Source organism: Artemia franciscana, chromosome 16 (genome assembly GCF_032884065.1).
Source record: "Artemia franciscana chromosome 16, ASM3288406v1, whole genome shotgun sequence".
Taxonomy (NCBI): Eukaryota; Metazoa; Arthropoda; class Branchiopoda; order Anostraca; family Artemiidae; genus Artemia; species Artemia franciscana.
Genome location: NC_088878.1, coordinates 24,938,056 through 25,010,144, shown reverse-complemented (window position 1 = coordinate 25,010,144; position 72,089 = coordinate 24,938,056). Strand labels below are relative to the sequence as shown.

General features: G+C 35.0%; 1 protein-coding gene across 1 annotated transcript; it reads left to right on the top strand.

Annotated features, from left to right (window-relative positions):
• The first annotated feature begins 18,174 nt into the window (after positions 1–18,174).
• Positions 18,175–63,614, top strand: LOC136037262 (protein scabrous-like). The gene is made up of 7 exons (XM_065719896.1): positions 18,175–18,409; positions 20,808–21,171; positions 32,856–33,350; positions 38,707–38,805; positions 48,572–48,665; positions 51,644–51,832; positions 59,626–63,614. Exons 1-7 carry the CDS (start codon positions 18,222–18,224, stop codon positions 60,036–60,038), a joined length of 1,842 nt encoding a protein of 613 aa, XP_065575968.1. The 5' UTR covers positions 18,175–18,221; the 3' UTR covers positions 60,039–63,614.
• Positions 63,615–72,089: the final 8,475 nt, after the last annotated feature.

The window sequence follows — 72,089 nt, the reverse complement described above, 5'->3', positions numbered from 1 at the left end:
TATCGAGATACGCTAAGCTTGAGCTTGAATAAACGACGTTAAGCTATGCCACTAGTCATTCAAAGTTTAAAAAATCCAAATTTTGGACAAAAAAAATGACATATGGAGCCATTACTCCAGAACGGTAAATAATAAAAACCCGCTTAATCAAACAGTTCACGGTAATGAACTGTAAGTAAGGAGCGATGCGGCTCAATAGTAAGCGAGACTAAGAAACAGAGATACATCTAATAGATACATCTACTATTACTACTACTACTAATAACTCACCGCAGCACCAGGCGGCCTGAGGCCAACACAGCTACTTACGCTCCTCCTCCGTCCCAATCTATTCAAAGCCTCCCTTTTTTTATCCTCCTAGGATGTTTCCATTTCCTTTAAATATTTCGTTATGACATCTTCCCACCCAAGACGAGGACGACCTGCTGTCCGTTTAGCCCTAGACAGTTAGCCAAAAAGGACAATCTTCGGCAATCTGTTATCCTTCATTCAAACAATGTCCTAGCCATCTCGACCTTTCTTTCATTATAACTCTAGAAAACGGGACTGAACCACATTTTTTGTAGAGCCTACCGATTGAAATACGGTCAGTCAGCCAAGTGCCCAGAACAATTCGTAGGCAATTTCTCTGGAAATTATATAGTAAATCTTCATCCACTTTTCGGAGTGCCCATGCTTTATATTTGACCACTGTCATCACTGTAGCTTCTAATATTCTAATCTTGGTTTGCAGACTTATCTTCCTATTCTTCCCAACTTTTTTAACTGTGAAAAAACACCCTGAGCCTTGGCTATTCTACTTTTAGCATCTTCACTGCTCCCACCGTCTTTACTAATAATACTACCAAGGTAAGTGAAGCTGCCAGCCTGATCAATCTTTTCGTTACCCAACGTCACCTATCATCTTCACTTATTCCTAGCCTCAGTGACTTAGTCTTCTTCACATTAATTTTCAAACCTTATCTAGCACCCTGAACTCGCAAAACGTCTAAAAGCTCATTCGTTTTTATTTGTTTTTTTTCCAGGGGTGATCATATCGAACCAGTGATTATAGAAGATCGGGAGAGGGCTCATTAGATCAGAAACCAAGAGGTCTAGTGCCTTTTTTAAGTAACCAAAATATTGGAGGTTATCTAGCCCCCCTTTCTCGCTCATTTTTTCCGTAAAGTCACTCGATCAAAATTTTGAGATAGCCATTTTGTTCAGTATAGTTACATGGGAGGATCTTTCCATGGAGGGATTTTTCATGGGGAAAGGGAATTTTCCATCGAGGGGGAGGGCAGTATTTCCAATTTCAACATTAAAATAAAAATTATTACGCATATGAAGGGGGTCACCCCCTCGTCAATAGCTAGCTCTTTACGCTAAAGTTTTTCTTAGTACTTTTAAAAGAGCTATTTATCCTAATCAAATGGCTTTTGTGATTCAGGAGTCATTCTTAAGGAATTGGGGAAAAACTTGAACTTTAGCGTGAAAAGCGAGATATTGACAAGGGGTAACTCCCCTCATACACGTAATAATTTCTGTCTGTTTTAAATTTTAATGTTGCTTCTTACTTTCAATTGAGAAAGCTTTTTTTTGTAAACTTAATATCTCAAAAAGAAGCTAATGTTGTTCTTCAAAATTTATAGATAATACGTAATTGCCATTGCCAATACTTAAGTCAGAGAGAGTTACAACAATATTAGCCCAAAAAAACGCGACCTGGTACCATTAGAAATGAGTGGGAGTATTGTCCCAGAATAAAATTTTATCTCATGAGAATTCTTTAGGTTTTTTACATGATGTGTCTTGGAATTAATATTTTTTCATTATTATTAAAAAGTATTTTAGAACTCCTATTTTCAAATATAAAGAGTCTTTTGTTCAAATTTCATCTTTTATTATATGGGGATCACCTGGCTCGCTTACCAAAAAAAAGACCCATTGGACAGGTTCAAAGGAGGTGAATCTAATTTCTATTTTAGGGATGGTGAACCGGTGATTTTACTTCGGTGATTCACGTTTTTGGGGCTAAAGATTGCTGTAACTCTTTTTGACTTAAAATAACAACTATTATATATAAACTACAAAGTCTGAATAACAACTTAGCTTTCTTTTGATATATTAAGCAAGTCTATAGTATTTACTATTCTGGAATTATGGCTCCATTGTCAGGTTTTCGTCCAAAAATTTTGATTTTTTCAAACATTGAGCGACTAGTGGCATGGGTTAACGTCGTTGAATCAAGCACAAATTTTGGCTATTTTAATACCTGGAATTGTTTTTTTTTGGGGGGGGGGGCTCAGACGAGCAAAATTCTGAAATCGATTTTTTGTGGGTCAGCTGCATCTAAGAAATAGCTTAGGATATTAAATTGAAACTTTCAAGATATGTTGAGGGGGATGTTGAACTAACCCAGATGCCCAATATCCATGCTCCTACCACTACTTCTACTGCTAGTCTGCTACTTCTATTAAGAGTAAGGATTTCAGGGTGAAATTTTCGGGAAATATTGAAGAGGATGTTGACCTAAATCAAAACACACTTTGTCTAAGTAGAATCCCCAAAGGAATTATCAGTCATACCTCAGGAACACTTTAGAGTAATGTATTGACACTTTCAGGGCACGTTCAGGGGGATATAGAACTAAAGAAAAGGCTTAGAGAAATAAGTAGAAACCTTAGAGACAGGTTTAGAGAGATACTGAGCTACCGAAAAGGCACTATGTGCATTCTACTACTGCTACCACTATTACTACTACTGCTTCTACTGCTACCACTACTACTACTGTTACTACTACTGCTACTTAGGCTAAGGTATTAAGGTAAGACTACTACCTCTACTACAACTCCTACCACAATTACTACTACTTCTACCACTAATACTACTATAGCTACTAAGACTAAGGGTATTTAGTTAAAACTTTCAGGGAATATTGAAGGAGAAGTTAAACTAAATCAAAACATACTATTTGTATGAAGCTTTTCAAAAGGCTGCATCAGTAGTATGTTAGGAACGACTTGGAGTTTCAATTTGAATCTTACAGGAAATATTGAGTTAGCCAAAAGGCGCTATTTGCCTGCTACTACTGTTACCTCTACTTCTGTCTTCTACTGCTGCTAATACGATTACTGCTGCCGCTACTGCTGTTACTATTGTTACTACTATTACTACTACTACACCTAAGGGTATTAATACCCTCAAAAAACCAACACAAAACAACAAATGTCTTAATTTTAAATCAAACCAGCCCCACAAGTTGAAAGAGCTGTTGTAACTTCCCTCGTTGATCGTGCCCTAAACATTCGCTCTAAATCTCTCATCATAGAAGTACTAAACTTTACAAGAGATATACTTTTTCGAAACGAGTATCCCATTATCCTTATTAATAATACAATTAAGGAATAGGCTAAAAAGACAATCTAGTAAAATCTAAGGTCTTTTTTCATGTGAGGCTCACGATAAGCCCTCTAATATAATCTATAATCTATCTTCCTTATATCCCAAAAACCACAGCAAATTCAGAAAAAAGTTTTCACACAAAAGGATCTGTATGCAGTATTTATTATTAATTTTAAAATCATGAATCCCCCTAAACTTCGTTAAAGATAAAGCCCCAGATTATCGCCAAAGAGGGGTTTATCAAATACCATGTGACTGTAGCATTTACTATGTTGGTAGAGCCATCAAAATTTAGAAAAACATAAACGCACAGAGATGACACAGCCATAGCTTTAAATCAAACAGTTCATGATAATGAACTGCAATTAAGGAGAGACCCAGCTCAATAGTAACCGAAACTATAAAAGACAGAACTTTGATACCAATAGACACATCAAAAGAACCGAATTTTTATGCGGATTTTAAATATATGAGTTTCATCAAGTTCAATCTTGACCATCAGAAGTTACAAGCCTGAGAAAATTTGCCCTATTTTCGAAAAAAGGAGTAATATCCCTAAAAGTCATAGTATCTTAATGAAAATCCCATCATCAGAATCAGCGTATCAGAGAACCCAACTATAGAAGTTTTAAGCTCTTATCCGCAAATATGTAGAATTTTGTATTTTTTGCCAGAAGAAAATCACGGATGCGTGTTTGTTCGTTTTTTTCCCAGGGTGGATCGTACCAACCCAGTGGTAATAGAATATTGCGAAAGGGCTCATTCGAACAGAAACTAAAAGTTCTAGTGCCCTTTTTAAGTGACCAAAAAATTAGAGGGCAACTAGGCAACCTCCCACGTTCATTTTTTCCCAGAGTCACCCAATCCAAATTTTGAGATATTCATTTTATTCGGCATAGTCAAAAAGTCTAATAACTGTGTCTTTGACGATGAGTTAGTCCCCCACAGTCCCCAGGGGAAGGGCTACAAGTTTTGAACTTTGCCAATTGTTTACATATAGTATATATTATTGCGAAGTATACAGACGTTTTCAGGGGAATTATTTCTGGTAGGGTTCGCGGGATGGGGTAACTTGGGAAGATCTTTCTATGGAGGAATTTTTCACGGGGGAGGGAATTTTCCGTGAAGGGGGTGCCGGATTAGCCAGACTTATTTAAAAACGATCAGAAATCAAATGAAAAAAGAAGTTTTGTCAACGGAAAGTAAGGAGCTACATTAAAACTTAAACCGAACAGGAATTATTATGTATATGAGGGGGTTCGCCCTCTCCTCAATGCCTTGCTCTTTACAATAAAGTGTTTTTAGTGCTTTCAAAAGAATGATTTATTCTAATTAAACGGCCTTTGTGAATCAGTGGTCATTTTTAAAGAATTGGATCAAAATTTGAACTTAACCATTTATTTTTCAATGAACAAAAAGCTTTTTTTTTTACTCGACCGACTTGGCCTAAAAAAATCATAATGAAGGCTTTACGGAAGCAGGCACGTACATGATCAGGTAAACGTGTTTAGAGACCATTAAGGCTATGCATGACGTACGAAATCAAGAAAGGACATAATAAATGAAAACAGAAAAAATCAAATAGGTGTAAAAAGGAGGATTTTGTCAGCCAGTAGCAAAATCCTCGTTTTTTCACCGATTTGATTTTTTCTCTTTTCATTTATTATGTCCTTTCTTGATTTCGTACGTACATGATTAGTATCCCTTCGGCCGTGCCCACCTAGAAATATCTATACTTTTAGCTACTCAACGATCTTAAAATGCCAACAAAAAACGCTTTGTTAATCATGTGGATTAAAAAAGCATAAAGTTTTTTTTTTAAGTATACGTATTGTCTTTGAATTCAGCTGATTTAGACCTTTTTTCTTACTCTACTCTTACTCTTACTCTGGCTCTTTTTTACTCTTAGCTGTATTACCACAGAGCTATTGAATTTACAAACCACCACCATGTACAGTTTAAGACACTCTCCTTTTAATGCATCAACATTGCATCTACTATATTAAAATTTCATAGTTCCTGTCTAGAATTAAGCATAAAAATATACAAATAAGATAAGAAAGATTGCAGCTGTCTTGCAACGGTTTTCTAATCCATCTGCCTTTGAATTGTACTTAGTTTAATACCACTATTGAATTTGTGCCAGGTTTATTACCCCTGAGGCACTTTGGGGTTTCCCATTTAAAATTATTAGAAAATTTCATAAACTTCACGAATTTTACGAACAATAGTTGATTATGTTCTAGCGCAATTTTGGAGACTCTAGAATTGATGTTTCCGTCGCTAATTTAAGCAGGTGATGTAAAAAGATAAACAAATTTAGGAGGTGGGTTTTGAACTGCACAGTCTAAAGACTGTAGGCTATAAATTTCATATTTTCAACAGGTTTGTTTTCACATGTGCTTTGAAATACTTCGGTATTTCGGTAGCTTTGATTTAATTTTTTTTAATGAGATACACACCTCACTCCCCCAAATTTAGCAGAATAGGTTGATCAATTAATTTTTTTTGCTGATTTTTAATAGATGTAATAAATCCTTGTCCAAAACACCATGGCCGGTTAGTAAGCTTGAACATCACACCCACTTACTGCCAGTGCCAGCACAATTGCAACAATTGTGTTGCCACGATTGCCACAAACACTGCCACAGCCAACACAGTGGCAGTTGGCACTGCCAGTGCCAACTGCCAATGCATCACATCTTACTTATCACTTACTGCCAGTGCAATCTGAAGTGTTTTGAGAATAGTAAGATGGATACGAGAGTGAGTTTGATAACTCCCTATTCCCTTGAAATTAATGTTTGTCGTATTCCTTATAAGAACATTGTTTGAGATAATTTGCATAAAAAGTGATTATTCAAGACACTACTCGCAATAGCTACTTTAAATGATTCATATAAATTCTTTAGAATTGTAACAATATCTTCTGGATCTAATCACATGGCCAAGGGCGTATTAAGGATTTTGCTTCGTTTTTCCGTTTTTTTGTTCTTTTTTTTGGGGGGGGTGTTTAAAAAGCCTTCAAAAATCGCATCAAAAATGTGCTTATAAACGTGTTGTTACGTTTTTACGAGTCAAATAAAACTAAAGGGGCAGGGTTAAAACCGGTACACCTCTCCCCTTCCCGTGGATGCGGCCTTACACATGGCTCGCTGATATGTGAGACAAATAGATATATTTTCTTTTTTTGTGACGCGGTTCAATTGTAACCAAAACTCTAAAAGACGGAATTTTGATGTCAACGGATATATCAAACCGGCTTGATGCTAATTCAAAATACAAAAGATTCAATAAGTTTGGTTTCACTGATCGAAGGCTACAGGTCTGATAAAATTTGCCTGATTTTCGAAAAAAGTAGGAAACGCCCCCTAAAAGTCAATGCATATTGATGAAAATCACACCGTCAGATCCAGCGTATCAGAAAACCATATTGTAAGGGTATCAGGCTCTCATCTTGAAAAATATGGAATTTTGAATTTTTTTGTCAAAAAAAGATCACGGATGCAAGTTTATTTATTTTTTTTTTCACAGGGGAGATCTTGTCGAACAATTGTCCTAGAATATCGGGTGAGGGCTTATCCGATCAAAATTAAAAGTTCTAGTGCCCTTTAGAGTAGCCAAAACGGCTGGGTACAACTATCCCTTTCCCACGCTCCTTATTGGCCAAAGCAGTTCGATCAAAACTTTGATATAGCCATTTGTTCATTGAAAGACCCAATAACTATGTCTTTAGAGATTTTGCGACCCCCTCCCAAAGCCCCTGGGGAAAGACTTTAAATTATGAAATTCGCCCATTGTTTACATATAATATTTATTTTTGGGAAGCATGAATGCATTGTTTCATGAAGGGGGGGGGACATCCTGCTTAGGAATTTTCAACGGGGATGTCTTTCCATGGAAATAAAAGCTTCAGGGGGGGGGGTTGAACTTTTTAGGGGAAAGTTTGCACAGGGGAAATTTGCCAGAAATTCCATAAGAAATTATTTTTATTTGTCTTACTTTCTCTTTGTCAGCTCTATTATACATATGGAGATGTTAATAGTAATTGCCCGGAGTAAAATGCACCAGGATTAAATTGTTTAGAGGAACTTATTGTTAAAAAAAGTTTTACAAATGAAAGTAAGGAGCAATATTAAGGCTTAAAACGATCAGAAATCATTAAGTATATGAGGGGAGTTGCCCCCTCCTTTACACCTCTCTCTTTACGCTAAAGTTCGACGTTTTGTCCTAGTTCTTCAAGAACAACTCTCGAAAAACAAGGGGGTGACCCCTCTCATATGTGTAATAATTTCTGTTGCTCCTTACTTTCAGCTGAAAAAACTTGTTTTTTTCATTTTTTTTCGAACAAATAACAGATATTAGGTCCCAGCAAAGCATACTTGACAAGCATTGTTTCAACAGATAATTCAACAACAATCAAACCTGTAAATTTCTAAGCATTAATGGTAAGTTACTCGGTGGCGCCAATTCACAACCATTTAGGGGGGGAGAGGCAAATGTCCTTGTCAATTTTTACATAAAAGTAAATAAACATCAATAAAATTCTAATTGGGGGCTGAAGAATTTTAGTTTTTTCAATTTTTTAAATGAAAGCACCAAAAAGGCATTTTCTTAAACTTAGGGGTTATTTACCATCATGTCCGCCCCCTCATCCCCTCTAAATTGACATACCTCAAAATGCTATGGAAAATCTGCACGTTGGGGCTACTCAAGATATCCAGAATCCAATTGGGCAGCGGTAACTAGTTCAGAGGGCGCGATACAGTCAAGTAACCTGACACCCCCCATGCAGACTCTTCATTAAACATAATTTTCATTATGTACTAGATTTTACTTGAACGAAAAACCGCAGATTTCCTTTTGTTACTAAACATTCCAAGTATCAATGTTTTACAATTTTGTTTATACTAAGTCTTTGAAAGTGTTCTCAAGTTCAGTCAAGTATCCAACGGTATTGACTATATTAAAACGTTTCTGATCAAGTAAGATGTAATCTGATATGACCAAACATGAGCAATATTATATTTCAATATACCCCCAAAAATTGAAGTGATCTTTATGAAAATCGCAACATCAGATTCAGCATTATCAGACAACCATACCGAGGTTTCAAGCTCGTATCTGCAAAAATGTAGATTGTTTTGCCAGAAGAAAGATCACGGATGCGTGTTGATTTGTATGAGTGTTAGTTTTTTTTCACCCAGGTTCAAAATTTACCTTAAATAGGAATCTTTTACGACGAGTCTTTGAAAGTTCGTTGAAATAAATAGCCAAGGGCATTAGTCGTTAGTTGTTAGACTGTTAGTTGTTTTTTTTTTTGCCTTGTTTTTTTTTTCATCCAAATTCAAAATTTACGTTAAAAGGGAATCTCTTATGACGAGTCTTTGAAAGTTCGTTGAAACAGGTAGCCAAGGGCATTAGTTGCTCCTGTATTGATGTAATATGAGTAATGTTGTTTTCAATATACCCCCGAAAATTGAAGCGATCTTAATGAAAATCGCAACAACAGGTTCAGCATATCAGACAACTGTGCAAAGAGGTTTCAAGCTCCTATCTGCAAAAACAGTTTTTGTTTGCCATAAAAAAGATCACGGATGTGTGTTGATTTGTGTGAGTTTTTTTTTCATCTAGGTTCAAAATTTACGTTAAAAAGGAATCTCTTACAATGAGTCTTTTAAAGTTCGTTTTAAAAAAAAATACAAGGACATTATTTGCTCTGATATGTTCTTGATCAAGTAAGATATGGCCTGTTTTGATCGAACATGAGCAATATTGTTTTTCAATGAGAACTATGCAGCTTCCCATTCGAGATAACCAAATTGAAGGTTATGAAGGTGAGTTGCACTTTAGCAGGCTTTCTGTTTTCTCTAACACAGAAAATGTAACAAAGGCATTCCCTCTCGTGTCCTCAAACAACCTAAAGGCAGATAAAGATTACCATTAATTAGAGTACACATCTGCGTAACTTAATCCCGGGCCTTCCTTTGTTGGAGAATAAAATACCTTAGCACAGGCTTATTCCATTCCCGAAAATCCCACGTTCATCTCACATGAATAGCGTTCTCAAAAGCAAGGACAATATCGTCAGTCGGGCATCCAAAGGTCGTAATTCTATAATTGTAAATAATCAGAAGAGCAAAATATTTGATCGGACTTGATATTTACTGATTTTTTAGAACACTTTCAAAGTTTGTTTCTTTGTTTAGGGGGCTGGACCCATCGAAACAACGTTTTGGAAAGAAAATGGCCCTAATGGTCGTGTCACTTATTAGCCCACACAAAGCTAATATCAACTTCGTACAGAAATATAGTAACATAAAGCAGGCATAATTCGAAGTATAATTTTAGATAGATTTAGATAAATTTTTAAAAACAGTAAGAATTCAGAGCTAAATCCTAGCAATGAAAATATTTTGATTAGCATATTTCTCTATCCAAATATTAAATAAAAACACGAGTTTCATCAACTGAAAGTGAGGAGCAGCACTAAAACTCAAAACGAAAAGAAATTGTTCCGCATTTTAAGAGGTTGTCCCTTCCTAAATACCATGCTCTTTATTGTAAAGTTCTTAGCCCTTTTACAAAAGCTTTCTATTTTATTAAAATAAAAAATGTGTTTCAGGAGTCTTTCTTAAAAAAAAAAATTGATAAACAGTCAAACCTTAGCGCAAAAATGAAGGAATTGAAGGGGAGGAACCCCTTCATTCAAGGAATTATTTCTGTTCATTTTGAAATATTATGCTGAAATAACAAATTATGATATCTAATAGAATTATGTTAGAAATTATATGGTCCATCTCTATGAGTGCTAACCGTAAAACTGCATCGAAGTCAGCTAAAGGCATAAAATTCTTGTTTAATAAGGCGTTTTGTAATATTAAATAAAAAAACAAGTTTTTTTTACGGAAAGTAAGGAGCGACATTAAAACTTAAAACGAACAGAAATTACTTCGTACATAAAAGGGGCTGCTTCCTTATTAACGCCCCGCTATTTACGCTGAAGTTTGACTCTTTCTCTTAACTCAACTTTTTAAAACAGTAAAAACTTTAGCGTAAAGAGCGGGGCGTTAATGAGGAAGCAGCCCCTTTCATTTGCGAAGTAATTTCTGTTCGTTTTAAGTTTTAATGTCGCTCCTTACTTTCCGCTAAAAAACTTGTTTGTTTTTTTTTTTTAATTTAATTTCTCAACGTTTTTGAATCAATGCATGTTTTGATTTTGGCTCTCCACAGATGAATAAATAAAACGAAATTTGTAGATTTTTTTTTCTTTTGGCTAAATGGCTTTCTCATAGTTTTGATCGAATGATTTTGAGAGAAAAAGGAGTGGGGGGGAGGCCTAGTTGCCCTCTGATTTTTTGGTTACTTAAAAAGGCAACTAGAACTTTTAATTTTTTTACGAATGTTTTTATTAGTAAAAGATATACGTAACTTTCAAATTAGTTTACCTAACGAACTTCACCTCGGGGTTTACCTCCTCGTCAGTACTTATTTCTTTATATTAAAAGCTAAATTTTTTCCCAATTTCTTAAGAATGACCCCTGAGTCACAAATGCCGTAGAATAAATAGTTCAAATTACTAAAAATACTTTAGCGTAAAGAGCGAGGTAATAGGAGGAGGTGAGCCCATCATATGCGTAATAATTTCTGCTCGTTTTATGTTTTAATGCTTCTCCTTACTTTCAGTTGAAATAACTTTCACTGTTTTTTTTTTTTTTTAATAATGCTAGAAAATCCTGCGCTCCCATCATGAGAATTGTCTTCCCCCATGACAAATTCCTCCAAGGAAATTTCCTCTAATACATCCTCTCTTATCAACCCCCCACAATCTAAAAATCCCCCTGAAAACGTCTGTACACTTCCAAATAACTATTACTATATGCAAGCACTGGTAAAAGCTTGTAACTTGTGGCCCCTCCCACGAGGACTGTGGGGGAGTAAGTCGTCCCCAAAGACATAGTTACAAGGTTTTTTAACTACGCTGAAAGAAATGGCTATCTCAGAATTTTGGTCCGTTGACTTTGGGAAAATAATTAGCGTGGGAGGGGACCTAGGTGCGCTCCAATTTTTTTGGTCACTTAAAAAGGGCACTAGAACTTTTCATTTCAGTTAGAATGAGCCCTCTCGCAAGATTCTAGGACCACTGGGTCGATACGATCACCCCTGGAAAAAAAAACAAATAAACACGCATCCGTGATCTGCCTTCTGGCAAAAAAAAAATTCCATATTTTTGTAGATAGGAGCTTGAAACCTTCATAACAGCGTTCTATGATACGCTGAATCTGATGGTGTGATTTTCGTTAAGATTCTGTGACTTTTAGGGGTTGTTTCCCCCTATTTTCTAAAATAAGGCAATTTTCTCGGGCTCGTAACTTTTAATGGGTAAGACTAAACTTGATTAAACTTATATATTTAAAATCAGCATCAAATTGCGATTCTTTTTATGTAGCTATTGATATCAAAATCCATTCTTTAGAGTTTTGGTCTATTGAGCCGGGTCGCTCCTTACTACAGTTCGGTACCACGAACTGTTTGATTACTACCCAAAACTATAAAAAAATTCTCGGAATGGGTTCAAAATATAGGCCTAAGTTAAGTATGTGTTCTAATTGGCTGGACAAATAAAAAAGTCGGTTTGACGCACACATATGCTGCCTGTTTTGGGTTTGAGATTAACTTTTTTTCTGGAAAAGGGTAAGGCGTAAGCTTGGGTCAAGGTCAATTCCATCCTAAAACTATCGCCTCCTATATCCAGGCACGTCTAAGCTACACTTACATAAGTGACCACTCAATATTAGCTAAAAGGTTTGTATGACTTGTTGGGGCCCAACACCACAAACTGCACCCTTTTGGGTGTAAAGTTCGTGAGATTTGCGCTGTCACCCGGTTCTGGTGGTTCCATCACTATCTGCAACAACTTTAATTAATTTAGCTTTAATATTCGTATCGTCTAACCACATCATTCAATTTTGGACAACACCTGCCGCCTTATGGTTACAGATGAAACCTGATATAAACCTTATTTTACTGCCCAGTTAAGTCGTTTGAAGTCTGACAAGTAACCAATATTTGCATCGTGACGCCCGCATGGTACAGTATCACCTGGTATTTCGAATAACATTATGGAGATTAGAAACAATGGTTACTTTGAATGATAAGATAATGGTAAAACACTATTTAGACGCAGGAATGATGACAAAGAATGAGTTAGCTTCTTTTCGTTGGCAAACACATAATCTAAAACCGAGGCGTCACTAGCTTAATGAAATCATTAGATGGCACGTGCCAAGTGTGGCGGCACTGTCTGGCACAAGTGGCACTCCAAGATAAACATCAGATGGTGGAACGTAGGCAATCCCCTGTCTAAAACTTGATGAATAATGGAAGATAGTATAAAAGTAATAAAAATCCGGTTATTTGTGTCCTAAAAATATTTTAGATTGTGTTTAAAATTATAAAAATAGTTTTTCATAATGTTTAAAGGTACTAAAAAAAATTCAATTTTATATTATTATACGAAATTCCTTTTAATTACCTTATATTCTATTTGCTAATTTTTTCATGTGAAGAAGTCCCAGGAGGTTTTTTTCCTGGGGCTTTTATCTGGGTGTTTTGATTTCTGGGAAATAATTTCCACGAAAGGGGGCATTACTGGAGTGATCGAGAAACCGATTAGACAATAAAGTCTCATTCAAATGCAAGAATGCTAAGGTAATTTTTCAGGCTGAATCGTCCTCATGCAATTTTACAGGTAGGGGGGGGGGGGGTTCTAAGCGAGGATGGAAATGTTTGGAGGGGATTTCACGAAAGGGGTGGTGCATTTTACGTTGGATAAAATTTCTACAGAGGAGTTTTTCGTGAGGGAGAGGGGTATATTTAATATAGGGTGAATCAGATTTACTGTCATTATTTGAAAAACGGACAGATTTTGTTTCATAAATGATGGGTTACCCCATCGTAAATAGCTTGCTCTTTACACTAAAGTTTGGCCATTTTTAAGAGTGTCTACTGAAACACGGGGGCTGTTTGATCAGAATAGGAAGCTTTTTTTTTAAAGTGCTAACTGCTTTAGCGAAAAGAGTTGGGTATTGAGGAGGGGGCAACCCTTCATATGCAATAAATCTGCCAAAATTAACGTGCATTTTTTTTTCATGTACGGTGAGCCAAACTCGAGCCTCCATTAGTTGAAAGACTTTCAGAAATTAAATTTAAAAAAAAGTTTTTTTTAACTGGAAGTAAGGAGCAACATTTAAACTTAAAACGAACAGAAATTATTCCGTGAATGAAAGGGGATGTTCCTTCTTCAACGCCACGCGCTTTATGCTTTATTGTATTATAAAGTAGTGTTGCGGCAAAGACCTTACTTTAGACCTTAGTTCCTCCTGTGCCTCCAGAGGCAGCCAGGACATCCACAAAAACTCTCCACTCATCTCGGAGGTGTGCTGCAGCTAGTACGTCTTCCCATTCAGGCTGCAGGGACGCATGACAGGTCTTGACGAGTCATGATAAGTATTTGACAAGTCTCTTCTATGTGAACGTCTTTGGGTATTTCTAGGACGGCCTCGTCTTCTTGATCAAAGTTTGACAAAAAGCCAAACTTTAATTTTTATGAAGATCTCACAATCACCCACGTTCGTTGCGTTAACAGCTTTGGACGGGTTATTTTAAATTTAATTAGCTCTACGATTTTGAAATCTTCATAAACACAATCTTTTTGAAATATTCAAACTTTATGTGTATTTTTAAACTTTTTTTTCTGAAATTTTGGTTATTATTAAGAAATGTCGCTATTCATTTGTTGTACTTCACAACAAAGGGTTGATCCTGTTTTATTCTGGATTCAGTACATTTTCGTCAGTATTGTAAAAGGATAGTTTTTTGTTGTTGTTGTTGTATCTTTCCAGTTTCAAACTTTTGTTCTTTGGAATTCTTTTTTTTTTGTTTACGGTTTAATGTAGTTTATTTTGTTCATGTTTTCTTATGTTTTTCCCAGTAACGATTTTTTTTCTTGTAGTCTTGCGTACTTCCATTTTCGTTATTTTAAAACTTACTTGAGTTTTAAACTGATGACAACCTTCGGTTGGATGTTGCCGAAACAACTGCGTATTTCTTATTTTCTTTGGCTGGAAATAAGAAATTTTTTTTTTTATTTTCTAAGTGTTCCTGGCTTTTATTGATTTGAGACAGCCATTTTCGAGATAGCCATTTTGTTCAACACAGTCGAAAGTTTCAACAAATTTGCTTGCAGGGGGTTTACGTGACCCTATTAAGGTCTTGGATCAAAGGCTTTAAATAACACGAGTTACTCATTTTTCTTATATAGCCCTTATAATAGAAAAGGGGGGCATCTGATTAGCTATAATCTTTCAGAATTTGTTCCCTGGACCAATGATATCATACGTTTTGTTGGGAGTTGGAGGGAGGTTAGGAGGCTCTGAGATAGGCCCAAAAACTCTTGTTCTCGACTAGGTGTATTTCGATTAAGCTCTTAGGGATTGCTTTCTAGGTCAAGATTCCCATAGCCTCCTAATGTACTTTGGAAGGCACAAGCGTACCCGAGTAAACTAAAAGATCCTGTAATGCACCTGAATTAAAAAAAAAAGTGCAGTATCTTTGGAATGGCTAAAGGGATTGTGTTGGCTAAGGAGAGTCTAAAGTACTGTAGGGGAAGTGGGGTCAAGTTGGTTTTAAATTTTGAGCTAGAAGGAGGATGGGAGATGTAAATAAAAAAAAAAACTATATGCACCACGGTCATCAAAATAGCCTGTTTGTAGTATCTTGGGAACGGCTTAGGGATGGAGTTGAAACTTTAAGGGATTGTTGATGAAAGGAAGGCATATTTTGGGGTAGTCTGTATTAACGTCTAGTTTCCGCTGCGCTTGGCATAGCTTTCGTCACATTTTCACATTTTCGCGACGCTTGATACGCACCAAACGGCTTGCATGATTTCTGAAACTTGGCTTCTAGTGCCCATTTTTATAATCCAACATGATTACAAGGCAATCGACCTCCTTCCATACCATTTTTGCTACCACACTTCTCAAGAGCCTACCAACATTTTGAGATAGCTGTTTTGGTCAAAACAATTGAAGGCTCAACATATATGCCTCTGGGGTTGGAATAGCCCTCATAGCCTCTGGATAAAAGGTTCCTGGATATTCAGTTAGCTCAGAACTTTCAGATATACTTCTCTGGGCCAAGAATATCATAAATTAGTTGAGAGGCAGGGGCGTCATTTAAGAGGGGGGCAAGGAGGCACTTAACCCCCCACCAATAACGTGGAGAAAAAATTATTATATATTCCACGGCCCTTGACTATCCGGATATAGAACCCTCTCGTATCCTTCCTCCCAAAAAAAAATTCTGGGGATTGACCCCTGTTGAGAGGACGAGAGCCCTGAAATGGGCAAAAAACTTGTTTTTTCTGATTAGTTGTATTTTGAGCAAGCTCTTAGAGATGGGTTGCTAGGCCAATATTCCCAGGAAATAACAAGAGCACCTGAATAAATCTAAAGACACTAGGAACGCCTAATTTTTCCGATTATTAATTTAAAAAAGTTTCCCCACAAAATAAGTTTTTTTAAAAGAAAAGTAAAGAGCTACATTAAACCAAAAATAAGCAAAAATAATGTCAGATAATTTTCCAATCGTAAAACCACCATCAATCACTATTTATAAAGAAATGAAACCCAAAACGAACAGAAGTTATAATGAATAACCGAGTCAAACTCTAAAAGAGCAGAAATTAACATGAATTGGGCTGACGCCCCGATACCTTCTGAAAACCAGAATATACGATACACTTTGCTGGAAAAAAAAATCAATTTGGATTCACAGTTTAATATGCATATACTCAAATTTATTCCTGTTGTCTCAATAATTCTTATACATTAAAGGTAAAAAAGTGAAAACATTTAAAATATATTTTGTGGGTGACCCTCCTCAAAGTGGGCATAATTTGTACATGTTTTAAGTTTTAATGTTGATCTTTACTTTCAGTTGAAAAACTTTTTTTTAAATCTAATATTATACATAGTCGAATCTCCGCATTTTTATTGGGGGGGCAAGAGGGGTCCATATCCGGATAGTCAAGGGACATAGGATATATAATAATTTTTTCTCCAAATCATCGGGGAGCAACTTCCTCCCCCTACCCCCCCCCCCGAACGACGCGCTTGTACACAGGACCAGGCAAGTCTATAGGGGTGGGTTTCAAGGACATAATTTCAAAAAAAAAAAAAAAAATAGCCGTAATATGTTAGTAATTACACTGGAATTGACTAGAATCTCAGCAGTGTGGGTGGGGCATAGACCAAAAGCCTCTCTGTATAATTACTTAGAGTTGAATCAGCCCGATCAGGTACAACCACAGAAGAGAGAATAATGAGGACTTCTTTCCCAAGACAGTGAACCAACAAAACCTATTTGAATATTTTGGCCCTATATCTAAGGGCCGTCTTCAGCAAAGAAAATAATAAACAATAAAACACTTACAATAAAACTTTCAGCTAAAAATCCATTCTTTTTTAAAAATAGCCTTGGCATCATTCCTTCTTAACGAAAAGTTCAGCCAAAACTGTGTGATAAAAGCTAAGATTTTGTAAGCTAAAAAGGTTCATTCATTGGACTAACTGTATTTATTAAAAATTGGAATAATTTCTCATTGCGATATTTGCCTTCTCCGCAGCTAATCTTATAGTTCTTTTGGGATTGGGCTTGTTTTTATTCGTTCCTATTTTGTTTTATTTTGAATTATATTATTTTCTATAATTAATTTTGTGTACATAGGGTTGAGTGTGCATTTACCCAAGTCTCTATTTAAGGATGTATATTTAGGGATATAATACATGTATTTTCATGTATTTTTGAACCCTGTTGAGCCACAACCCTTTGAACATCCTCTAAATGATATCCCTATAAATGACCAAATAATTAACAAGGAGGCTAACATCAAGCAGTTATGAAGGATTGCAGTGGGAAAAAGTATTTATTTACAGGCCAAAAAGCCTTTGGGGGAATAGTAAAATGTAATATTGTATGTGTATTTCATGATAAATAAATCTTATCTTATTATCTTTTTTTCAGTAGGAAAAGTTAAAACAATCAATGAGGCAAAATTGGTGTTACATGTGAAACATATAAAAAGATATATATAAATTCGTTAACATTTTGAGAAGTAATCCTCCCCCTTTACCTTTATATCTATGAGCAACGCTGAAGATCCTCCTCTGCAAACCACTCCAAAGTGTTTGTTATAAATCATGTATTCATTTGGGTAAGTCGCCCCCCCCCCCAAAGAGACAGGCAAACGATTATCAAAAGAGGACGGGCTTGTAAAGAAATTCAACTAAAGTAAAGGCTGAGAAAATTTTCCTCGTGGGGAACAAACACATTTGTTAGAAGATGTTTCAAATTTTGCAGTTTCATATTTAGAAATAGTAATTTTACCAAAATCGTGTAAATACCCCTCCTCTGATAAATGAGCAAAACAAAAATAACAATGGATAATTTTCTGTCATTCAATGAAAATTTCTCTATAAGAGGATTCCAACAAGCCCAACCTTTGTTTTACAGCTCCCTGTTCTAGCAACAAAAGTGGACATCACATCTGTGGTCCCTCCGTGAAGACCCTTTTTAATCGCCTGTCAAAGGGTCCCTACATGCAGGTGCTTTTTAAAAGTTAAGACATAGTAGCCAGCCGTCACTAAACAGATGTTTGGCGGTACTATCGCCAAGAGAGGCACGCGCCGTGCGTGCCTAGTAAACACAGAATTAGTTACTATTTTATTCAGTACTAAACTAGCATCAGTCAAGTAAAGGTATTAAAATATAAAAGGATGAATAGTTTATATTTAATATTTTGTTTCGTTTTGGCGATTGGACAGTGTGATGAAGTGAAGCAAATGGAAGCATTAGAAGATAAATTAAATAGGTTAATTGAAACCTTGGATTTACGTGATGAAAAACAGTACGATTTGTTAACCAGAAAAGTGGAAACCCAACAAAGCGAAATCAACTTTTTGAGGTATGTTTTAGAGTCATACAGGGGCAAAGCCAGCCATTTTGTTGGGGGGGGGCAAGAGGGGTCCATATCTGGGTAGGCATGGGGTACATAATAAAATTTTCTCTAAAATACAAGGGAGGGGACAATTGCCCCTCCGAAACGAAACCCCTGGGGTCCTATTATAACAACACCATCATGGAGACCAAAGGGCGTATCTGATATTTTAAAATTTTTACATAATAGCAGAGGGATTTTGCGACTGTCTTTTTTGCAATTTTAAACATAGAAAATAAGTAAAACTAGAAAGTGCAGTCGAATAATTTGATTTCACTTTTGTGCGTAATTGCACAAAATTAAATTGTGGAATCTTTGAGCTAAGGAGAATGAAGCGTAAATTTATGGTAGGCTATATGAAAGAAATTGCATAGAAAAAAGAAGAAATATACCATTTTGCTCCTCGTTCAGTAGGCCTACTCTTCGAATATAATGATCACTGTTGTGGTGATTACGCCCCAGTTCCCTACCCCCTAATGGGGTCAGAAGTAGGCCTAGACTATGCACAAAAGTAGGTTATGCTGATTTACTGCTTTTTAAAGTTAGGCTATATTTGGCATCTGAACCAATCATAGGCTATATGAAAAATAACGCCAAAGGTAGTGCAAACCCACAAATGAGCATACTTAGAACGTATAACTATATTTGGTTTCCATTCACAAGAAGGGGGGCTAGAACGTAATTACGACGGTAGTGATTATTATACTTAAAAAATGCCCGTTTGGATCATAGCAAAGATTAAAATTTTTTTTTGTCGAATAGAGAGGATGGTGGCACTGAACAAGGGTTTTAAACAAAACAGTGATTTTAAGGATTCATCGGATTCTAAACTCCACAAAAAGTTCAGTAGGCTAATCATGTACTAAGCTTCTCACTTTGAACTAAGCACTATAACAAGAAAAGAGTTTCTATAACAAGAAAACAGTTTATTTCAGTTATTACAAAACCTGAAATGAAATTCATAATTAAGTTGAATATATCCGAGTTCAAACAAGGAGGGTTAGGGGGCTAAAGGGTCTAGGTGTCCTCTAAAGCTGAAAATTCATGAAAATAAGTCGTAACGAAAGCTTTTATTAGGTTTGTTCCTTCCCCCTTATCATTCTAGGACCATCCCCCTCCTCCAGGTAAGATTCTATTGACACAGATATGTACGCAGAGGAGGGGGACTCGGGCCCAGTCTGCTTCTTAAATCGAACATTTTTTTCGGATTTATGAGCGCTCTCTATGGTGTTCAATTACCAAATTAATTTTCTGTTACTGTTGGGTTCCTGGAAAAAAACATCCATTCTACGTGCCCCTTGCTACACCAACGATTAAAGTCTGTGTTGGCTAGGGAGGCCATGCAATAGAAACAAGGGCGTGGGAGGAGGGATGCAGTGCATCGCAGCTATGGCTTTTGTGGGTTGTGCCTGGACTTCAAATGTAGCACCTACATATCAGCAAACTGATATGATTCGTTTGTTTCTAGTTTTATTTAGCAACAATCGAGTTCGATTTGAACAACAGACTACCAAAAAGACTTTGGTTTCCGGCCAAAAACGATGTGGCACCCCCTTCCCATATCTGATGCACATTTCAAAACACAACATGTGCCGCACAATTACGCCACCCTTGGCAAAATTTTCCCCACCCTTGGCAGAGTTTCCACCATGCTTGGTGCTCACCACCTGATATACGTGATTTCTGAAAGTGAGGGCCTCATAGCAAAATAACCGGGGTTGATTAGATAGCAGACAAAATTTCGGTCAATGTCGGTATTACCTGAACAATTGTTTTGGGTCCTGAAACTATTGTTAATAGATGCATTTTGACTCATTGTTATGGAGTTATTATATATTTGCATATTAGGGGGGGGGGATAAAGCATAGCATATATTAAATACAGCAATGGTTAGTTTACGTATTTAATATATGCTATGCTTTTCCCCCACCCCCCTAATGTGCAAATATATAGCCCAAATTCGTTTCTAAACTATTACAAATTCGCGATTTCAAATATCCAATCAATGAAAACGGAAATGATTGAAATTCTATATGTGTATAAATACAAGAATATTTGGGCCGGAATAACTCCATGCGGTGAGTTTGCGGTAGTTCTGCCAGAGAGAAAAGATGTTCAAAAAATCAAAATGCATCTATTAACAATAGTTTCATGACCCAAAACAATTGTTCAGGTAATACCGACATTGACAAAAATTTCTAGCATTTTTCATCCATGTTCTTGTGAGACAAACATAAAATACATTCAGATCTTCTTTAAATATTGGAAATTTAGCCCTGTTTGTCACCAGTACCCCTATTACCTCTCATTTTTTAAATGCTGGACGCAAGGTACAAAACTTACAAGAATGTCATCTTAATTACAGGACAGAATATCAAAGGTTAAGCTCGGACTACCTCCGCTTAGAAGACTCCATTTCGCTTGGACAGCACTCCCTCACTTTGGAAGAGAACGCTCATAAAACAATTGACTGGCTTAAAACAACTGTGAGCGAGTTTAGAAGCGAATTTGTTGATCTTGCTAGAACAATAAACTCTTCAATTAGTGACAGAGCTAATGAGGAAGTTAAGTCTGATGTAGAAGTGGTGAAGAAGGATGTTATGGATATTCGACAATCTGTCGATAGTATTTCAGCGATGCAACTTCAATTAAGAAGCGAGATTGATGGAATTAGAGGGGAAATGAAAGAGAGGCTAAAACATGAGATGGAATTGGCAACTCTTGAAAAGGTGAGCTTTGCTATTTCATAAATTTGATCATTTTGGTTAAACATTGAAGGTTATGAAATAGAATACAAAACAGGCTCAGTCAAAAGTAAATCAAATATATTTGTCACAAATGGCTCTCTAAATTTATAATCAGCTAAAGCTTGATAGAGGAAACCAATATAGCGGTCTCGTTGGCTTGAAAACTGCTTTAATTCATATTCAAATTTATAACCATTGATGAAGCTTTTGATTGTGGCTATTTAACTTGGGGGGGGGGTAGAAAAGAAACAATAGAGTAACGCTAAACACTAATGTCTAGCTTTTAGACACCGCCCCTCTCTAACTCTCAAGATTCTTATGATGCTTCCCATATATTCCATTATTTTCCGTATGGTTCAACTTTTATTTTTAATTTATGTATTCTATATTTACGTTTCGGTGCTTATGTATTATAGCGACCCTATTCAAGAAGTAAAGTTAGGTTAATCCTAATGAAATATACCTAAATATGATGAAAATATAAGACTTTAGTGACAAAATTACGGAAAGAATTGTGGAAAGCAGACCGCCCAGAACGCGTTATATTAAATACCCAACCTAACCAAATACAATATATCTCTAAATGCAGACAGACAAACCGGTTATACGCGGACAGATCAGATCAAACTTCTTGAGTGGGGTCACTATAAGACATAAGTACCCGCGTTTCTAATCGTTATGTCATGATGTCTGTACAAATACGTGCATAGTTTTTTTTTTTTTTTTTTGGGGGGGGGAGAGGTTGACTAATAAAATCATATAATTCAAAAAATCTATATAATTTAAATAAGAAGTGTCTATGGTACTTATATGTTATAATTCTACACGCTGCGGAAACGTTTTCTTCGTTAGTTTCTTTCAGCTTAGCGTGAGACAAGACAAATACAAGTGACAGAATAGATGGGAAATGTGTAAATTGGGGTATATATTTGCATATTGAGGAGGGAGGTAAAGTATTTGGACCCTTTGAAGTTAGAAAACAATTTTTATTTCATAATATGCAGAATAATTGTACCTAACACATTTTGGATGCAAACCCGCTAAACTTTACCCCAAGGCCGTATCCAGGGGGTTTGGATCCGCCCCCAAATGTTTGTGTGACTCGTAAAAACGTAACAAAAAGGGATATAAAGAAATTTTTATGCGTTTCTTAGTTTTTTTGTGTGTAAAACCCTCGCCCCCAAAAATAATCCTCGTGTAAAACACCCCTGAAAAAATCCTGGATACGGCCCTGCTTTACCCCACCCCCCTAATGTGCAAAGATATAGCCCAAATTATATATTTCCCATTTTTTCTGTCACTTGTCTTGTCTCACGCTAAGCGGAAAGAAACTAACGAGGAAACCGGCTCTACTGTACGTAAAATTATAAAATATGCGCTATAACAAGTAAGTGCCGTGTCTATGTTTAGGATGGGGGCAGGAGACTCAAGTTCCTAGCACCATCGTATTTCCCTGTTTAGGTCTATGTATATTTTGAGTTATAATTTAACGATAGAAATTTGCTTTCCTTAGGAATTTTCTTGTTCACAATATGTTTTGGACAGTTTTGCGAGGTAAACACGACGCTGTAGGTGGCACTAGTAGTTCCAATCCTTATTAATTCCAGGTTAATCCGTCAAAATTTCCCATCTATTCAATTTTCTATTTTTCAGTGTTGCCCGTAGTAGCAAATTAAAGTTATTTCTGTAATGAATGAAAGCGCTGCTGTAACTTTATGAGCAAGTCGCGTTGTTTGATAGAGGAAGCATTCATTCAATTTTATGATCTTGCATCTTCCGCTTTAGACCCGCTGCACGCGCTGGTATTTATTATCTTTTTTTTGTATTTTTATGGTTGAGCTGATAGTTACCGTATTGTAAACCAAAACTTGTTTTTAACTATATTATCAGAATTTATTGGGCTCATGGTTGTTAATTGTTTGACAGTAGCTATTGAGATGAAGTGAAGCATTTTGAGGAAAGCAAAATTGGTTTTCTTTTTTCGCCTGTAGCGTATAGGGTAAAACGTGGAGGAATCATGCATTAGGTCAATAGGCAAAAATATGACAGCTTGGAATGTACAACAGATATAGCAAAAACACAACCTTTCTTGCGGGACCATGAGTTCAATTTCCCTGAAATTTCCATGAAAACCCTCTTTTCGCTGTAAATTGAAGCAATATACGATTCGTAGTTTGGTATGAAAATAATTCTCAAGATACAGCGAAAGATAATTTTCCTGTATGTTCTTTTAAATGTGGAATAGCCATTAGAGCAGGGAAAGACGCAGGGGGGGGGGGGGCTTGGGGCAGGCTTCCAAAAATCCTCAGCTTCCTTGAATATTTTGGGCAATTCTTATTCAACTTATCACCAGGGGCGTAATTTACTATGGTAAGGAAGGGGGAGGGGGTAAATGCCCCCTCCAGACCCAAGTTTGCCCCCGGCTGAAATTTAGATTCTGCAAAAAATCTTGTCAAAGATAAGATAAGCCTTGCATAATCAGAGTATCTAGAGAAACAGGTCACTTTTCTTTAGTATATCTTTGCCTTTATGGTAATATATGGATCATTTTTCAGTTTCCACCGTCATTTTCATTTGATTTGGGAAAATCAGCGCCAACTCTGCATCCCTCAGGAATTTGACGAAATTGCGCCACTGCTTATCATATTTTTCAATCGTTGTTCTCTCCCAGAATTTTCTATTCCCCCTCCCCCTCCCAAAAAAAACTTGCGTACATGCCTAACCTAGGGAGGAATGGAAATGATTCGTTCCTCTTCTCTACCTTCTAAGAAGCCGATGCAATGACTTGGAAAATGTTTTTAAATGAAATGAAAATGTTTTTAAATGAAACATTTACAGATAGAAACTTTGTTTAAAGTTCTTTTTAAATATTGTAATATTAATCGTCTCTAATCACATTCGAGGGTAATGATATGAAGGAAGTTATAATCTGTTTTAAGAAATTCCTTACTTTTCCGTTGTTGTAATAATATTTTATTACAACAACGTTGTACAACGGAACAACAACGTTGTACAACGGAACAACAACGTTGTTCCGTTGTTGAAATAATATTTTTTTTTCAATGAAAAACTGGCAAAAAGAACGTTTTAGGATGGGTTTTTCCTATAACCACTCATCATCAATGTACGCATCGGAATTATGGGCGTATTTGTGTGTTCTGGTACCCAGAATCGTATTTACTTGCCCTAAGTTACCCATAACTCCTTGATCAGCCCCTTGTATACATTTTTTTTAAAAGATGAATTTTACTACAATACGAAATCCAAGCAACATTGCCCAATGGATGTTTTAAAAGAATCTGACCACTACAGGATTATAAAATCAGTGGGTCCAATTCACGAAAATCTGAAGGAGACAAATGTGTTTTGTAATATCTAGCCTGAATAGATTTGTAGTTTTTTTTTCATTCAGTGAAGATGCCAAACATGCATTTTTAAATGAAATAAAAGGTATTTTATGCGGGCATATATTCCCTCCTCAACCACCCTCCAGTGATTGAGACCACTGTATACAATATTACCAGAATACACTTGATATAAATTGCAAATATTATTTTTTCTAGTTTCTCGTAGTTCTTGTATTTTTTACTTTTTCCTATATTTGTTTAACTTTTGTCTTGCTCTGAAGACGGCTAAATTGAGGTTTTTGCCGAAACGCCTGGACTCTTCTGAATTTGGCTGAAAATATTCCTCTTTTTTCTTTTCTTTTTGTCAATTACTGTGACTATCCATTGGGTATAATTCAAGGTTTTCAAATATGGGTAGTTCTGTGACTGTCAAGGCTAGTGTTATTTAAACAGGCTGTTGATGATGGGGATCAGCGTTTACTCCCGCCCCAGAAAATAATCACCTCAGAAAATACCCTTTTGAAAATACTTGAATTTATGTTTGAGGGTTTTCTAAGTTTTTAAGATACTTATGGTGTGTAAATTCTTCTTCTTCACTTTCCTTAGCACTTCTCAACGAAACCAGCAAAAACATTCTCAAATTTGGCAAACCCTATTTTCCATGCGAAGAGGGTATTTTCCGCGGGGGCAAACGCCTCGAACTGTTGATGATATTTTTGCAAAAAAAAAAGTGTAGGTATCTCGGATCCGCACCTATCCTTTGAACTGTTGACTAGACCATCCCCCGGATGCTAGAACCTAATGTCATATCCAGTATTTTTGTTCGGGGGAGTATATATTTTTTCGATGGGGGGGATAGGTGGTAGGTGGTACAAAAAAACACACCAAAATCTGTTAGTATGCATTTTGTTACGTTTTTACGAGGCAGACAGACATTTCGGGGGGATTAAAAACGCCTACCCCCCCCCCCCCCTGGATAAGGCCTCGGTAAAACCCACTGTCTCGCCTACACAAGAGTCACCGAGGTATAAATTGCGGATGACAACGTTCTCCAGAGCCATGTAATACATACGACAAACAGTTTACAACCCCTCTCTTCAGCTTCAAATAACTCATGGGGAAAAAAACTCAATATTCAACCATAAAATTGACAACAAAAAAATGTGTTGCCAGCTCAAATAAAAACCAAAGTTCCTCAATCATCCTTTGAATGTATTCAAACCTAACAGCTGTCATAAGCTGCCTATCTTTTCATAATTCATCTTTCCTTGCTTCGAATTAAATATTTACCCGCATTTAGTAACTGCACCTGCTTATTTTTTAACCAGTTTTTTTAAGCGAACCTTTTTCTGTTACAAATTAATTGCCTAAGGGGAACAGATGGCAAGTGTGGGGGATAGTTGAAAGTCACTTAGCTATTGTGTTGGTTACGTCTTTCTGTACCGTAGAATGCCATTTGGGCTACGATAGGCAAAAATCAGCAGAATAATGAACCTGCCTTTTGTAAAATACGTTGCAGTCATTTGACATAATCTTGAAAGGAAGTGTTTTATCCCTGTTTTCCCCTTTGTAACTTTTTATGAATTATTAAAGAACACCATGTAGCCTATTTATGTGTGTTCGTGTTTAATATCTGGGACTCTTTATGACATTAAAATTGAATAATACCCTGCTAGATATATCTCCCCTGCACCTATGCAAAATCTTTTGGAGGGGGCAAGTTTAATAAAAATAAGGAATATAGATCGAAATGGATTAATATTGGTATTTATAAAAATCTTAATATTTTGGGGGAGGTGTAAGGGCTTAATTTCTGCATATATATTTATAATATGCACTATGCATGTGCATATGTTACTGTGAATATCTGAAACTGGTTAATATCGACATTCACTAGTGAATGTCGGAAAATCCTTTTTCTATGCTTGGATTCAATTAGTTTTTCAAATCATCTTTTTCAGTCTTATGCAAGCTTTGATGGTAAAAGTTAAAGTTAGGTTTGGTTGGGTTCGGTTAAGTTAAGCTATAAATCTCAGAAATGGATTAAAAACCTAAACTAACCTAACCTACGCTAATCAAACCTGTCACCATCAAACTTTACATAAAACTGAAAAAGATGACTGGCAACGCTGACTAAATCCAAGGAGACAAAAAGGTATTTCAGACATTTGCCGATGAATGTAGACATTCAGACGTTTCATTTTGGACATTCAGACGACATTTTGGACGTTCACAGTAATATATACATAGGCACGTGTATGTTAGATCCATTGGGGGGATCTTATGGGGAAGGAAGGGGTTGAAACATAAAAGTACTTTATGAGTCCAAAATTTTTCAGCTTTTCCGAAAAGGAGTCTTTCTGATCAATCTTGGGAGAGAAATTCCTCCTATTCTCTCCTTCAAGTTGTTATGACATTGTGCATACGTAGAAGCTGTTGCGGAAATGGGAATTTCATTTTTCAACTGTAGGACCTACGGACCAGACACGTATGCAGAAATTATTTTCGGGGGAGGGGAGAGGAGGAAATGCTAAAAAAAACTTTGACAATTTGAATCTGAGAAATAATATTTGAATTTGACAAAATTAATGGTATTTTAGGGGAGTGGGGGGTCCGAACTCTCTCAGGGAACGTCCCTGCTACGGAACATAGCATGATAAAAATTTTAAAGGAAAGAGTAAAAACAGGGGCGTCAATTAGGGAGAAGGGTATTTTGGTGTTTGTGCCCCCTAAATTTTGAAAGATACCTTTTCTGGGATATTTTTATTGAAACGAGCCTTCTTTTGGCATTTTCATTGAAAAACTTGGGAAAAAACACAAAATTTTCTCCCCTCCCCTAGGTCCCTACATTTTCGTGGATTGACGCCACTGAGCAACTACACAATCCCTATCAGGTATAGCAAAATATCTATTTAAGGATTTAATTTCTGCAAGTTTAAAGTTTTTGATGAGGAATCTGCATAGAATATAGTTGATGATTAGAGAGCTAGAATTCGCTTGATTAAAAATGATGTCTAATCACATTATGATTCTGTGTGACGAAATGTCCTTTTTAACCCCTCAATTTCCATTCCATTTTTTATTGTAAACCAGTCGATTCCATTTTCAGTATAAACGAGATCTTATTTTTGCTGGTTCCCTTTGAAATGGAGGTAGTGAAAATTCAACTTCTTCGTAAATAGCCAAAGTGGGATTTTATTGGATCCAATTAAGACAGCATTTCCTATCTCACATTTCGAATACTATTTGATTCAATCTACTGCCACAGGCAATATCAAAATCGACCTTCAGCAGATGACGAAAAGAGGGTTACCTCAGGTTGAGTACGTCACTTTAAATGAAACTTCGTAGTATTCAAGAGGCTATTCCAAAATAATCATTCAACATGCTTGAGAGCTTCATACAGAATAAAATGAATATTTCTTTCGCGTAATATTATCGGAGATAACATCGTACGATAACCGAGGGGGGACAGTAAGCGGGAGTGGTGACCCAGAATTATGCATGAAAAATTCCTTTATTTTAAAAATAAATGCCAGAGAAAACAGTGGCAAGAGAATGTATTTGTGGGATTTAGGATTTATTAAATTTTTCATTTAATTATTAAAGAACGTTTTAAGGGACGTCCGCAGGAGAGGAGATAAAATGGTGGGGGGGGTATGATAATTCAAATTGGGTTTGTTCTTTTAGTAAGGTTTTTTTCCGTCTTTTGTCTGTATTTCTTTGTTATGACTCCTTAATTGTCAATATCCCAAATAATTCCCAAGGAAAAATCCGATCTTCTCAAGTATTGTAGCTTAGAAAGCCTAGAAAGATCCATGTTAATTTTCTAACTACTGTCAATTCTAACATAGACAGGAAACTTTGTAATTCTACCTAGGAGGATTCTGATTGCCAAAATTTATTATTCAAAGCAAAGAATTTTTCCAGGTGGAAACTTTAGATATAATAATAAAATAGATATAGATAAAATATAATAAATACATAAAAATAGATATAGATAAAATATAATAAATAGATAAAAATAGATATAGTGATATAAATAGATAAAAATAAACCTTCGAGAGATAATGGAAAAAGAGCCTAAATTCTTGTGTATAATTACAATTTATCTCAAATATGAAACCTCATTACAAATTTACAGGAAGGGCCTTTATTATCCCATTTTAGCAACTTTAAAGTATTTCATCTTATTCAATGACTTGATTCATGTTAGCCAAGGCCGAAAAGAGAAAAAAGTAGTTTGTAGGTCAGTTTGAAACCTGGGTCATCAAAGGGCACCTCGAGTACTTTTTCAACTTGGATGGTACCATGGAACTTCAGAGTCTAAAAGGTTATCTACAATAAAGTAAAAGTGTTAAGCTTTGTTTTTGTTTTTTCAAAAACAAAGGATAGTTTTGATTTTTGCTCTTTTCTTGTGAAAAAATGTGCTTCAGTCTTTCCCTTCGTATTTTCTTATTAATAGCATTTTTTTCGTTTTGAGTGCGTGCTCTTTTTCTTTGCTTTCCGTAAAATTTCCAAAATTTTAATTTTTTTAATTTCCAAATTTTTCCGCAAATGGAAACCCTGTCCAAAAATTTAAACAGGATGAAACAAGCGACTAGATTACTTTAAAAAAAATATAATCCTAAGGCTAGAAATAGATGTCTTAAATTTGTTTTAAGTCAAGTCTCTAATTTTCTGACAGGATGCTAAAACTGTCCCTTTTAGGCTCATTTTGACACTTTGGTTTCAAAAAAAATTTGGTAGCCCTGTTTGAAACTAGTTAGTATAAAGTAACGTGGAGGGTTGGGTGGTTTTAATCGCTCGTGACATTGGATAAATTTATACCCTCCAAATGAAAAAAAAACAGTTATTTTTACTTCAGTTATGCATCATCGTACCCATGACCATAACCAGGATTTTTTACGGGGGAGAGAACGCATCAAAAGCTTATCCATATGCATTTTGGTTACTTTCTTACGAGTTGGACAAACATTTCCAGGGGGTGTCAAACCCCCTAACTACCTCCTGGATACGGTCTTGATTGTACCGGTATAATTTTTCGCGTGGTAGTGAAAAATTAGATACCCTTTTTGATACTCCAGATGGATTGTAGTATCACCTCCCTTTTGCTTTATTGATATAGGAAATGCTTCAGGTTAGTACCAGCTTGAAAAGGTGAGCTATAAATTATTAGCCTTGCTTACTGGGTCTGGGTGGTGTTTCAGATTCAATTAGAATTGCCAACTACTTGAAGCGTGGATGCCGTTGAAAGATCGTTTAAAAGTGGTCCCTGAATAGATCTGAGAAATAATTTATGACATAGGAAATGCAACCACAGTTGAAATTGAACCTAAATCTTAACCCAAGATGTAGTAAATCTAGTCGGAAATAAATCTAGTCCTAAGTCGGAGTAGTACACATTTTCACTGGTTCAACAATGTTCTCAGTTGAAGATCATCCCCGAATGGGAGTAGAGAAAGTTTTGATTTGACTTTAGAAATTAGATTGTTTAAAAAAATGACTTGTTTGCGACAGTAATTCTTCTGTATAAACTTCTCCAAATATTTCTCTGATAAATGTTCTAGGAAAATTATCGATAGTTGTCGGTTATTTGAAACACATTTAAGAATCATGCTTTGGTTACATCTCAGAAAACCGGTTTCATAGCTACAAAAACAAGAGACGGATTATACAGCGCATTGGACTTAGACAGAATGCATTGGACTTGAATAATTTGGCTATATATTTACACACTAGGGGGAGGGGGGTTAGTTTAGGTTTTCTTAACTGTGTTTCTAAAGTATTATTTATCATCATGTTTTGTTATATTTAATTAGATTTAGCTTAACTTCACTTCTTGGGTGTGTTTCGAATAACCGACAAGTACCAAATTATCTCATATAATGCATTTGCTTTTACTAATAAACCAGCATTTTTCAGCACCACACTGGGTAACGCTGGGAACGATTGCCTTGAACACCCTGCACTGGATGAATTTTCGACGTTATACCTTAAATTAGGTATTTTTTTTCCAAGACCACACTGCTTTTCTATGACGAACAAGTAAAAGTTCAAATGAGGATAAGTTCATTTATTAGACAGTGAATGAATGATCTTTGTTAGACAGTGGAAACAGTTACAACCGATTTAAAGATTTTTATTAGACAGTGAAAACAGTTACAACCGATTTACCAGATGAATTTCTGTCAGATATCTAAAATATTCACATTCAATTCCAATAGGAGTATAATTTGTTTTTGAAAATATGGCAATTAACTTTTACCAAAAATCCAAGTCCCAGCATCATACTTGACAACAAAGGTTAAGGAAGGCCCGCCCCTTAGTTTGATATATTATTCCCATTAAGCTTTTTTCTTTTTAGTTTTATGGCATTCGAACTTGGCACCAGCTTTAAAAAATATTAATTTGGGAAGAATTCCCGCCAATTCTTCCAAAAGAGCTTTTCAAAGCACTATAATAGATCCTCTCTATTCCACTAATGGCATTTTTACGGAAGGAATTACTCGACTAAGAAGGATACATAGCAGAGGGATTATAATGATGGATGTCCATAAATAGAAAGGGGATTTTCCTATCTACTCCAGGTTTCCTGCTACTAATTTAATTTTAGATGTGACTTACTTAGAAATTCGAATTGGTTGTATATATTTTCCGAATTTTACATATCTGTATGCAACAACATTAATGGACGGATACGTTAGTTCCGTGATTCGCAACGGAAGCACAGGCCCGACCGGTGGGGCATCGCAATATTATGATGGGTCATGGGCAGGACGTGCAACCTTCAACTCACTTTACCTTAGAGACTTAATTTTAAAATTTAACGTTGTTCGTATGAGTGACGTCACATTCATGTGTGTTTAAGAACACAAAAGATACATAATAGTGTTCCAGTGATAAGATTTTTCAGTATTATAAAATACGCCTTGAGGACGACCCGTAAAGAAATAACAAGCTTCGATTAATTGAATTAAATTCGGAAAAATTGTTGGAGAGAGTAATTTTATGGCTTGATGCTAATTATCTTACCCTGAATTTTTCCAAGTCCAGCTTTTTTATATTTTGCCGTGTTTCTCAGATTTATCCCCAGTTATCGGAAATTCAACAGCCACATGGGATAATTCATAGATCTAAAGATCGATATGTTCATTTTTTGGACATTCTTGTTGATGAAAACTTGTATTTCAAACGTCACATTGATTTGATTAAAATGAAGATATGTTTGAGTTTTGGTATTTTAAGGAAACTTGAACATACTTTTCCTGGATTAATTTTGAAAATACTTTTTCACTGGTTGATCCAATCTTGCGTTTCTTACTGTCCAATAGTGTGAATGTCAACCTTTCCTTCACTGTTAAAACCACTTTCTAAGGCTTACAACAAAGCTAGAAACCTCATTAAGGAAACTAATCGTTCAGGAGTTATCCCATTACTTGATCTCGAGTCACTATATATTCTATCGTGTGCATGTTTTACTTTTTCTCAGCTTCCTGGTGACCTCCCCCATCCCCTAAGTGTTCCGCCATCGTTTACCTATGATCGAATAATTACAATCTTTGCAATACCAAAAATCATATTCAAGTTCCTTTTACTTTCGTGTAAGGTCAGATTCCTTTAATTGGGATTCATTTTGTATGGAATAAGTTGCCCGAATCAGCTCGAAGGTGCCACTCATTGTAGGCTTCTTAGAAGTTATTTTTTCTATTTATTTCTTATATACATTTAATATTATCTTATTGGAGTCTGTTTAATCTACTAATCTAATCAATTAATTTAGTTTATTCAATCTATTCGGTTTTGTTTTCTGTAGTTTTTATTATATTTTCTTTTCTTCTCCGTTTTGTTCTTCTTTCTCTGAGTAAGTGATTATTTTAATTTTTTTTTGTTCTTTCTTCTCTGAGTAAGTGACTCGTTTGTCTTACCCCTTCTTTACTGGCCAAGGAGCCTTTGGGGGAATAGTAAAATGTAATATTGTGTGTGTTTACGAGGGGTACATCAGGATTATAAGAATTCCTAGTTGGGACATGGCCCAAAATCGGTTGGGAACCACTGCGTTAGGTGGATAATCTTCCAGAAATCACCCATTACATATATTAAGGGAAGTGTAGGTAGAAAATTCATAACTATGTGATTAGATTTTACCCCATCAAAAAGACCAAAAGCGCACAAAAAAAAAATTGTTTAGCGTTCCGAAAAACAATAACACTATTTTGGAAAATAAAACACAACTTCATAAACCGTTTAGTTGATGCTATTTCTTCAGTGCACTTGATTTTATTTGGTAATTAGGGTTAATTGTATACATAATTTTAGGTAACAACTTCAAAAATGGTACAAGATTCTTTCAGTGTCAATACTCAAAACCGCCGTCATCGCCGTCATTCTCTTTACAATGAAGTTGACGTACTGAATCATTTTGTCAAGTCCCTCGTTCACAACCAGGAGATACTTGAGAGAAACATCCACAAAATCTTCATTGGCCAGAAAACTGATGTTTCTAATTTGGACAAAATTGAAAAAGAACTGAAAAATGTTTTGAGTAGAAATGCTGGAGTCACAGAGTTAATCAGTCGTCTGAACGTAATTGCAGACAAAGAAAGTAGACTAGAAAATTTGTTCCAAGAAGTCAACTCAAAATTGGCTAATATTGACAAAGTACAGAGCTCAACTCTCCAAATCTTTGAAGCTGTGGAAGAGATGGAAGACAAATATGATGATTCCCTACGAGAAATTCAGTCAGAGATTTCTAAACTCGATGCTGCCAGTCAGCAACTTTCCATTGACGTTGAAAATCTCAAAGACGAAGATGTAAGTTGCTCTTTCTTTTATGTGAGTAGAAAAATGAAAACAGTATAATTTTGACCAAATTAAAGGGAATATTAATTGATCAATCAACCTTAAGGGGTTCTGTCAATATTTTCTAAGCTAAATGATGCAAGCCAGCAATCTTAAAACGATGTTGACAATCAAACCGATGCGATTGTAAACTCTATTTTTCTTACGAGGGTACAATAATGGTTAAACGCCTGAAATATGAAGTACAAGTTTTCCAATAAAATAGGGCAGGCTAGCGAACCAAATTTTCTACGTCTATTGTAATACGGGTGACGAGGGGCAGTGTAAAAGTGTAGTTAAGATGTCTAAATCTTAAAAATGTTAGTGACTAGTGGGGTAGGGGGGAAGAATATCTTTTACACAAGTTTTGCAATTTGAGTATTGGGAGGTTCTCTTATGTAATGTGACCAATCAAAAAGCTGCACAATATCTTATAGAAGTCATTAAAAAGAAAGTTAGAACGAAAATTCTGGACGGTGAATCAAGTCAATGCTTTCTGGAGATTGATACAATTCAGCTATTGTCAGTCGATGGTAAAACACAAAGAAGATGCCAGTCTTAGCTGTATTTTACGAGGGTACATTTTATTTCTGGTAAGTAAAAGTTCATCTTAGGTTGATATAAATTAAACATTGAGATTGCCCCGACTAATAACCTCTTCTCTTTTTGTTGAAAAATAAAAAATAGTTAATTATAATTAAAAAAAAAAATCAATCGAACCTCTGATTGCCAAAGAGAATGTCTGTATTTCGCTAAATTTTTAGACGAATACTGATATTACAAAGAACAATCCACCGTGCATTCGCTTAGTTTCAGTGTAATGTTAGATTTGTTTTGACGTTTCTTATTTTTTTTGAAAAATGCCAGTTAAAATGAGACTTTTTGTTTTGTTTCCAGCATAAACAGAAGTTCAATTAGTAGTTTCCGTTTTCTTCGAAAATCTTGGACAGTAAAATAACACCGAGCTCCTTACTTATCAAAAAGAATATCAAAAAGAATTATAAAAAAAAACAATTTTCTTATCGACCATAACATCACCCAGCCAAGACAGTTTCTTCCAGCAAAAATGGGAATTCTCTCTGGATTATGTTTTTCATCCTGAGAAGTTACATTGGACGTAAATTTTTCGAACTTAGAAATAGAATACATTTACGGTTGTTGGTTTTATATATGTTCCACTTGACATTGAACGCTAAACCTATCATGACTCAAAGAATATGGAATCCAGAAAGCTAAAATAATTTCACTTTCTTTCCAGTGTCACAAAAAATTAAACGTCAACATGTAACAAACTAGAGTAGTCAAATGTAGTTCAGTGTCTTCTTGGATGATGTTTAGGATGACTTAACATGTTCCAATGAATTTGCAAGGACTGGCAAAACAGAGCGGATATGATTTTTTTCTATTTTTTTAACAGCACTGCATAATATTTATGTACAATATAAACAATATTTGTATATAATTTAATAATGTTTAATAATATATAAATAAAAATATTTATACATAATTTTATATATAATTTAAAATATTTGGATAGCGATTGAGAATGACAAAAGCGTAGTGTGGTAGTCAAATATAGCTCAAAAACTCAGAAAAACGAAAAAACTGTAGCGTATACTCTTTATTAAGAATCAGCTAAAAAATAATTTGTTCACTTCCCCCTAACATAAAAAGTGAAGTCCCCCTCGCCCTTAAAAAGCAGCTTTTCCTGAATGTCAGCTTCATCCCCCGCTATGAAAAAAAAGGCTAGATGTAAAAACTGGTGGTGAAAGTGGAATTATGAACAGAACTATTTATAATAGCAAAATAATGAATCTTAGTGTAGTTAGTAGCTTTTTAGTGAATTTTTTTGTGAACTACTATCTAAAAATTTGTTTTTTTGTAAATTTAATAATTTTACTAAGTTTTATCACATTTACAAAATATTATATTGTAAACTTACAAATTTGACTAAAATATACCTTTGGTGTGTGGGTTAATTTAAATATTACAAAGCAAACTTGATAGATTTCCTAATCCTATTTAAATATTTGCTTAATTTATTGGAAATCTGTGTTGCCAATTTGTAATAAGAATAAATTTTTTGTTAAATTTACCCTCTAAGGTCCATGGTGACGCTGGGGATTTGTTGTAAAATTACCAAGTAAAATCTATTTTTTTCTTATGAAAAAAAACTAATTGGGTAACAATTATGTTTTCTCAGCTGAAAAGGAACATTTAACAGATAAACCGTTCTCTGATGTGTCTAAACTTACGATATTCATATATATATCAGAATCATCTGTTGAAACTATTCAAAAAGCTAGAAATTGATTGGTTGGCTTAAATAAAAGCCAAGGATTGGTTATAAAGATTTTCTCAACTAGAATGTACTCTACTAAATTCTGAATGATTTATTTAACATATTATTTTTTCTTGGGTCAATTGTAACGTCTGTCGTGACAGACAGACTAGGAACCTGTGCACCATACGAAATCTTGTATAGACCGTATTTCAAACAGGGGTGCCATCTCGGTCCGATCGTGCTATAATTGCCCAAATGTGCGTGCTAAGTATCACTTCCTTGTGCTATAGTACAAAAAATTGCTGTAATAGTGCTATACATAATAGAATAGCACTTCCATGCTAGAGGTGGCAACCCTGATTTCAAATATCTCTAACACAAATTGACTAAAAAAAAACTATTAAATTTAAAAAACTTAAAAACACTGAAAATAACTCTTTGAAAATATTAAAAACTATATTAAAAACTCTAATACAAATTGACTAAAAAGAAAAACTATTAAATGTATAAATTGTTATTTGTTTGAGTTCAAAGCACAGTACGTACCTTCTATTTCCATATAACCTAGTATTTTGGACATGCTTTGATTTCTGAGGTCCAAAGTTCAACAGAATTTTATTAGTGGCTTTCTTATGGAAGCCACTCTATGTATAAATTGGGGAGCCTTCCTTGTTTGTTTTACATATCAAAGTACCAGGATAGGGAATAATGCTTATCGCGTGCTTGTTCAGGAAATTTGGAAGAAAAACCAATCAAGCACTCACTGCTTCTCCCGTGATGCTTCACATTTTGGTCCACCTCGTGGTGGAATAAAAAATAAATGGATTAACGAACGCATTCGTTGTTCTAAATTCCTTTGTTTCTCCAGTGCTTAATCGCTTTCTAAATGAATAAAACTTAACTTTCTGTTATGAATTTAACTTTATATCTTAATGTCTTAGATCTTAAGAGGCGAGTACGCTCTCATGAAATATTTGTTGTTGAAGTCCCAACGACTTAAGAATAACAAACGTATAATGAACTTAAAAATATCTTTTAAAAGGAGGGGGGCAAGAAATATTCCTCCAAAGAAAGAGGGATTCTATGAAAGAAAAAAAAAATCAGATCCAAACCAAAAAGTGTTCTGTCAATGTTCAAAGCCCAAAATTGTTTTATTAAAACGCCTTATCTTCAATCTAATCAAGCTAAAAGTGTACAATTATTAGAAGTGTATATTGCCTTACATTTTACATAGAGAGTAATGTAATTATGCGTGTATCCAGGTATATGGTCGGAGGTAGCTTTGCTAAATCAGGAAAGATGATTATATAAGTTTTTCCTGTTCTAAAAACTGGCGGTTATGCCCGTCCCTAAAATTCTATAAAAAAAATATTCGGGCTATGCTCATGAATGGATTTTTTCATTAAGAAAAAAGGAGGAAATTGTGTCAAGCTTTTGAACAAAAGACACATTGTGTCCCAAATTCTAATGAAATTCGTTGATTTTTGTTCTTCATAAAGAGGAAGCAGAAGTTAAATTCTTTAAATTTCCTTTGACGTCTTTCATTAAAATCAAAGATGGAAAAGTAATTCCCTATTTTAGACAAAGGAGCGGAAGACGAGATTGATTCCATCAAAATTTATCTTTTTTATTTTCAATGTTTTTTTCTTCTCTAAATAAATTTTCTGTTGAAAGGTTTCTAAATTATTAGGGACGCAACTCTTATAATGCTGACGATGGCGCTCACAATGATTGGTGTGGTGCCAGGGGAGATGGTGGTTATAGTGATACGTGGGCAGATAAATGACTATGTATTTAGTAATTTTAGTGAATACTCCTAGGCTAGGTTAGCACAGGCGTTGATAGAGGAGTAATATTCGTTTGCCACTCTAATTCAGTGGTTAACGTCTGTAATTTTAATTTCTTTGTTAAGCAGCTAAAAGAGTTGAAAAAAATTGTCCCTTTTATCGGGCAACTTGGCGCAGTAATTTCTCAAAATATCAACAAATCAAAAACAATATCACCACCATAAAAAAGCACGTTTTTCCCAAAAGCCCTCTCTAATATTAATCTCTGCGGATACCCCTCCTTGTAGCAATGCACATTGAGTTACAAGAATCTTCCCCTCAAAATGTTCATTGATGTTTCACAAAAGAACCCATAAGGGTGAGAGGCCAGGCATTTGTAACTTAAAAGAAAACCTTTGCACTAAAATAAAAGTTTTCTTTTCAGTGAATTCTAGAATTCTGGAGAGGAATGGTGGCATAAATACAACTGTGAAACGCCAAGGAACAACTGAGTTTCGTTACGTAAAAATCCTTTGTAAACAACAAAAAAATTATAATTAATCCAATTGACGAATATTGCCTGTCCCAATTGGCGAATAATTTCCAGTTCCAGTTGCCCTTTTCTGTATGAACCTAAGGTTAAAAGGAATTGAATATGACAATTCAAAAGGGAGAAGAAAAGAGGATTAAAGTCAAGGCCATATTCGGGGGAGGGGTTAGAGAGCTTGAACCCCCCTCCTGAAATGTTTGCCCAACTCATAAAACGCGATAAGAATGCATAAAAACGCATTTTAATGCGTTTTAAAGTTGTCTTTATACCCCACCCCCTCAAAAAAATGCTGGTTACGGTCCTAATTAAAGTGCGAATTGCAGTAAGAGGAGATAAATGAAAACTTTTATTAGATGGAGAAAAAGAACAAGCCCTGAATTCTTTTTTGAGTTTTATTTCTCGAAATTTTTATGTGAGCCAAAACTAATTATGTACCGGTTACATGAGTTTTCAGGCTCAAACTCACCCCCCCCAACAAAAAAAAAACAACAACCAAGAATAAAGAAAAAATTGTCACTAAACAGTAAATATATAATTCTCGATACCATATAAATCAACACAAGAAGCTTTAGCATGTTTTCGACCAGATGGGAGGTACATCTCGCTGCAATAAATTAATCAATTTAAAGCAAAAAATATTTTCACCTGGTTATTTTCTGTTGTTAGTTATTTCTTTTATGATACGCTAAACTTTTAATTATAACTGTTACTAAATTAACTGCCTTTCAGGCCGATGAAAAAGCGTCTTTACTTGTTGTTCAAGGGAGATTGCAGAAAGTACAAGATAATGTAATACTGGCAAGGAACTTAGCAACACACGAGAAGAAGGTATGTTCATGCTTTTTTATTTTTTATTTGTGGATTTTTTTTTATTTGTGTATGCTAACCTGGGACGCCAAACCATAGTCACTGTACCAGCGAGATGTTCTACAGGAGGCTCATTGCCACCTTATCTCACTGGAAATGCAATTTCAAGTAACGACAATAATTTAAACGCACTTAAATTCGGGCTGTGCGCATGTGCTTAATATGTATTTTTTATTCTCTTACACTAACAGAGATTAAAAAATTGACATAAAAAAATAAATATTAGTATACTTAAACAGACTGTGCGCGTATCGCGGCAAATTTTTCTGCCAAAAATTTTGGTTGCTGTGGCACCGTAAATCGTTGTGTAGCACACAAATTCGAGCAATTGTAGCACTCTAGCAACTGACCATGGTGGCAACACTGGTTGCAAGTAGATCTGAAACCGTACAACAAGAGTATATTTCAGTCATATTGTTGTGTATAGCTTGAATAGACAACAACTTCTTGCATTAACGTTAATTCGCCGTCGATTGAATAGGAATCAAAAAGAATAATTGAAAAAAAAAAACTTCCCTGTGATGTCTTAATGAAAATTGTAAATTCGTTCTTTTTGTACGACATAAACGTATGCTGCGAGAAAAGCGGGGGGACGTAAACAACATAGGCAACATGAAGAAATTATAAAAGATTACTGTAAAAACCTTAAAAACGTCTAGAAAACAGGGAGTAGACTTGATGCCCCTAACCCTACCTATCCCTGTGTTCTAAGTAATCTTATATTCTTAACTAAATTTTTACAGTTATATTATTATATTGTTAGAACAATTTGTGAAAAATTTTATGAAAAATTTATTATATATATATATATATATATATATATTTATATATATATATATATATATATATATATATATATATATATATATATATATATATATATATATATATATATATATATATATATATATATATCTATATATATATAAATAAGTTGTCTGTGTGTGTGTGTGTCGAGTGACGTCATGTTTGTGTGTCGACTGACGTCATGTTTGTCGACTGACGAAATTACAGACCAGGACATCGGGACACAAATGACGACCGGGACATAGGGAATATAAATGACGACCGGGACACTCAAAGAGAAAGCAACCGGGACACAAGGAATGTTCGATTAGCAATCACCATCAACAAAGCACCGGGACACAAATGACGACCGGGACACAGGGAATATAAATGACGACCAGGACACTCGAAGAGAAATTACAGACCGGGACACCGGAACACAAATGACGACCGGGACAAAAATGACGAACGGGACACCGGAACACAAATGACGACCGGGACAAAAATGACGACCGGGACACAGGGAATATAAATGACGACCGCGACACTCAAAGAGAAATTACAGACTGGGACACCGGGACACAAATGACGACCGGGACACAGGGAAACAACTACGTCGGGGACGCCGGGGGGCACAGGGGGATATATAAATGAAGACGGGGACACAGGGAATGTTCGATTAGCAATCACCATCAACAAAGCACCGGGACACAAATGACGACCGGGACACAGGGAATATAAATGACGACCAGGACACTCAAAGAGAAATTACAGACCGGGACACCGGAACACAAATGACGACCGGGACAAAAATGACGACAGGGACACAGGGAATATAAATGACGACCGCGACACTCCAAGAGAAATTACAGACTGGGACACCGGGACACAAATGACGACCGGGACACAGGGAAACAACAACAACGGGGACGCCGGGGGGACACAGGGGGATATATAAATGACGACGGGGACACAGGGAATGTTCGATTAGCAATCACCATCAACAAAGCTCAAGGGCAATCATTGGAATAATGAGGTATAGATCTGAATACAGATTGTTTTCCCATGGACAATTATATGTTGCATGTTCAAGAGTCGGTAAACCTGACAATCTATTTATATGCACAGACAATGGGACGGCCAAGAATGTTGTATATTCGCAAGTTTTACGTAGTTAAAAATATATATATATATATCTATCTATATTCACAGGTGGGACACAGGGACACAACTACAATGGCGCGTAACTAATATGGCGCGTAACGACTTACGCGCGCGGGGGGCTTGGGGGGGGGGGGGGGCGCGAAGCGCCACCCCAACAGCTAGTATATATATATATATATATATATATATATATATATATATATATATATATATATATATATATATATATATATATTCAAAATTTGTGAAAAATATCATAATATATGAAAAAAGAAGGGTTTGAACATTTTTGGACTTGCACCAGACTTCTGTTTGTTTTTTGTTTTTTTACGACAAATTAATGGAATCTCGATTCAAACCGAAGAATTTCCAAGCATACTTTCAATTTGCAGCTATTAGTTACTAAGAATTTTAAATTGATGAAGTTTAGTAGTACAGTATTTACTTTATTCAGTTACTTTTCTATATATCTTAGCAGTTCTTGTAAAATTATTTGACTCTGTTTTTGCTCATTATTGATTTAATGTAGCTCTTTACTTTTCTTTGAAAAAATTACTTTGTCGAAAAGTTTTTTTCATTAATTAATTGAAAAGAAGGACTTCACTGTCTACCAAACTTTGGGTTTTTTACGACAAATAAATGGACTTCTTGTTCAAATACTATTCAAATATATTTTGAATTTTCCACTATTAGCTATTCAAAATTTTAGATCAATCAAATTGATGAGCTCCTGCAATAGTTACTCTTTTCAGTTAGTTTCTATATATATTATAGTTCTCGTAAACTATCAACCGCTAAGCTTAGCTATTAAGCTTAAACAGGCCTACGTAAAAAAAAGAAAGATAAAACAAGTTTGAAACTGATCGAGTTTACACTTTCTGTCTCAATTATTGTTCTGCTTCAATTATTTGAGAGAGTATTTCCGCTTAACACTTTTGGACTGAAATTTCAACATCCCAGTTCAATTCAAACTTCCTTAAACCGAGTTTTATTCAGACGCCTAAACCTACTCAGATAATTTAATAAACAAAAATATCATAAAAACGAATTTAATGTTATAAAAAAGCAGTGGACATACCAAAACAAAAATCAACAAACTTAAAATAATAAAAAAATCTGAAGATTTTGATTTCACGCCCAGAAGCCTTTATCAACGGAAAAAAGAAAAATTATGGTAAATTAAACCAAACACATAAAGAAAAGGAAAAAAACAATAAACAAAACTCACATCTTAATAACTTCTAGTGTCACCCTGGAAGCTATTCCGATATTCAAATGCAACTTATTAGAAATGTGTTTTATTTATTGCTTTTCTTTTCTTTTCATGTTTTTTTTATTTAGCTTAATTCATTCTTTTCGTTGACATTGTCTTCCTTACTTGAAGTAGAAAAACTCGGATTTTTTCATTATTTGAAGTTTGTTGTTTTCTCTTTTTTGTCTGCGGCTTTGTTTAAAATATTATAGGCGTTTTCGCTATATTTTAATTTTTAAATTCTGTAAATGGAAAGGCAGCGTGGTCTAAGAAATTACGAAACATATTCAGAACTATTAATCTTATTGAAATGAGTGAGAGCAAAACTTCCAAGATGCTCTCTAAAACAGAATTTGAGCTTCCCTTTTGCTTTCAAAAGCTTGGAGAAACGAGATTTCGTTTTATTACCTAGCTTATCCTCCACTATTGAAACGTCTAGGAAATAGGAGCAGTTTTGCGGTTGCTTCACATAACTCAGGGAAACTAGCTCAGCTTGTGCATCCTATTGATCCATGCCTGCACATAGGATAGGGAGATAGGGTGGTAGTGAAGAATTTTATTCAAAAATGGGTCTGAAGGACTCTACTCTAGAGAAAGTTGGACAACTTATAAAAACTTATGCTTAATTACTTCAACCAGAGGATATAAACTCCAAGTAATTAAAAAATGTTTCAATTGTTCGAGCTGAAAATAAGAGGGGAAAGCTGCTGAAAATTTAAATCAGAGTTACAAATTATTATTTTGGCAACAGAGAAAATCAATAAAATGTAAAATTAGAACATACTTTATATTCAGATTGGAATTTAGATTCTTAATGTTCTGCTACTACTTTCAGAGTTTTTGAATCAAAACAATCGACTAACACTCTAGCTCCTCTACTTTGTTCGACATCTGGATACTTGTTTGAGACATGAACTCACAAAATATATAATTCCTAGAAAAAAGAGCCCCGTTGTAGACTTTTGTCTAAGAGCAAACTCGCTTCGCTCTTACGGTATTTTGGGCCTTTTGTCCTTGCGAGTGAGTCACGTCATGTATCGCAAATGAATTGCATCATTTTCATCACTTCCTAAAATCTCAGTCTGGTCCACAATGTCCTTTTATTATACAGATAATTTTTATTTGAAAGTGAAACGCACCACTTTTTGCCCGCTGTTGACACCCGATAGAAATCATTCCTTTATGACAACAGTATGTGTTTGCTGTCTGCACGATATCTGAAAATCTCTTGAGAAAAAATTACTAATGCTGTCTGGACGAAGAAGTTTATTGATAATAGCAAGGCTGTATCAAGGATTTTTGTTCCTAGAGGAATTTTTTTTTTGGGGGGGGGGGTACAAAAAAAATTGAAAAACGGATCAACAGTTTGTTTACATACATTTTTTTATGTTTCTACGAGTCGGATAAAAATATCGCGGAAGAGGTTTCAAACCTAGTAAATCCTCCCCCTCCCTGGATACGGTCTTAACTATTTATGAGTATTGTATAAATTAGTAAAGTATTAGGAACCTGTAGACACCCACTTCTTCATTTATCTGGATTTAAAAGTAATCTTCACTGAAATTTTCAAATAACCAAGTTTCGAATTTTTAAAGTAAATTTCGATGTTGAAGATGAGAAAGATGCTTCACATTGTCGCTTATTCGCAAATTTACTTTAAGCGAATCATTAAAATACGGATTGGACTACACTCAAATTAACACTTTTTTAGAAAGATTCGCCTTTCTTCTTCAACTTGAGAATGATTCCAATGAAAAAAAGGATTAAACTGTTGTTAGAAAATGGAATTCCCTCTTCAATTTGAATTCCCAGCTCAGAAGATGCGGTAGTAAAAGCTTGACCTCACGGACTAAAGCCAGACTTTCAAGATAAATTGAAAAGAGCGATTGAAGCCGCAAAAACATATTCTTTTGCCGTTCATCTTCTTCTCTGAGATGTTCTCGGAGTGACAGGGGATTTGTATTTCTAAAAAGCTTCTTAGCTGTTTTCGCTTTAGGGAAAGAGATTTCGTTATAGAATCGAAAGAGTTCTTTTTTCCAGCACTGTTTTTCATTAAAATATCGAAACCTTGGGTAATATCATAGCTGCTCCTTAGGGGCAACCTAGTAAAGAGCGAACCCTAGTTCATGATTATCAAAGCATTAACGAAGAGTTTACTTTTTTTGGAATATAATGTTAGAGTAATTTTGCATGGAAATAGCTATTGAAGAAAGAGGAACTTTCGTAAAATCTTTTAGCTATTGAAATATTTGTCACTGACCATGTTTCCGGAACTTTTATGGGTACTTGTATGATAAAAGCTCAACCTAATGCTCTTCTAATATGTTTTTCCAGCGCTCAATCCGAATGAAATATTCCAAAGTAAGATACAAGTATAATACTTTAGCAACAAATTTGGCTATGTATTTGCACATTAGGGGGGGGGGAGGAAAGTGTAGCGGGTCTGCATTCCTAATGTGTTAGGTACAATTATCCTGCATATTATGTAGTTGAAAAAGCTGACTCGCAAAGCTAAATGAATCCAAGCAGAGAAAAAGAAATTTCGGACATTAACCCGTGAATGTCGACATGACATTAACCAGATTTCGGACATTCACGGTTACGAATATATATATATATATATATATATATATATATATATATATATATATATATATATATATATATATATATATATATATATATATATATATATATTCTGAACATCGAAATAATTCAATAGAACGGCAGTAAAAAAATAAAAATAAAACTGAATAATTTGTTGCCGCCGAGCTCATTTACATACCAAATGTGAGTGAGTTCGATAAGGTTTTACATCATACCTTCGAAGTGAAAAAGAGCAAAAAGTTTCTTTTCTAATTCTCTTAGACCAGCCCGGAATAAATTCTCAATAGGCTTTTCTGGTCCTTAAATATTTCTCAGACAAAAAAGATTAAAAGCAGAAAGTACTAATGCTTTCGTAAACGCAAAAGAGGAGTTATTTCATATTTTTTATTTTTCATGACACACATGACAAATCCTGTTCTAGATTACACTTGATCCTTTACTAATTAAGAGTAGAAGCTGTGAAATAAAAACAAATATATTAACTTGGGAAAAGTTATTCCCTGCTATATTTCTTTGAGGAGTAAAAGGGATAAATATGAAGTCGTGAGACTTAATTCACTAAATCACAAGACCTTTATAATTTAAAGTCTAATTTATGATTTACCGCATGTATCCGACATCACTTATTTAACTTTCCTTGAAGTTTTGTTTTGACAGATAAGTTAAAATGCTCATATTTGATTTTATCATTTAGTGCTAATTAGATAAGAAAGCGTGGGAAAGTAAATAGCTTGATTTTGAGAAAAAATATTTTCTATTTACAAATACAAAAATAAATAATTTACTGCTATCGTGAAACACTACACAATAAAAGGTTTATATGACCAGATAAAGGGGGAAATTTAAGGGTTGAAGTTTGTAGACACTTATCCAAGGGATTAATTCGAGGGGGGTTGCATGGGGGCCTTTGGCACCCCATATTTTCAAAAATACCTCTTTTGTTTCACCAGTTCTGCTACGATTGGCACGCGCCACCTGAGGTACGTGATTTCTGAAAGTCGTTGTCCCCTTGGGGAATATCATATTATATATTATTATTGAAGCAATCAAAAATAAATCCCTACCTTAGATTTTGAAAAAAAAACTTTGTAATGAGTCGGATAAAATTTCGAGGTGGGTTGTTCAAACCTGGTAACCCCCCTCCTCTGAACACATTTTGATAAAGGTTTTTTTTCTATAAACAAGATATAAATGGAAGCAATGGTGAATGATTTTAGTTTGCCTGACTTTTACAGCTTTTCTTAATTGATACGCTTTTGTCTTGAAATTTCCTTTTGCGTGATAAGATCCAATACTATATGCGGCTCGAGGAACTTGTCTAAAAATTGGATATCATTTTTTTTATTGTCTATGAAATGGGTTCCTCAAACAAACAAACATCATTTGGTTGGGGGTACTCTTAATGGTAAAAAATCAAACACAAATTGTAAAAAAAAAAACAAATTCCTTTACAATTGTCGAAATTTCCAGTCTTACTTCCAGAAAAATTCCAGAAAATTTCCTGGTTATCAATCCCCTGCCCAAACAAACAAGGGGACGCGATTAAACGTAGTTTATTCAAAGAAATAAACTATATAATTGTCGATTAAAGCAAGAGAATAGTTCTTCGATAAAAGAAATGAGAGTTTCGATATAAGTATCTCATTATGATCGGAAAAAAATTCATCATTTATTTAATCAAGGTCCTTCCTTTCCCACAGAATATCATTATCGAATGAATAAACCATCATCAATAACAAACGAATGCCAAATTGATTTAATATTAATGAAACGCTAATGTTATTACCAACCGTCATATGCAAAGTAAGTCAAACTTACGTACCGTCGTTTTTACATCTAAAGTTCGTATTTTTACATTTTCACACTTCTGGGGTGAAAGTGTTTGGGGGACAAAAAAGAACTTTTTAAGAAACGCATCAATAATTTGTTTATATGCATTTTCACTACGTTTTTACGAGTCGCAAAAAGTTTTTTTTTTAGGGGGAGGGGTCAAACTTGGTAACCACCCTTGGATACGGTCTCAACGTCAGATCTCCTTAGTTCATGCTTTAGCTCTTTGTCCACACCCCCTACTTTTCTCTTGTTCTTCTCGTAAGATCTATCAGTCAGAATTTCCTTGCGAAAACCGTTCTCGCTTCTACAAATTCTAAGGCTCTAAGTTCTCAAATTTCATATCCAAGTTAGCCGCAGCAATTCAAAAGGTATTTTGTGCCATTTTTGAAAAAGTCATATGTACATCCCATCAACTTAAAAAAACTTGTATCGATACTGCTAGTCTTCAATCTATGTTAACGTTGTCAATTAGGCTGTCTGCCTTGCCGTCAAGCTTGTTCTATGCTAGCTTATGGGATATTTCATGACCGAATACTGAGTTGACCAAGGCCATCTACAGGGGAGTATCAGGTTCGGGCCCCCCTCCCCCAGCAGAAATTTAGTTCGTCTCGTAAAAACGTAACAAATATACATATAAACAATTTTTATGCTCCTTTTAAAGTTGTTTTTTTGTGCCCACCGAAAAAGAATACCCCCCCCCCACAAAACACTGGATATGTTCTTGGAGTTGACTATTGATAGATTGGTTTTTGTTTGTTACTGCACTTGCAAAATTTTAACAGTGTATTGCCATTGCTGTTTTCCTTCCTCTAGCCGAATTGGCATAGACTAGGATTCATTTTATTCTTATTTGTATCTATCTGGGCATTAAAGTCCCCTAATCTAAAAAATGCTATATTTCTTCATGGGATTTCTCTAAGTTGTGCTGTGGAGCCATATTACAGCTTTTTTTTTATCAACGGCCTGTGGTCTGATAATGGTAAGAGAAGAAAATCTGAAATATTTTATTGCTGGGGGGGCAAACTTGTTTTCATGAGAATATCAAGCAGAAGGGTCTGTCAGATCTCAACCTAAATTGTTCAGAAGTAAGATAAGTTTTTTTGTACTTTCTTGCCATCCTTTCCCATTCTAGCCTTTGGGAGGAGGAGAGTAAATTCGGGATCTTATAGAAAGTTTGTCGGTTTTCAGCCATTCTTTCCAGAAAAGAAGTCTAGGGGTCTTAGTTATATTCTTTGGGAGTTCGTGATCTGAGCTGGGTCCGTGAGGGCCTTTTGAGGAGTATTTTTCCATTTGGATCTCTGTTGCGTGCTTACCCATTCTAACAACATCATACACCAGAATGAATTTTATATCACAACTCAAGTTAATAGGACGCAAAAGTAATTGTCCTACTAGTTGTGTTTTGTGATATGCCTGATGTGGAGAAGCAGGCCCCTAGATTTTTATCATCGAGACATTTATCAGATAATGTGATGGTAATGCTCTGGAGATCACAACATGATCCGTCATTCATAGAAGAGAAGATACGAAATTTTCATCGTGAGGACATAAGAAGAAGAGTTCTGTCTGATCTGAACCAATATTGGTCGGAAGCATATAACATGCTTTAATTGTAGATTTTGGTAGTGTGCCGGGGCTCGACCTCTGTAGGCGGCTTCCCTGTTTCTTGTTATAACCCCACTTACCAGAAGAGCTTGGTGGGTTATAGTAATCATTCAAAGGAAGGAAAACTTATCCTTCCTTTGTATGGGGAGGGGAAAAGAGTGGAACCCTAAATTGTCGTCATTAGGACATCTAGGAGGGGAGATCACTCCAAACACTCTAAAAATGGAAAAATAGTCGATGAGCTGGGCTTTTAGCTTCCACTCTATATACGCAGCTATGTCATGTGCCTTTTATAGTCTGCATGCAATTCTTCTCGTCATAGCTGCGACTCGTAAGAATAAACTTAGCGCACAACCTCTTAAATTAAACTTAAATTATTTAGACTTTATCTTTCTCTCTTGTTTTTCTGAATAGAAAATTTCTGCTCAGTTGGATTTCTAGAGATTTCAGAGAATATACCACACCCTTTTAATCTTTTAGGATGGAATAAAGAAGGAAGGTGAAGAGGCTATTGTCTCACAAATAGGAGAAATTCAAAAGATATACAAGAAGCTGCTCAAGAGTCTTCCCCAAAGTAAGTGTTCTTTTGTAATAAAAGCATTAAGAGGAGATTCCAGGAAACAATACATGAATTTAAAAGGAATTTCGGTAATTATTCTACCGGGATTGCTAAAGAATTCAATGTGTTAAAATCTCTTTTGCATGTTTTTGTCTCCATTTAAATGGTAGGAGAAATTTAAAAGACACAAAACAGTTTATTCAATATCTTTCTTCTCATTTTTTTTTTGTTATAGGACTGTAAAAAAATTATTTCAGGAGATAATATTTGCATCTGGTCAGTTATCCTTCTTTTGCTATGTCTTCATTATGGCTTTTTCAGGCTAGGTCACCCGAGTTTTTTTTTCGCTTTTGTGCAAACTCCGGTCTTTATTGGTGCTTTTTAAGACTCAGAATGCAAATCAAGCGTTATTGAAGTGATTTTGTACAGGAAAACAAAATTAATCAAAAAGGTGTTTTCGTTCGGCCGTTTTCGGCCTAAAGATCCTCACTACAGTCGGGTTTTAGGTACTTGTGTCTGTACTTTTGGGATCTAAGACTGGGTAGTAGTTTTCTATTTTCGGGACCCAAAGGCATCTAAAATTGAGAAAGCAGACTGCTAATCTCGGTGCCCTAGGAAATTCAATAAATTAAATTTCCGTTCTCATTTTTTTTTTATTTGGTTCCGAACTCTAGTCCCAGTTCACGGAAACAAGGGGGAGTATTTTAGGCTGTATTGTTTAAATAAAGATACAAAAAAGTATCTTCAAAAGGTTGGGATGGGGAATAATGAGATTTTGACAAAGAAGAAATGAAGATACAAAAAATATTTTTCAAAATCTCGGGGAGAGGGAACTTGTAACTCCTCCTCCCAATTGGTGTTACTAAACCAATGGGCGGGATTTCCGCAAAACTTGTTCTGCAATTTTCTTCGGTTAAAGCAACCACGGAAACTTTATAACAAACATTAATGTTTACTTACGATTTTACATTTTGGCTTCTTTGGGGGGGGGGGAGGCTTTGCTTATGGTTAGAGTTTGTATCTAAGGTAGATACTGGCGGTGTAAAGACGCAAGAGAGGCAAATACTAGAGTTAAAAAGAAAGTGATCGCATGTGCAAAATTAACTTTACTAGAAATTTATGTTTAGTTTATTTTCACATAGTATTCGCTGTAATGAAATAATACAGTATTAGTGTTTATTTTTATATCATAGACTAGAATAAGGAGATTACTAAAAAAGAGAAAAATGTTCTATAATAAAAATCTTAAAGCTTTTCTTTATAATTACAGGATGTTGTCTTCTTTGACGGAATATAGCTTAGAATATTTTAGAAATTAAGTTAGCAGAGGCTGGAAGAATTAGTCGCGTGTGTGAATAATAGGGGATAGCTATTGCCTTCTTACTAAAATGTGAAGTTAAATACTTTTCTTCTTTGATTTTGTGGAACTTAAGCAAAGTATGTAATAATAAAAAAAAAGAAATTCAAATCCTAATATTCACGTAATTTCGCAAAAAAAGGCTTCGAAACTGAAAGTTTGAAAACTCAAAATTTGGAGCTTATTTTTCCTCTTTGTTTTTTTTTACACTTTTAAAGCTCCACGCCCTTATTTATTTATGTTCTATCTTTCTTTCTTTCAGAAATATAATTAAGTAAAATTATAATTATCAAGAATTGGAGATTAATTGATAAGGATAATGGAAAAACTACGACAGGAGTATTGTTTTAAGTCGTGTAATTTAGTATTAAGAGTCGTATGCCATTACAAATAAGATTATTTGTTTGTTTTTTAATTAAGGAATTAATTTATAATTTCGTCATGCCTTCCTTCTGGCATGCATAGACGGGGATGGGGTTTCGGTCATAAAAAGTCTTAGAACTCTTATCTTTCTATATTTTATCATAGATCTTGCACAATTTTGCAATTTTTAAGCTACTTTGATGAATTCCCCCTCTTTAGAAACTAAATCGTTCTAATATGCTTGCTAGTGTTTCTATACTTTTGATACATTACTTGTGAGATTTGATTCATTTTTGAATCGTGGTTTATCTGTAGACGTACTTGCAAAAAAAATGACTCAGTGGCTTTTTCCCATTAAAACCGGGTGTGACTGGGTTTTTGTGACCAAAATAATTACGAAAAAGTTTTTAGTCACAAATTTGATCAAAATATTTACGAAAAAGTTTTTAATCACAGATTTGGCTGCCCTTCTTCACTGTACTTCTATTCACGATACTATCTTCAATTACACGTCACTAACAACATAGCTTCTCAGATGACAGACATAAAAAAAACCGTAACGTATGCTCTGCTAGTAACAAAAAAACAGCTACCACCCTTCCCCCCAACAAAAAATTTGAAGTCCGTTTACCCCCTCTTCCCAGAATTTATTTCCTGAAAGTAAAATCTTCCAGCCGCGAGACAGAACAGGACAGACAAGTTGAAATTCGTCACCGTTTTTATCTACTGACTACATGCATGATAAAAAAGGCGCACTTGGGTTCAGGTGCCCGTTGCGTAACGTCACACGAATGCTTCAGAACTGAAGATCAATGATTGGATGATAGTTACACACACTTACCAATTGCGAAAGTAAAAAAGGATGAAGAATCAGCACTGGATTTTACAACTCCTACCAGCGATGCTGATGTTCGCTTCACGGCCCTTCAGTTAGGAAGTGCAACGGGGGGGGGCAGCCACCCTGTGCTGTCGCACACCCTTCCTGTTCACCTTTCCTATATTTCTCGAGATACCCATTTTGAGCTGGGCCGACTCTGACTGATTTTACAGAATCTAGTCATGGACACCCGATCCAAACCAAATAACCAGCGACACTAGGACTCGAGCCCCTGTCCTCATGGATAAAGGCTAGCGTGCTAACCCTTCGGCTAGGACCCCGCGTAGGTAGATATAGAAATATTATCATCATAAATTCTTTTTAAGTCTGACTTTTCAGTAATTACTCATTCATGGAAAGAGGCTTTCAAGCATTCATTTGATCATCATTTTTCAGGCTGTCAAGAAGTAAAAAAGTCCGCAGTCTCGACTATATTGCCCTCCAGTTTTAAAGAGCCGATAACAATAGCCTGCGATGCGGAAACTGATAAGGGAGGATGGATGATTATACAAAGACGGATTAATGGAGATGAAAATTTCAACCGAGACTGGGATAGCTATAGAAAAGGCTTTGGAAAGCCTAGTGGTAAGCCATTTTATATTCTTGCCTCAGCTGCCACGGGACAGATATATAATTTGAAATTTGCTTTAATACCATAATTTAGAACATAAAACATTTTTGATCGTTTTGGGTTGACGTATTCTTTGGAAATATTTCTGAGAAGAAAAGAGAGTAGATTTTGCGAATTCATCAGCGATGCTAAGCTGAATAGTAGCTATTCCAAATGAAATATACAGTTATCAGGCAGGTACATGGAAAAATATTTTGGGTGGGAATGGAGGGGGGGCAAATTTTAAAAGGGGAAAAAGTAAACACATAATCTTAAGAATGCTGGTTTAGGGCAACGGGGTCTGGTTCCCTCATTGTATGATTACGTTCGTTAAAGAAAGACCTTTAACTAAACACATATAAAAATATACAGTATTTAAATTCATTTTTGAAAATATTTGCTAAAGCTAAATGCCATTTCAGCGAGCTACGAATTTTTCTTTTTAGACTGCAATGCAAAGAATTTTTTTGCCCTAGTAAAATTTCTGAAGGAGTTTTTCTGCAAAACATATAAAAACACATTACAATACCATGGTTTTTTCTCAGGGGCCCTTCATATTAGTATCAAGAAAGAATTTCCCTTCCTTCACTGCCCCTCCATGGTTCCTTGGTACTTGTACTGTTTCAGGGCTCATTCCAAAAAGTTCATTTTGAGGAAGAATGAAGTTTAATTTTTGGGACGATAATCTGGGAAGAATAAATTTGGAAATTTGACAAATTAGGAAGTTAAATTTTCTTTTCGGGAATATTTTATGGGCTAAACAGCTGCATGTGACACATGAGCCACAAGTTTCCGACCACTTGCATAGCGGATATTTAAAACTATTTTTAGTCACTATTTTTCTCTTTATTAAATACAAATTCTACTAAATTTTGTTGAAGTTGGTTTCTCTAACTGACGAAAAAAGTAGTTTGAGATAAATATTTGTCAAAAAAATAAATGGCAATCAAGGTCGTATCCAAGATTTTCGTTTGAAGGGGGGCACCTAAAACTTTAAAAATGAATCAAAAATTTATTTGTATTCATTTTGCTACCTTTTTTAAAGTTGAAAAAAAATTAGGGGGAGAGGAGGGCGCAAACCGGTAATCCTGGATATGGCCCTCTTGGCACTAGAATCCAAAGAATTATCTTTTTTATCACAGGATCAAGCAGTTTGCGGGAACGAACTATGAGTAAAGTGCAACGCGTGCTGATAGTAGCTGAAACTGTAAAAAAGGTATTTTGATAAAGATACACACTTTGAAAAATCTACCTCTCGTGCTGATTCCAACTATAGTAAATATAGAAGTTCATTAATGTCAAATTTAATTATAAGAAGTTATTAGCATACACAATTTTGTACAGTTTTAGAAAATAGGGAGGAAAAAGCTCCCGGGAAAGTATACGATTTTGATAAAAACTAAACTATGGAATTCCGCATGTTTTGGAATTCTGAAAGGGAGGTTTCAAACCCTTAAAAAAAACTTTTTTGGGCGAAGAGTGGTCATGGATGAGTGTTCACTGTATTAATAGTAAATTTTTTCCAAGGGGTCATCGTATCGAATCAATAGTCTCGGAATATTGGATAAGGAATCGTTCAAATGGAAATATTGGTTTATAATAGTCTTTTTAAGTAATAAAAGAGATTGCGCCACAGCTAAGTAGCCTATTGAATTCTGCCTTTTCCCCAAAAGACGGCAATTATGGCCTGAATAGTCCCATAATACTATTGAAAGCCATGTTTTGAGACCATGCTTCTTCGTTGTGGTCCATAATTCTAAACGGTCATTCCATATAACACAGTTATTGCACGTAAATTATTTTCAACTTCAGTTACCTGATTAGATTTATTTATAATTTCATTAATTATATAATTTCATTAGCGTATAGATACGCACCAACCACTACGTAGGAGGTCAGTAGACCCTCAAAAAGTATTTTTATAAGCTTGCTGTTACCAGCTCTCCAAAATAAGTCCTTCAGATCAATCTGGAAGAGGGGGGAAGGGTATTGCAATTATCTGTCCACCCTCAATTTAGCAAAATGAAGAAGTCTCCAATAGTGTAAATTAGGGTAGCTCTTAATATGATATAAAAGGGAACAGAAAAGTTTTTGTTCAAGCTAAAAATATGATTATAAATTATCCTGTGCATCACGGGGGCTGCACCCCCCTCTCCTTAAGCTTCATCCCTCTCTTTATGCTGAGGCTTAGCACATTTGAAAGCATTTTATACAGCAAATGTCGCTGATTGGTAATTGAAAGTTCTTTTTCACTGACTACCTTTCAAACCTTTAACTTTTATAGCTTAAAGCAATTTCAGTTGAATAAGCCTTTTCGCTTTCAAAACATTGCGATGCAGAATTTAAACTTTATCACTTAAATCTTATGGTACACTTTTTATTCTTGAAGCATTGAAAACTAAATGCAAAGCTTAAGCATGATTGGAGGAAGAGGGGGGAGGGGTGGCATCCCCTCTTATATATTCATACTGATAATATAATGTGTAATCTTAAGTTTTAATTGGCCTCTTTTCTTCCGGAACCTTTCTTATAATACATAAAAATGATTATCTTATGCTTGACAGAACTATCGTCACATTGACACCAATTGTTTACCTACTAGAAAGCTCCCTACTACTAGCTCCCTGATTATTCCTCAAACTTCGGATTTTCTAATGGGAACAGCCTTATCCTCTTTCTTGGAAAAGTTTTGCGTTGATGTTCTGGAAAATTTTGTTTTAAATTGGTTTTCACTTTAGAGGGCGTTATTTCTAGAATCCGTTTTGATATGGTTTGTCAGTTGGGGACCACAGTAAGACGTTCTTGAAGAAATTCTTGGTAAATTTGAACACATTTGATAAAGATAAAAAAAAAGCTATTTTGTCGATAAAAACTTGAAAATAAAGTTCCTTTTCTTGATATTCATGCTCTCAAAGAAGTTTTTAGTTTTTAATTTACAGTCTAAAAGAGCCCAATACGAAATCCCAACAGAGCGAAATTAGTCTGTTCCAAACTATCAGGACAATATTTATGGCGGGGTGGACCCATGCACTCCGGGTCAAGGCTCAGGCCTCAAAGACCCATTGCCTCCGTTAAAACAAAGGCTCGTTAAGATGAACATTCAGGATTTTTCTACTTAACGTCAACGGAGGAAGATATTCATCCAGTTGCTAGCAGGAAAAATATATAAAAAAGAATATATACTCAAATAACTACCAAAAATTTAATTGGTCCCTAAAGTAAAAGACTTGAATTCTATGCATGCCCCTACTGTAATAGGGGAATATGGTGTAGGGGCAACATTTATTTTTAAAGTCGATGACATTGAAGATGGATTTTACTTTTCAAGATTCACATTTGGGAAAAAATCATTGCACGACAAACGTTCTTGTTCCCTGATAATAATATTATAAATTGAGTTTATCCTAGAATCAACCTTGTCTCGGTTTGTCCTTAGAGATTTGTTTATGGTTTTTATAAATTGCTATAATTTTCGCAGCAACTTTTGGTTAAGCATGCGCTTTATCAAGTATTGGTTTTGTCTATATAGAACCATACTTTTCTAAATAATTTTGCATCAGTAGGGCACACCAATAACTTTGGGAAAACTTACACGAACACAACTTGTGATAGTAAAATTCTCCAAATTCCAAAATAAACGCTTGCAATAATAATACGGTAGGCCTAATAATTAACCAAACACTGGCAACACAAATTAATAGAATATTGTTAAATTGTTGAAATCGATGAGAGCAAACTTAGTATAATACAAACTCAACCGTAAAACGCAAGCTCACAGATTTATCTGAGTTAATCCCACATACAGAAATTTTGAAGGTTTGTTTATTCATCGATGAATTTACAACAAATATTTCAACTTAATCTCCCCCGCAAGACTTTATGGCCAGGAGGAAAACAGGGGAGAAACAAAAATAAAATAAAACAAATATATTTATTATATAAATTAAAATAAAACAAATATAAAATATAGTATATACATATAAAATAAATAAATACAAAGATATAAAATAAAACAAATATGACCATTTTCAACATAACGCATTCACGTCACAAACCTAAGCACTCCCAAAAATCACAAGGTAGGTAGGGGAATAGTAGGCTACATGATTGCACCAACTCAAATAAAAATAATACAAGACCTCGGTCATTTCTTTACTAGAATGTTTCTTATGCTGTTTTGTTTCAATTTTTTATGCTTTAATATTTATTTATTGTCTATGTAATTTTCTGTTTCTAGGTGATTTTATTTTGTTTTAATTCGCTTCTATCAAGACTGCAGCCATGTTGCAGTTCTCTTCTTTATTTTTGCCTATCTTTCCTATGTTGGTTTTAGACAGGACATCTTAATTTACTGCTCCTTTTGCTAGCTATATCTTACAGACGGGTGGTTACTAGACTTCTTTTCCACAATTTGGCTATTTGTAAGGCCATTTGATTCTACATTTCCATGATTATTGCTGATCTTGTGTTCTTCTGCTGGGGAACTTTTCCTGGAAATAATCCAAATAAATAGCTAGTAATGAATAACACGGTGGGTGATCCAAATAAGAAAAGAAATGATGATTTTCTGGTGGTATATTGTGGCCAGGCTGGCCACTTGATGGAAAATCTGAAAATTTTAATGAAATTTACTTGTCTAAGTTTCTTTTTGTTTCTTGAAAATCAAACCTAGGTGTCTGTCATACACTTGTGAATTTAATCAAAGGGTCTAAAAAACTACTTAGTTCAAGAAAGGTGTGTTTATTTTGTTGCCCGATATGAATTGTTAAGTCTAAAAATTCATATTTTTCAATGGAATTACTTTTACTCCATGTGTGGAGATATGGACGAGACGGTGCATCATATGATGGGTGAGCGATTAGAATCGAGTGAGTTTCCAAAGGGAGTTATGGAGATTGTATGTTTGATAAAAGATGGCAGGCGAGTATAGTCAAGGATGAGTGTTTTCTAAGTGTGGAAAGATTAGGACGATTTTTCAAGCTGTCATTGGAGCATAGAAATACTTTTTTTGTAACTGGTGTAATGTTTATGCAGTGTTTATGTTGATTAGAGCTGAATTTTTCATTCGTTATTGCCATGACCGGTAGGGCTTTTTGAGCAATACAATTGTTACTATTATTATTATTATCACTATTTTTTTTTTTTGTTAAATATACCTAGAGAAATGCTAAGTAGTTCCGTATTTCTAAATTCGTGCATTTATTGTCGACATTCAAATTTAAAGCTCCCCAAATAATTATTTATCCTTCGTCCTTGTAAGTTTTGGGGCAATTTAAAAGGAATCCTCAGATATTACAAAGGTATAGACATATTTCGGGAATAAAGGGCAAGTACGTGTTTGCTAATGTAGTTTCATTAAAAGAATTCAACTGGAAGAAACAGTTTTGGGGATTTTAACTTTTGTTGTTTTTATGAAACTTTCCTATATCAAATGAGTTTCTCGGATCTTTGAATTTGTTGACTTTTTTATTGATATTTCAGGTTTATGTGCCAAAGTTCTAGTAATAAAAAGGGACAGATTAGGGATATTCAGTGACAAACTATGGATTTTAGAACATAAAATCTATTTGAAATATTCAAGTTTGGCCATGCATCAGATTATCACTTTTTCTTTCACAAATTATCAACTAAAAAAAAATACAGCATTCTATTGAACAAATATTACCTTTTATCATTCTAGTCTCTTGAAGTTGCACTTCCAGAATCATCATTGTCACACCTAAAGATCATATCTGATATTTCCTCACTTTGAAATAATTGCCAAAATCGTTTGCTAAGAGGATCTTAAAAGGAGGATCACAATGTAATCTTGAATTATACTTGAATCCACCTGACCTATATTTACCTGCTGATCTATACTATCCTGCTGAGTCTCCCCTTGAGAACAACTTAACAAACAGTTTTTGACAATTATCTCAAAACTCTGAAAATATTAGATACGGCTTTTAGGCGTGTATGACTTTCCTGATTATTAATCTTCGCTTTAGGAATAATGACCTAGTTTTTTACTGTAATTGTTTTGTTGCATGATTATGTAATTTTCAAGACTAAATTTTGGCTGATTTCAAAAAGTTTCTTTGGAAGGTAATCTAACTTTCGGAAGTGGCACTTTGGAAAATATTCAGAAGAAAAATAATTTCTTTTATGATTGTATTTATCTGTGATGAAGCCGTATTATTTTTGAACGCTCTTTAAAGGGAATAGTCAATATTTTCCCTTTTTTACATGAGGAAAAACTGATAAGGGAAAAGCTATCTCAATTGGACTACGTCTTGAGCTATATAAATGATGGAAGATTGGTGGAATAGCATTCCGTACTAGGCATTCCGTACAAGCGAAAAGGAGAACTGATTTGATCTGGCTGGATAATTCTCTTAATTGACTAGGAATGTTCTACTTTCACGTGTTATGCTCCCGAAATGTGGGTTGTTAAGACGGGGATGAATACAAAAATATCTATCTCGAAGGGGTATATCACTTGATTTATTTTAGTATTCTCTTAATTGTCTTAGGATTTACTGGGAAAATGATACCATAGAAGTCCCTGCAATTTTATGCATAGACATTTAAAGAAGCCTATTAGTAATTTTGACCGTTTCTGTAAAATACAGTATCATATTGGACACTATCACGTAATTGAAGAGCTTTAAATGGAAGGGGTTTAAGTCCTTTCCTCCTCCTGTGGATACGACTTAGTTGTACATTTTAGAAGAAAAATGTATGGCTTGGGGTGTGCTTAAATTTCAACGAAGGTAGTGAGCAAACATGCGCAGGTTCTGTTAGAAACGTTGATAAACATTTTGTCACAAATGTCAGTTGCACTGAATTCATAATCCTTATCTTTTCATAAGCAAAATACCGCTTTAATTTCACACCTCTATAATTCGAAAATCCCCCCCCTTATGAAGTAAACTTTGTGCCAATACAAATAACCCTAAAACTCGAATCATTTAGCTTCGCAAAGGTCGATGATTTTACACTGAATGTTCAACTACCGTGAGTGCGGTGCGGGGATCTTACAGCTAAACAAATTCCCACGTAACATCTGAATTTCAGAGGCCAGGTGACGCGTAAAAACCCATGGTCCTTTTGGAAGCAATCAATCACCTATGCAAGCAATCTGTACGGACAGAGTTTCTATCGATAAACAAAAAAATTAATGAAGATTCTACCTTAATAAATGCAGCGTTCAGAGTGGAGGGTCTTGAAATAAAGAAATGTTTTTTTTTAAGGGGGCCAGCTGTTTTTAAAGGTATTTCGTCAATAAAAATAAACTTTAAAGCCTGTCACTATTTGTGCTGCTATAAATAATGTCTTTTTTTAATTGTATCAGAAAATATTTTTATTACATTTGCTCCATTCCATAATTTTTTCTGGTTTTTGTTTTTAAAAGATAGAATTTCATGTTAGAGCAATTATTTTGTTACAAAAAACATTTCATCAAGTTCTACTAAGTTCATCCACCTAATGATTATGATATAGGGAACGTAACCCTTTCTCAAGAATTTCTTCAGCAACTTTCCCCTTCATAGACTGTTGAATCCTGATAGAATTTTCATTTTTCATTTAGTTTGATAGTTCCACAGAGATGTAATAAATAGTTCACTTGATGATTCAGCTTATTTTCCCCATGAAAGGCTAAGTATTTCCAATTTCTAAATCCATCAAAAGGAAGTCCTCATGAGACTTAACTTTTCAAAGCAGCTGTTACTATATTTCAAACTGACGTAGCTATTTCTTCCTTTACTAAATTTTATTCTTTGAACAGGTGAATATTGGCTAGGAAACGATAAAATTCATGAGCTTACAAAGATGAACAACACCGAACTGCGCATCGACTTGTGGGACATCTACGGCCGCTATTGGTGGGCGCATTTCGATACGTTCCACATAGGTGACGCTGAAAGTGGCTACGTTCTGCACAGTCAAGGCTTCCGTGGTAATGCTAGTGACGCTCTGTCTTATCATGAAGGGATGAAATTTAGCACACTAGATAAAGATCATGACATTAGTAATACAAATTGTGCTCAAAGCTATCAAGGTGGATGGTGGTACTCCCATTGCCAGCATGTTAATATTAATGGTAAATATGCTCTTGGGCTGACGTGGTATAACTCTAGTGAAAATGAGTGGATAGCTGTTTCACGCGTTGAGATGAAGGTTAGGGAAAGATTAAGGTGAATTTATTTAAGCTCCATAGCTACAAGCTCGAGCCTTTGAGTTAAGAAACTCGATTTTTAAAAACTATGAAAGATGATTTCATTATCATTTAAAAAGGTTTTGACCAGAAATACTGATTAGTTATGAGATTCAGCTTTACACGTTTAACTGAACTAAAAATTTTATAAAGCTTTTAAAGGAAGGACACAATAAGCCTAGATCTAAAATCCAATATTTTGGAAAACTATGGATTCTTATTTCTTTGGTAAGATTGATCTTTCTATAGAAACTTTGTTAAATGTCTTTGTTCTGTTTGACACGATAGTTTATCTCTTATAATGAAATTTAAAGAATTTTTTTAATGATTTTTAGTCTATTCCTTGTTGTCATAAAAATAAAAAATTGCAAACATCTATTAAATAAACTGCTTTACATATTATATGTTAAATCAAATTAAACGACGTGGTGTACAATTTACACGTGACGCACATACAATACAATTAAATGACGTCATGTCTAAAAAAAGTACGGCTTTTGTCTGCATTCTAGACAACACATGAAAAGAAAAATGCGCAAAAGTTTCTAGCGTAATTTCTTTGATTTTTTGAGAAAAAAATCAAGATTGACCCAGAACTATAAAAATAATAACGTTTCTCGAAACTGAAAGATTGGGCTTTGTTTTAATATTTTAGTTGTTGTTGTACCTATTTTGCCATTTTTCTGGTGTAGTTTCTGCTTTTTTCTATGAAGTTTCGTATATGTTTTGATACTAACCAATTTTTGGGGTATCTGTCCATTTTTGTAAATTTAAATTCGTATTTGCAAAACTTGCCATATTGATTTATATTAAAAATATCCAAACGAAGAGGAAAAATTGCAATCTCTTTAATTTACTTACACTTATGTTTTGTGAACAAAGAAAATACATTTTACTAAAATTTATACAGTTTTTAAATAATTGTTTATTGTTATGATTTGTATAAAACAAAATTTGACTTAAATAAAATAAATAGCTTTTTTTGTAATTTATAAACTATATTTAAACAATGGTACAAAAACTTTAAATACCGCATCAAAATTCTTGTTAATATGCGTTTGTGTTATGTTTTTACAAGACATACAAAATTGCTTGGGGGGAGGATCAACACCCCCCCCCCTGGGTACACCTTGCCTATCCCATCTCTTGTTTTGACTCAAAATCAAATGTGTTTTCTCTTTTTTGTTATCCTTGGTTCTCAAACTAATGTTTTCGCTGATGGAATCAAAATTACTACATTAGTACTACCTTTTCATGTTGAAAGCAAGTAATATAATAATTGAGGATGATAAAATACTTAGTTTCAGTTTATTTCTGTGCTAGCATGTAAGGTTGAAAATGGGGAAGAATTTTTTCCTGCTAGTTTTTAGTAATAAACTTTTTTCTCCTATACTTTTACTAAGTAGTTCCTCAACGGGACAAGAGATAGGGATGTGAAGTTAAAAGTCAATATGATTTTCAAATGCTCACTTTCTGTTTTGTGGCAATTATATGATTTTTATAAATAATTTTTGACTGTGATTACACTAGCCAAATAAAAAAATTTACGGGCTGTTTCCCAATCAAACAAATAAATAGGTTTGGCTTGGTGCAGCCAAGTCCTGAAAAAAAAATCGAGTCTCGGAGTTAATAACCCTGTTCAATATTTCATTGTATTTATATTTAGGGTTGAATTTATTAAATAGTCGCGGGTGCAATTTTTTTTATTTCTGATATTTTTCTGGTATAGACTTCGCCCAAAAATACTAACTAATTTAGTTTGATGAGAAGTCTCGCATAAAAACAAAGAGCGTTACAATCAAGCTAATTAAGTATAATATTAATTATAAGGCTAATAATTAATGTTTATATTATATAATTGTAAGAATGATTATTTAATTAAGATATGTGGCAAATGTTTCAATTTCCACTCTTTTTGCTACTGATGGTTTCCAACGCTCTCACAATCTAATTTCAACTATTTAAACACACTTTTGGCATTAAAATATGGCAGATACCTCGCGTTCCGGTGGTCCTACTAATTTTTACTCGAATGTGTTATGTGAATATGTATTTTGCCAATATGTGCTTATTCTTAAAATTTGTTTTTGGAAAATTATGTGTTTAAATTTTGTTTATAGTAGCTTTGATGTGAGGATTTAAAATTTGATTCGTCGTGGTGACATTGTGTGTGTCTTAACTTCAGAATCCATTTTGTTCCACTCTTAGCCATGAACTATGCTTTATCAATACCATCTCAGCAACCTACTGTCCGTGCGTCACTTTAAAACATTTTTTTTTGCAGATTTACTAGAAATGAACAAATTGACTCATACATTTTCAATAGTGAACGGTCATAGTAATCAATTCTATAAGAAATAGTTGTGAATTTAAGTGTAAGCCCATTACCACAGAAAAAAGGGAGTTCCGTGCGTTTTATTGGCTTAATATTTCTTTTAAAAGAACCAATCAAGTTTTTTAAAGGCGGAGCTATTTTTTCTCCAAAGATAAGGGAATAGTTCGATTGGCTTGTGAAAATATGTCATAAAAATTATTGCCAATTGAATTGAAGCACGGAGAGTGATCTCTCTTTTTTTCTTGGGTATTCCCGGATTATATTCTAGTCTTGTTTGTAGAAGTGCCTATTTCTTGTTAATATCTTGCTACGTTCGTATATTTGTAAGGTCTTCTTCCTTAGATTTTGTAATATTCAAACCTTGTATCTAACTTTTTCAAAAATTGGAATATTGTATCAGGGGATGATTTAATACCCCCAGGTATATGGAATTTTCGGTAAAATTGCCCCGATTTTCTTTATAAATATGTATTTCTGATCTAGACTAGGCTAATAACTCTGGTCTAAAAACTAAAAAGAATAATGTTTCCAAGGTGCAGTTCTTAATTTTTAAGTGTTTTCATAAATTAAATTCAAATTTGAATCGTTGAAAATAAAAAAGGTAATTATTGAAGATTGCTTTAACATCATCTATGCTAATTTTTTTTAGCAAAATATGTCGAAACAAAAATATTTGTACTTTCACAAAAAATCTTTTGATTGTAAATATGTTACGCAAATTAGAGTATTTTACAGTGGTATTTTTAACCATGAAGCTATTTACCGCCTAAAAACAGGTGTATGACCCCTTATTAGTGCCACGAAGTTTAAACTTAAATTTTTCGCCAAATTTGAACGCTAAATTCATAACCATGATAGTATGTACCGTCCGTATTTGCGTTGAATAAGGCTCTAGTTTTTGTTCAAAATATTACCTAGTCTTTTAAATTTCTAGTACATGTTTTTAGTGTATGCTTTTGAAACTGATTGTGTACAGGTGTGAATTACTATACCAAGTGATATTATTCGGCTTACCCAATATTTTATATGTTTGGTATTAATCGCTAGGAGTGTTCGAAAATCGCAGAAATCTAAGAAAATATTATCGGAAATATTTTTAAGGATAAAGGGTACTAAGTCATTTTTTTTTAAGAGTATCAGATTGTTTTCAGTGAATTTTCTTTATTAGTAAATTGTACATTTTGTAAATTTCAAAGTTTTATTAAAGTTCAGTACCTGCTTAAAATTTTGTTTCAAAGTTTCTCTAGTAAAGTTGTTCTAACTTTTCTACGGAAAAAAGAAGAAAAAGAGGTTTATTGGAACAACTTGGTAGAAGTTGTTATTGCCAATTCGCTATTACATCGAATAATTAGAATAAAACCCGTTACCAACCCGTTACCAACTCGTCGTCTTGAAGTTCTAAACCTGACATAATTCCAAAAAAGTTCGTAAGTTTTCCAAATCAGCCGCTCAAAAACTAAACATACTCCCTGCCAAACAGGAATTGAGGTACCCTGTCTTGTAAGTAGAAATTCATTTTCATTCAAAAAAGAATAATATAAATACATAAGATGAATAATTGTATACGCCAAAAATCATAGTCAGGACTGTATCCAGGATCTTTTTCGGGGGGAGGGGGAGGGGGTAGTAAAAAAACCTTAAAAACACATCAAAATTTTTTTTATTCATTCTTGTTACATTTTTACCAATTGGACGAACATTTTGGGGGGGGGGGTCACCCTCCATAACCCCCTGTATAGACATTTGTAGCATTAGTGTCTAAGATGCACCATAAAAATGTAAATATAAAAACAAGTAGAAGAGAAAAAAGTAAAGTTAAAAAACGACATGTAATACCAGATAATAGCACCCCCCTCCCACAACCCCAAGAAAAAGAAAAATGTTAATCATAAAGCTAACCCTTAAGTAAAATCTTTTTAAGCTGCCAATGTTACCAATACTAACGACTCACTGCAATGCTAAGCCACCCGAGGCTCAGACAGCTGCGCACACTCCTGGTCCTTCAACAGTAATTCGAAGCTTCCACTTCCATGAATTCTTTGGTAATCTTTACTTTTGGTGTCTTCCCACCCCATTCAAGTATGACCTGTTTCTCGTTCGGCCCAAAATCAACGACTAAAAAGCATTATCTTTGGCTGTTTTTCCTCGTTGGATTTACCAGGAATCAAATCACAGCGTTCTTTACGAATTATTGGCAAAATATTTCATACCCGCTGACTTTTTACGCTTATAACCAAACACCATCGATGGCGTCAAGTGACAAATTTTTTTGAGGGTGTTTATTTTATGGGGGGGGGATAAGAACTTGTCTATTTTCTTTTTTTCCAATGACAATACCCACAAAAAGGGATTTTTAAAAACTATGAGGGTATCTGGGTTGGCACATATGCCTCCATGCTCCTCTCCAATAGAAGCCACTGCGTATCATTGTTGTAAAAAAAAAGATAAAGATAAACAGATTAGAGAAACCACTTAATAAAAAACCGTTCAAATATCAAACCAAAAATTAGCAATTACGAAATCTCTAAGTTGCTTTCTAAGGATCTCTAAGGATTTATGTTTTACCTTTTTTTTTTCTCTTGTGGTATCCTTAATATAATATTTGTGTATCCACTAAATTCTGATCCTAGTGCGTCAACATGAATCTATGTCGGAGAAGGGGATGTGAAACTTTTTTAACGAAATGTGCAGAAAATAAAAGAATTTCCAGGAGAATGATGAAAGTTTTTTTAACTCGTTTTCTTATTCATTTAAATTGTCAAAGGTGTTTTCTATAGGGTGTTGGCTTGTGAGATGTTTCAAACAGGCTAAATTGGATACTTAGGTCTACTTTTGCAGTATTAGCAGAGTTTTTAACTAGTTTTCTTATTCATTTAAATTGTCAAAGGTGTTTTTCTATAGGGTGTCGGCTTGTGAGAGGCTTCAAACAGGCTAAATTGGCTACTTAGGTCTACTTTTGCAGTATTAGCAGAGTTTTTAACTAGTTTTCTTATTCATTTAAATTGTCAAAGGTGTTTTCTATAGGGTGTTGGCTTGTGAGATGTTTCAAACAGGCTAAATTGGATACTTAGGTCTACTTTTGCAGTATTAGCAGAGTTTTTAACTAGTTTTCTTATTCATTTAAATTGTCAAAGGTGTTTTCTATAGGGTGTTGGCTTGTGAGATGTTTCAAACAGGCTAAATTGGATACTTAGGTCTACTTTTGCAGTATTAGCAGAGTTTTTAACTAGTTTTCTTATTCATTTAAATTGTCAAAGGTGTTTTCTATAGGGTGTTGGCTTGTGAGATGTTTCAAACAGGCTAAATTGGCTACTTAGGTCTACTTTTGCAGTATTAGCAGAGTTTTTAACTAGTTTTCTTATTCATTTAAATTGTCAAAGGTGTTTTTCCATAGGGTGTTGGCTTGTGAGATGTTTCAAACAGGCTAAATTGGATACTTAGGTCTACTTTTGCAGTATTAGCAGAGTTTTTAACTAGTTTTCTTATTCATTTAAATTGTCAAAGGTGTTTTTCTATAGGGTGTTGGCTTGTGAGATGTTTCAAACAGGCTAAATTGGATACTTAGGTCTACTTTTGCAGTATTAGCAGAGTTTTTAACTAGTTTTCTTATTCATTTAAATTGTCAAAGGTGTTTTCTATAAGGTGTTGGCTTGTGAGATGTTTCAAACAGGCTAAATTGGCAACTTAGGTCTACTTTTGCAGTATTAGCAGAGTTTTTAACTAGTTTTTTTTTTTTATTCATTTAAATTGTCAAAGGTGTTTTCTATAGGGTGTTGGCTTGTGAGATGTTTCAAACAGGCTAAATTGGATACTTAGGTCTACTTTTGCAGTATTAGCAGAGTTTTTAACTAGTTTTCTTATTCATTTAAATTGTCAAAGGTGTTTTCTATAGGGTGTTGGCTTGTGAGATGTTTCAAACAGGCTAAATTGGATACTTAGGTCTACTTTTGCAGTATTAGCAGAGTTTTTAACTAGTTTTCTTATTCATTTAAATTGTCAAAGGTGTTTTTCTATAGGGTGTCGGCTTGTGAGATGCTTCAAACAGGCTAAATTGGCTACTTAGGTCTACTTTTGCAGTATTAGCAGAGTTTTTAACTAGTTTTCTTATTCATTTAAATTGTCAAAGGTGTTTTCTATAGGGTGTTGGCTTGTGAGATGTTTCAAACAGGCTAAATTGGATACTTAGGTCTACTTTTGCAGTATTAGCAGAGTCTCTAATAAGTTTTCTTCTTCATTTAAATTCTCAAAGGTGTTTTCTATAGGGTGTTGGCTTGTGAGATGTTTCAAACAGGCTAAATTGGCTACTTAGGTCTACTTTTGCAGTATCAGCAGAATTTCTAATAAGTTTTCTTATTCATTTAAATTATCAAAGGTGTTTTTTATAAGGTGTTGGCTTGTGAGATGTTTCAGACAGGCTAAATTGGCTACTTAGGTCTACTTTTGTAGTACCAGCAGAATTTCTAATTCTGCACATACACTTCAAGTAAGAAAAATACTTATCTCTATAGTCAGAATTGCATCCTGAATCCAAAGTTATTGTGCATTTGCATCAGAAAGGAAATTAATATTCACCATATACAGACCTAGCCTATACCAATTCAGGGTATATATTTGCACGTTAGTGAGTATATGTGTATGTATGTGTATATGTGTGTATGTGTATATGTATGTGTGTATGTATATGTATGTATATGTATATGTATATATATATATATATATATATATATATATATATATATATATATATATATATATATATGTATATATATAAGCCCTATAGATAGGTAGAGTAGCTCCATAGGAGGCTTAGGCCAAGTAGGACCTTGTCCCAGTGGGGCCCATAATAGAAACTGGGAAACCCTCCCCTGGGGGTCATAATTTCAGGTGGATGAGGAAGAAGGCCCCTCAAATGTACACTCAGCAGGGCCAACTGCCGTGTTCACGCGTCAGATGAGTTACAAACCTTCTCCCAGTAATGGGTTAAATTGCATGGTGAAGCAGAACACAATCGTGGGAGGATCCTCTATAGGAGGACAACTGCGGCAGGGCGTAAGATCCAGATTTATGGACAACGGCCTCTGTAAAGGGCTGCCTCGACCCTTTCGGGGTACCTGCAAGACTGGGAAACTTGCGGTCAATTTTTCCCACTTGAGGAGTGGCGCCCCTCGAGGAAATTATAGCCTAGTAAACAACACAGCACTCGTACGGGATTCTGATTATTGGATAATTTTCTGGGCTTGGTTTGTTTTGATGGGCGTTTTCGGGCTGAAAAACCTCTTCCTAGCTAATTTATCTACTATGGGCTGCCTCCCCGTAGTAGCATAATATTTGTAGGCATGAATATATAATGAGTCGGAGGTAATAGGCTTGGGACTGTCTGTGCAGGATTTCGACTCTTGTTGATAGAAGAGCATCGCCAAGTGCTGAAAACCATGTTGTGACCAAGATGGGCCCAGGATTGCACAAAGCCTCCAACTTACTGGAGGTCCCAGGGACTTCTTGCTGTCCGGTTCTAAGCCGGCTTAAGCGCTTCGGTGTAGACTTGAGAAGATATGTTGGTCCCCATCCTGCACTGGTATCCGGGATCACTGCTTTTCTTGAGGCCAAAATAATTTCAAAGATTTAAAGAACATGAAAATTGGAACTTGGAATGTTACGACGTTAAAAAATGATTATCGCATCGACATTTTGACTGACGAATTCAGACGGTTTGAACTGGATTTATTAGGAGTTTCAGAAACTCATATCCCAGGGGTAGGAAGCATGAAATTAGGTGACATAGAATTTGTTTACTCAGGAAGGAAGGATGGGGTACATAGACAGGGAGTAGGGCTCATGATGAATAAGGAAGCTGCTAAGTCTTGTTTAGGCTGGGAAGGTATTAATAATAGAATACTAATTGCTCATTTTATGACTAAAAAGTTTAGGGTATCAGTTATAGTAGTATATGCCCCCATTGAACCAACTGACGGAGATACTAGTGACTCAGATGAATTTTACTTACAGTTACAGGAGCAAATAGACAGGGTACCAGGTAGAAATATGGTGTTTTTGCTAGGAGATTTTAATGCCCAGGTTGGTAGAAATAGGGATAGATGGTATCCTAGCCTAGGTAATTTTGGTGTAGGAAAAGAAAACAGTAATGGCTATAGGCTTTTGCAATTTTGTAGGTATAACAACCTAGTTATAACCAATACGGTGTTTGGTCACAAAATGGCCCATAAGTTGACATGGTATTCACGTGATGGTAAGACAGCAAACCTTATTGATTATGTTATTGTAAACAGAAGACTAGCAGGATCAATACAAGATACTAGGGTGTATAGGAGTGCCGTTATTGATGTTAAAAGTAAAGATCACCATCTAGTAGTGTCTAAGGTTAATTTAAAGCTGAAATTTCGGAAGAGTAACTCCCTCCCGGGAAGTTATGATGTTGGTAGACTTCAGGATGAAAATTTGAGAAAAAAATTCCAGGAACAGTTGAGTACTAAACTTGAGGGTTTGAAATTTGACAATGTGGAAGATGGATGGAATAATTTCAGAAAAACAATTTGTGAAGTTGCTGATGGTGTCCTAGGGAAGAGTGCTAAGACAGCAACTAGGAATATTAGTGAAAAAGCTTTAGGTTTAATAGAGAGTAGAAAGGGTTTGTATAAGAATTATCTGAGCGATAGGTCGTATGAAAACAAAAGGAATGTAAAGAAAGTGGAGAAAGCATTAAAATATGAACTAAGGAGATGTGAAATGGAGGCGATGGATAAAATTGCTGAGGATCTGGAAGATGCGGCTAGACGGCATAATAGTAAAATATTATACTGGCATGTTAATAAATTGAAAGGGAGTAGCCGATCCGGACTAGTCCCAGTTAAAGATAGAAATGGGGTCACAATTAGTGATAAGGAAAAAGTTAAAGAAAGATGGGTGGAACATTTTGAGAATGTGCTAAACCGAGATACAGTTGCAGGAAAAGATATAGATGAAAATGAAAAAGTTTGTGATACCTTGGATGTGAAGGAAGATTTGTTTAGTGAGGAAGAATTAGCGACAGTACTAGAAGGATTAAAAAATAATAAGGCCCCAGGTGCTGATAGTATGATTAATGAGTTCCTTAAATATGGTGGCTCTGAGGTTAGGAATAAGCTACTGAAGATTATGAACATGATTTTTGAAAAAGGGGAAGTACCCAATGATTTTAGGAAAACCTTAATTAAACCACTGTATAAGAAAGGTGACAAGAGTGAATGTCGGAATTATCGAGGCATTAGTCTGGTCTCTGTAGGTAGCAAATTACTGAGTAATATGATACTTTTTAGACTGAGACATGCTGTAGACAAAGTTTTAAGGGAAGAACAATGCGGTTTTAGAAAAGGTAGAGGATGTGTCGACCATGTTTTCACTCTTAGGTTAATAATTGAGAAGTCCCTTCGTTGTCAAACACCTTTGGTCCTTAGTTTTATCGATTATGAGCAAGCTTTCGATTCTGTTGATAGAACAGCGTTAACAAAGGTCTTATCGTTATATGGTATACCAGAAAAATACATTAAAGTGATTTGCGCTATGTACGAGAATAATACTGCTGCGGTTAAGGTAGGAAATGAGGTTAGCAACTGGTTTTGTATTAAATCAGGAGTTAAGCAGGGTTGTGTTCTATCCCCCTTTATATGGATCATTTTGATGGACTTCGTCTTAAGGAGCACAGGAAAGGCAATTGGAGACCATGGAATCAAATGGGGAGGAAGAACGCTCCTGGACTTAGATAATGCTGATGATTTAAGCATATTAGATGAAAGTGTGAGCAAAATGAATGAATTTTTAGAGGTTTTACGAGTTCAGGTGCTAAAATAGGCTTAAAAATTAATGTTAAGAAGACTAAGTCACTAAGGTTAGGAATAAGTGATGATGAACAGGTGACCTTAGGTAACGAAAAGATTGATCAGGTTGGGAGCTTCAGTTACCTTGGTAGTATTATTAGTAAAGATGGTGGGAGCAGTGAAGATGTTAAAAGTAGGATAGCTAAAGCTCAGGGTGTTTTTTCACAGTTAAAAAAAGTTTGGAAGAATAGAAAGATAAGCCTACAAACCAAGATTAGAATATTGGAAGCTACAGTGATGACAGTGGTCAAATATGGCTCTGAAGCATAGACACTCCGAAAAGCAGATGCAAATTTACTAGATGTTTTCCAGAGAAATTGCCTACGGATTGTTCTGGGTACCCGGCTGACTGACCGTATTTCAAACAGTAGGTTGTACGAAAAGTGTGGTTCAATCCCGCTTTCTGGGGCTATAATGAAAGAAAGGTTGAGATGGCTAGGCCACGTTCTACGGATGAAGGATGACAGATTACCGAAGATTGTCCTTTTTGGCCAACCGTCTGGGGCTACACGGAAAGCAGGTCGTCCTTGTCTGGGTTGGGAGGATGTCATAAATAAGGATTTAAAGGAAATGGGAACTTCCTGGGAGGGTGTAAAGAGGGAGGCTTTAAATAGATTAGGTTGGAGGAGGAGCGTGCGTAGCTGTGTTGGCCTCAGGCGGCTTGGTGCTGCAGTGAGTTATTAGTAGTAGTAGTAGTAAGTTGCATTACATTTAAAATACAACTTTTGGAGCCTCGTTTTGTTCAAAACTATTTATTCGGAGTACACTTTCAAAAGGCACTAAGGGAATAGTGCGTCGTCACTAACAGTCAATAAATCTAGAAGGTATTTATTGAAATAAAGTTCCAATGAAATAAAGTATAAAGAAGGTATTTTAGTGGGAAATAAATTTTATTATTCATTCATTTTCTTTTTTTGGCTTTCTAGTAAAACTTATTACGTGTAACAAACCACCTTTTGAGTTAGCTACAGTTTGGCTCCAGTCAAATGTTGGCTATTGGTCTCTGTTATCGAAACACGTCTATCTTAAAATACTTGAAAAAGCGTAGTTATAAAGATAAACAATGGTTCATATCGTGCTTAGTAAGGAAAAGTAAAAATGTAGCCATCTAACGGCAAACTGAATGAAAGAAAAATTTAAAAGTGTTTTTCAAAAAAGACTTTATTATGAAAGGAACATAAATGAAAATAAACCGTTAAATTAAGCGGCATGTATTTGAATTAGAGGGAATTGAATTAAGCGGAATGCATTACGCCAATTTTTGTTACAGTTCAAAACAAATGTCGTAAGTATAACTAAAAAGAAATTTTATACCTATGATAAAATCAATATATCTAATTTCAGTAGTCCTATTTACACAAGCCCCATTTAAAACAGTCTCTTCAGCAAAAAGAAAAGTGCTTTGCGGGGTTTTTTCACATCTCTCTGCTCTCTACTTCTAGAATCCTTTAGCTTTAATCCTCGGAGTGGCCCTCACTTCCCCCTAGTGGTGGTGCGAAAGCAAGCCAAGTACTTCTGCAAGGCGAAACGAGCAAGTCCAAACATGATGTTAAGACTAAGCAAGTCTTACCAGAGTGGAAAAATGAGACATTACTCCGTATATCAAAGGGGATTTTCCCTCTTCAACGCCCTGCTCTTTACGCTAAAGTTTGACTCTTTCTCTCAACTTTACTTTTTAAAACAGTTAAAAAACTTTAGCGTAAAGAGCGGGGCGTTGAGGAGGGAAAAGACCCTTTAATATAGGGAGTAATTTCTGTTCGTTTTAAGTTTTAATGTCGTTCCTTACTTTCAGTAAAACAAACTTTTTTTTTTCATTTAATTTCTGAACG

What these genes read in the sequence shown, in the direction of transcription:
- LOC136037262 (XM_065719896.1), top strand. Translation starts at nt 18,222, where the DNA reads ATGAATAGTTTATATTTAATATTTTGTTTCGTTTTGGCGATTGGACAG. An exon ending in AGCGAAATCAACTTTTTGAG is followed by an intron (nt 18,410 to 20,807) that starts GTATGTTTTAGA and finishes TCTTAATTACAG; the next exon opens with GACAGAATATCAAAGGTTAA. An exon ending in AAAATCTCAAAGACGAAGAT is followed by an intron (nt 33,351 to 38,706) that starts GTAAGTTGCTCT and finishes ACTGCCTTTCAG; the next exon opens with GCCGATGAAAAAGCGTCTTT.